General features: G+C 45.5%; 6 non-coding genes across 6 annotated transcripts; all 6 read left to right on the top strand.

The window, feature by feature from the left end:
• The first annotated feature begins 43,449 nt into the window (after positions 1-43,449).
• TRNAE-UUC (transfer RNA glutamic acid (anticodon UUC)) lies at positions 43,450-43,521 on the top strand. The gene has a single exon. It is a non-coding gene; the product is annotated as a tRNA-Glu (tRNA).
• A 79-nt stretch (positions 43,522-43,600) lies between these two features.
• Positions 43,601-43,672, top strand: TRNAE-CUC (transfer RNA glutamic acid (anticodon CUC)). Its single transcript has one exon. It is a non-coding gene; the product is annotated as a tRNA-Glu (tRNA).
• Positions 43,673-47,965: 4,293 nt separating this feature from the next.
• On the top strand, positions 47,966-48,037 carry TRNAP-CGG (transfer RNA proline (anticodon CGG)). The gene has a single exon. It is a non-coding gene; the product is annotated as a tRNA-Pro (tRNA).
• Positions 48,038-49,245: 1,208 nt separating this feature from the next.
• TRNAL-CAG (transfer RNA leucine (anticodon CAG)) lies at positions 49,246-49,317 on the top strand. Its single transcript has one exon. It is a non-coding gene; the product is annotated as a tRNA-Leu (tRNA).
• An 89-nt stretch (positions 49,318-49,406) lies between these two features.
• TRNAP-UGG (transfer RNA proline (anticodon UGG)) lies at positions 49,407-49,478 on the top strand. The gene has a single exon. It is a non-coding gene; the product is annotated as a tRNA-Pro (tRNA).
• A 1,050-nt stretch (positions 49,479-50,528) lies between these two features.
• On the top strand, positions 50,529-50,600 carry TRNAP-UGG (transfer RNA proline (anticodon UGG)). The gene has a single exon. It is a non-coding gene; the product is annotated as a tRNA-Pro (tRNA).
• The last annotated feature ends 19,005 nt before the right edge of the window (positions 50,601-69,605 follow it).

Here is a 69,605-nt window from a genome sequence, read left to right as displayed (position 1 = left end):
CTTGTGGGTACTTGTGGGTGCTTGTGGGTGCTTGTGGGTACTTGTTGGTGCTTGTGGGTGCTTGTGGGTGCTTGTGGGTGCTTGTAGGTACTTGTGGGTGCTTGTAGGTACTTGTGAGTACTTGTGGGTACTTGTGGGTACTTGTAGGTACTTGTGGGTACTTGTGGGTAATTGTGGGTGCTTGTAGGTACCTGTGGGTGCTTGTAGGTACTTGTGGGTACTTGTGAGTGCTTGTAGGTACTTGTGGGTACTTGTGAGTGCTTGTAGGTACTTGTGGGTGCTTGTAGGTACTTGTGGGTGCTTGTAGGTGCTTGTGGGTGCTTGTAGGTGCTTGTGGGTGCTTGTAGGTGCTTGTAGGTGCTTGTGGGTGCTTGTAGGTGCTTGTAGGTGCTTGTGGGTGCTTGTAGGTGCTTGTGGGTGCTTGTAGGTGCTTAAGGGTGCTTGTAGGTGCTTGTTGGTACTTGTAGGTACTTGTGGGTACTTGTGGGTACTTGTGAGTACTTGTGGGTACCTGTAGGTACTTGTGAGTACTTGTGGGTACTTGAAGGTACTTGTGGGTACTTGTGGGTAATTGTGGGTGCTTGTAGGTACTTGTGGGTACTTGTGAGTGCTTGTAGGTACTTGTGGGTACTTGTGAGTGCTTGTAGGTACTTGTGGGTACTTGTGGGTAATTGTGGGTGCTTGTAGGTACTTGTGGGTACTTGTGGGTACTTGTAGGTGCTTGTAGGTACTTGTGGGTGCCTGTGGGTACTTGTGGGTGCTTGTGGATACTTGTGGGTAATTGTAGGTACTTGTGGGTACTTGTGGGTGCTTGTGGGTACTTGTGGGTGCTTGTGGGTACTTGTGGGTGCTTGTGGGTACTTGTTGGTGCTTGTGGGTGCTTGTGGGTGCTTGTGGGTGCTTGTAGGTACTTGTGGGTGCTTGTAGGTACTTGTGAGTACTTGTGGGTACTTGTAGGTACTTGTGGGTACTTGTGGGTAATTGTGGGTGCTTGTAGGTACTTGTGGGTGCTTTTAGGTACTTGTGGGTACTTGTGAGTGCTTGTAGGTACTTGTGGGTACTTGTGAGTGCTTGTAGGTACTTGTGGGTACTTGTAGGTACTTGTGGGTACTTGTGGGTGCTTGTGAGTGCTTGTAGGTACTTGTGGGTACTTGTAGGTACTTGTGGGTGCTTGTGGGTACTTGTGGGTGCTTGTGGGTACTTGTGGATACTTGTGGGTACTTGTAGGTACTTGTAAGTGCTTGTGGGTACTTGTGAGTGCTTGTGGGTACTTGTAGGTACTTGTGGGTACTTGTGGGTAATTGTGGGTGCTTGTAGGTACTTGTGGGTGCTTTTAGGTACTTGTGGGTACTTGTGAGTGCTTGTAGGTACTTGTGGGTACTTGTGAGTGCTTGTAGGTACTTGTGGGTACTTGTAGGTACTTGTGGGTACTTGTGGGTGCTTGTGAGTGCTTGTAGGTACTTGTGGGTACTTGTAGGTACTTGTGGTTGCTTGTGGGTACTTGTGGGTGCTTGTGGGTACTTGTGGATACTTGTGGGTACTTGTAGGTACTTGTAAGTGCTTGTGGGTACTTGTGAGTGCTTGTGGGTGCTTGTGAGTGCTTGTAGGTACTTGTGCGTGATTGTAGGTACTTGTGGGTGCTTGTGGGTACTTGTGGGTGCTTGTGGGTGCTTGTGGGTACTTGTTGGTGCTTGTGGGTGCTTGTGGGTGCTTGTAGGTACTTGTGGGTGCTTGTAGGTACTTGTGAGTACTTGTGGGTACTTGTAGGTACTTGTGGGTAATTGTGGGTGCTTGTAGGTACTTGTGGGTGCTTGTAGGTACTTGTGGGTACTTGTGAGTGCTTGTAGGTACTTGTGGGTACTTGTGAGTGCTTGTAGGTACTTGTGGGTACTTGTAGGTACTTGTGGGTACTTGTGGGTGCTTGTGAGTGCTTGTAGGTACTTGTGGGTACTTGTAGGTACTTGTGGGTACTTGTGGGTGCTTGTGGGTACTTGTGGGTGCTTGTGGGTACTTGTAGGTACTTGTAAGTGCTTGTGGGTACTTGTAAGTGCTTGTGGGTACTTGTGAGTGCTTGTGGGTACTTGTGAGTGCTTGTAGGTACTTGTGCGTGCTTGTAGGTACTTGTGGGTACTTGTGGGTGCTTGTGGGTACTTGTGAGTGCTTGTGGGTACTTGTGAGTGCTTGTGGGTACTTGTGAGTGCTTGTGGGTACTTGTGAGTGCTTGTGGGTACTTGTGAGTGCTTGTGGGTACTTGTGGGTGCTTGTGGGTTATATGTGGGTGCTTGTGGGTTATATGTGGGTGCTTGTGGGTACTTGTGGGTGCTTGTAGGTACTTGTGGGTGCTTGTAGGTACTTGTGGGTGCTTGTAGGTACTTGTGGGTGCTTGTAGGTACTTGTGGGTGCTTGTAGGTGCTTGTGGGTGCTTGTAGGTGCTTGTGGGTGCTTGTAGGTGCTTGTGGGTGCTTGTAGGTACTTGTGGGTACTTGTGAGTGCTTGTAGGTACTTGTGGGTACTTGTGAGTGCTTGTAGGTACTTGTGGGTACTTGTAGGTACTTGTGGGTACTTGTGGGTGCCTGTGGGTACTTGTGGGTGCTTGTGGGTACTTGTGGATACTTGTGGGTACTTTTAGGTACTTGTGGGTACTTGTGGGTGCTTGTGGGTACTTGTGGGTGCTTGTGGGTACTTGTGGGTGCTTGTGGGTGCTTGTGGGTACTTGTTGGTGCTTGTGGGTGCTTGTGGGTGCTTGTAGGTACTTGTGGGTGCTTGTAGGTACTTGTGGGTACTTGTAGGTACTTGTGGGTACTTGTGGGTAATTGTGGGTGCTTGTAGGTACTTGTGGGTGCTTGTAGGTACTTGTGGGTACTTGTGAGTGCTTGTAGGTACTTGTGGGTACTTGTAGGTACTTGTGGGTACTTGTGGGTGCCTGTGGGTACTTGTGGGTGCTTGTGGGTACTTGTGGATACTTGTGGGTACTTGTAGGTACTTGTGGGTACTTGTGGGTGCTTGTGGGTACTTGTGGGTGCTTGTGGGTACTTGTGGGTGCTTGTGGGTGCTTGTGGGTACTTGTTGGTGCTTGTGGGTGCTTGTGGGTGCTTGTGGGTGCTTGTAGGTACTTGTGGGTGCTTGTAGGTACTTGTGAGTACTTGTGGGTACTTGTGGGTACTTGTAGGTACTTGTGGGTACTTGTGGGTAATTGTGGGTGCTTGTAGGTACCTGTGGGTGCTTGTAGGTACTTGTGGGTACTTGTGAGTGCTTGTAGGTACTTGTGGGTACTTGTGAGTGCTTGTAGGTACTTGTGGGTGCTTGTAGGTACTTGTGGGTGCTTGTAGGTGCTTGTGGGTGCTTGTAGGTGCTTGTGGGTGCTTGTAGGTGCTTGTAGGTGCTTGTGGGTGCTTGTAGGTGCTTGTAGGTGCTTGTGGGTGCTTGTAGGTGCTTGTGGGTGCTTGTAGGTGCTTAAGGGTGCTTGTAGGTGCTTGTTGGTACTTGTAGGTACTTGTGGGTACTTGTGGGTACTTGTGAGTACTTGTGGGTACCTGTAGGTACTTGTGAGTACTTGTGGGTACTTGAAGGTACTTGTGGGTACTTGTGGGTAATTGTGGGTGCTTGTAGGTACTTGTGGGTACTTGTGAGTGCTTGTAGGTACTTGTGGGTACTTGTGAGTGCTTGTAGGTACTTGTGGGTACTTGTGGGTAATTGTGGGTGCTTGTAGGTACTTGTGGGTACTTGTGGGTACTTGTAGGTGCTTGTAGGTACTTGTGGGTGCCTGTGGGTACTTGTGGGTGCTTGTGGATACTTGTGGGTAATTGTAGGTACTTGTGGGTACTTGTGGGTGCTTGTGGGTACTTGTGGGTGCTTGTGGGTACTTGTGGGTGCTTGTGGGTACTTGTTGGTGCTTGTGGGTGCTTGTGGGTGCTTGTGGGTGCTTGTAGGTACTTGTGGGTGCTTGTAGGTACTTGTGAGTACTTGTGGGTACTTGTAGGTACTTGTGGGTACTTGTGGGTAATTGTGGGTGCTTGTAGGTACTTGTGGGTGCTTTTAGGTACTTGTGGGTACTTGTGAGTGCTTGTAGGTACTTGTGGGTACTTGTGAGTGCTTGTAGGTACTTGTGGGTACTTGTAGGTACTTGTGGGTACTTGTGGGTGCTTGTGAGTGCTTGTAGGTACTTGTGGGTACTTGTAGGTACTTGTGGGTGCTTGTGGGTACTTGTGGGTGCTTGTGGGTACTTGTGGATACTTGTGGGTACTTGTAGGTACTTGTAAGTGCTTGTGGGTACTTGTGAGTGCTTGTGGGTGCTTGTGAGTGCTTGTAGGTACTTGTGCGTGCTTGTAGGTACTTGTGGGTGCTTGTGGGTACTTGTGGGTGCTTGTGGGTGCTTGTGGGTACTTGTTGGTGCTTGTGGGTGCTTGTGGGTGCTTGTAGGTACTTGTGGGTGCTTGTAGGTACTTGTGAGTACTTGTGGGTACTTGTAGGTACTTGTGGGTAATTGTGGGTGCTTGTAGGTACTTGTGGGTGCTTGTAGGTACTTGTGGGTACTTGTGAGTGCTTGTAGGTACTTGTGGGTACTTGTGAGTGCTTGTAGGTACTTGTGGGTACTTGTAGGTACTTGTGGGTACTTGTGGGTGCTTGTGAGTGCTTGTAGGTACTTGTGGGTACTTGTAGGTACTTGTGGGTACTTGTGGGTGCTTGTGGGTACTTGTGGGTGCTTGTGGGTACTTGTAGGTACTTGTAAGTGCTTGTGGGTACTTGTAAGTGCTTGTGGGTACTTGTGAGTGCTTGTGGGTACTTGTGAGTGCTTGTAGGTACTTGTGCGTGCTTGTAGGTACTTGTGGGTACTTGTGGGTGCTTGTGGGTACTTGTGAGTGCTTGTGGGTACTTGTGAGTGCTTGTGGGTACTTGTGAGTGCTTGTGGGTACTTGTGAGTGCTTGTGGGTACTTGTGAGTGCTTGTGGGTACTTGTGGGTGCTTGTGGGTTATATGTGGGTGCTTGTGGGTTATATGTGAGTGCTTGTAGGTACTTGTGCGTGCTTGTAGGTACTTGTGGGTACTTGTGGGTGCTTGTGGGTACTTGTGAGTGCTTGTGGGTACTTGTGAGTGCTTGTGGGTACTTGTGAGTGCTTGTGGGTACTTGTGAGTGCTTGTGGGTACTTGTGAGTGCTTGTGGGTACTTGTGGGTGCTTGTGGGTTATATGTGGGTGCTTGTGGGTTATATGTGGGTGCTTGTGGGTACTTGTGGGTGCTTGTAGGTACTTGTGGGTGCTTGTAGGTACTTGTGGGTGCTTGTAGGTACTTGTGGGTGCTTTTAGGTACTTGTGGGTACTTGTGAGTGCTTGTAGGTACTTGTGGGTACTTGTGAGTGCTTGTAGGTACTTGTGGGTACTTGTAGGTACTTGTGGGTACTTGTGGGTGCTTGTGAGTGCTTGTAGGTACTTGTGGGTACTTGTAGGTACTTGTGGTTGCTTGTGGGTACTTGTGGGTGCTTGTGGGTACTTGTGGATACTTGTGGGTACTTGTAGGTACTTGTAAGTGCTTGTGGGTACTTGTGAGTGCTTGTGGGTGCTTGTGAGTGCTTGTAGGTACTTGTGCGTGCTTGTAGGTACTTGTGGGTGCTTGTGGGTACTTGTGGGTGCTTGTGGGTGCTTGTGGGTACTTGTTGGTGCTTGTGGGTGCTTGTGGGTGCTTGTAGGTACTTGTGGGTGCTTGTAGGTACTTGTGAGTACTTGTGGGTACTTGTAGGTACTTGTGGGTAATTGTGGGTGCTTGTAGGTACTTGTGGGTGCTTGTAGGTACTTGTGGGTACTTGTGAGTGCTTGTAGGTACTTGTGGGTACTTGTGAGTGCTTGTAGGTACTTGTGGGTACTTGTAGGTACTTGTGGGTACTTGTGGGTGCTTGTGAGTGCTTGTAGGTACTTGTGGGTACTTGTAGGTACTTGTGGGTACTTGTGGGTGCTTGTGGGTACTTGTGGGTGCTTGTGGGTACTTGTAGGTACTTGTAAGTGCTTGTGGGTACTTGTAAGTGCTTGTGGGTACTTGTGAGTGCTTGTGGGTACTTGTGAGTGCTTGTAGGTACTTGTGCGTGCTTGTAGGTACTTGTGGGTACTTGTGGGTGCTTGTGGGTACTTGTGGGTGCTTGTGGGTACTTGTGAGTGCTTGTGGGTACTTGTGAGTGCTTGTGGGTACTTGTGAGTGCTTGTGGGTACTTGTGAGTGCTTGTGGGTACTTGTGAGTGCTTGTGGGTACTTGTGGGTGCTTGTGGGTTATATGTGGGTGCTTGTGGGTTATATGTGGGTGCTTGTGGGTACTTGTGGGTGCTTGTAGGTACTTGTGGGTGCTTGTAGGTACTTGTGGGTGCTTGTAGGTACTTGTGGGTGCTTGTAGGTACTTGTGGGTGCTTGTAGGTGCTTGTGGGTGCTTGTAGGTGCTTGTGGGTGCTTGTAGGTGCTTGTGGGTGCTTGTAGGTACTTGTGGGTACTTGTGAGTGCTTGTAGGTACTTGTGGGTACTTGTGAGTGCTTGTAGGTACTTGTGGGTACTTGTAGGTACTTGTGGGTACTTGTGGGTGCCTGTGGGTACTTGTGGGTGCTTGTGGGTACTTGTGGATACTTGTGGGTACTTTTAGGTACTTGTGGGTACTTGTGGGTGCTTGTGGGTACTTGTGGGTGCTTGTGGGTACTTGTGGGTGCTTGTGGGTGCTTGTGGGTACTTGTTGGTGCTTGTGGGTGCTTGTGGGTGCTTGTAGGTACTTGTGGGTGCTTGTAGGTACTTGTGGGTACTTGTAGGTACTTGTGGGTACTTGTGGGTAATTGTGGGTGCTTGTAGGTACTTGTGGGTGCTTGTAGGTACTTGTGGGTACTTGTGAGTGCTTGTAGGTACTTGTGGGTACTTGTAGGTACTTGTGGGTACTTGTGGGTGCCTGTGGGTACTTGTGGGTGCTTGTGGGTACTTGTGGATACTTGTGGGTACTTGTAGGTACTTGTGGGTACTTGTGGGTGCTTGTGGGTACTTGTGGGTGCTTGTGGGTACTTGTGGGTGCTTGTGGGTGCTTGTGGGTACTTGTTGGTGCTTGTGGGTGCTTGTGGGTGCTTGTAGGTACTTGTGGGTGCTTGTAGGTACTTGTGGGTACTTGTGGGTAATTGTGGGTGCTTGTAGGTACCTGTGGGTGCTTGTAGGTACTTGTGGGTACTTGTGAGTGCTTGTAGGTACTTGTGGGTACTTGTGAGTGCTTGTAGGTACTTGTGGGTGCTTGTAGGTACTTGTGGGTGCTTGTAGGTGCTTGTGGGTGCTTGTAGGTGCTTGTGGGTGCTTGTGAGTGCTTGTAGGTACTTGTGGGTGCTTGTAGGTACTTGTGGGTGCTTGTAGGTGCTTGTGGGTGCTTGTAGGTGCTTGTGAGTGCTTGTAGGTACTTGTGGGTACTTGTAGGTACTTGTGGGTACTTGTGGGTGCTTGTGAGTGCTTGTAGGTACTTGTGGGTACTTGTAGGTACTTGTGGGTACTTGTGGGTGCTTGTGGGTACTTGTGGGTGCTTGTGGGTACTTGTAGGTACTTGTAAGTGCTTGTGGGTACTTGTAAGTGCTTGTGGGTACTTGTGAGTGCTTGTGGGTACTTGTGAGTGCTTGTAGGTACTTGTGCGTGCTTGTAGGTACTTGTGGGTACTTGTGGGTGCTTGTGGGTACTTGTGAGTGCTTGTGGGTACTTGTGAGTGCTTGTGGGTACTTGTGAGTGCTTGTGGGTACTTGTGAGTGCTTGTGGGTACTTGTGAGTGCTTGTGGGTACTTGTGGGTGCTTGTGGGTTATATGTGGGTGCTTGTGGGTTATATGTGAGTGCTTGTAGGTACTTGTGCGTGCTTGTAGGTACTTGTGGGTACTTGTGGGTGCTTGTGGGTACTTGTGAGTGCTTGTGGGTACTTGTGAGTGCTTGTGGGTACTTGTGAGTGCTTGTGGGTACTTGTGAGTGCTTGTGGGTACTTGTGAGTGCTTGTGGGTACTTGTGGGTGCTTGTGGGTTATATGTGGGTGCTTGTGGGTTATATGTGGGTGCTTGTGGGTACTTGTGGGTGCTTGTAGGTACTTGTGGGTGCTTGTAGGTACTTGTGGGTGCTTGTAGGTACTTGTGGGTGCTTTTAGGTACTTGTGGGTACTTGTGAGTGCTTGTAGGTACTTGTGGGTACTTGTGAGTGCTTGTAGGTACTTGTGGGTACTTGTAGGTACTTGTGGGTACTTGTGGGTGCTTGTGAGTGCTTGTAGGTACTTGTGGGTACTTGTAGGTACTTGTGGTTGCTTGTGGGTACTTGTGGGTGCTTGTGGGTACTTGTGGATACTTGTGGGTACTTGTAGGTACTTGTAAGTGCTTGTGGGTACTTGTGAGTGCTTGTGGGTGCTTGTGAGTGCTTGTAGGTACTTGTGCGTGCTTGTAGGTACTTGTGGGTGCTTGTGGGTACTTGTGGGTGCTTGTGGGTGCTTGTGGGTACTTGTTGGTGCTTGTGGGTGCTTGTGGGTGCTTGTAGGTACTTGTGGGTGCTTGTAGGTACTTGTGAGTACTTGTGGGTACTTGTAGGTACTTGTGGGTAATTGTGGGTGCTTGTAGGTACTTGTGGGTGCTTGTAGGTACTTGTGGGTACTTGTGAGTGCTTGTAGGTACTTGTGGGTACTTGTGAGTGCTTGTAGGTACTTGTGGGTACTTGTAGGTACTTGTGGGTACTTGTGGGTGCTTGTGAGTGCTTGTAGGTACTTGTGGGTACTTGTAGGTACTTGTGGGTACTTGTGGGTGCTTGTGGGTACTTGTGGGTGCTTGTGGGTACTTGTAGGTACTTGTAAGTGCTTGTGGGTACTTGTAAGTGCTTGTGGGTACTTGTGAGTGCTTGTGGGTACTTGTGAGTGCTTGTAGGTACTTGTGCGTGCTTGTAGGTACTTGTGGGTACTTGTGGGTGCTTGTGGGTACTTGTGGGTGCTTGTGGGTACTTGTGAGTGCTTGTGGGTACTTGTGAGTGCTTGTGGGTACTTGTGAGTGCTTGTGGGTACTTGTGAGTGCTTGTGGGTACTTGTGAGTGCTTGTGGGTACTTGTGGGTGCTTGTGGGTTATATGTGGGTGCTTGTGGGTTATATGTGGGTGCTTGTGGGTACTTGTGGGTGCTTGTAGGTACTTGTGGGTGCTTGTAGGTACTTGTGGGTGCTTGTAGGTACTTGTGGGTGCTTGTAGGTACTTGTGGGTGCTTGTAGGTGCTTGTGGGTGCTTGTAGGTGCTTGTGGGTGCTTGTAGGTGCTTGTGGGTGCTTGTAGGTACTTGTGGGTACTTGTGAGTGCTTGTAGGTACTTGTGGGTACTTGTGAGTGCTTGTAGGTACTTGTGGGTACTTGTAGGTACTTGTGGGTACTTGTGGGTGCCTGTGGGTACTTGTGGGTGCTTGTGGGTACTTGTGGATACTTGTGGGTACTTTTAGGTACTTGTGGGTACTTGTGGGTGCTTGTGGGTACTTGTGGGTGCTTGTGGGTACTTGTGGGTGCTTGTGGGTGCTTGTGGGTACTTGTTGGTGCTTGTGGGTGCTTGTGGGTGCTTGTAGGTACTTGTGGGTGCTTGTAGGTACTTGTGGGTACTTGTAGGTACTTGTGGGTACTTGTGGGTAATTGTGGGTGCTTGTAGGTACTTGTGGGTGCTTGTAGGTACTTGTGGGTACTTGTGAGTGCTTGTAGGTACTTGTGGGTACTTGTAGGTACTTGTGGGTACTTGTGGGTGCCTGTGGGTACTTGTGGGTGCTTGTGGGTACTTGTGGATACTTGTGGGTACTTGTAGGTACTTGTGGGTACTTGTGGGTGCTTGTGGGTACTTGTGGGTGCTTGTGGGTACTTGTGGGTGCTTGTGGGTGCTTGTGGGTACTTGTTGGTGCTTGTGGGTGCTTGTGGGTGCTTGTAGGTACTTGTGGGTGCTTGTAGGTACTTGTGGGTACTTGTGGGTAATTGTGGGTGCTTGTAGGTACCTGTGGGTGCTTGTAGGTACTTGTGGGTACTTGTGAGTGCTTGTAGGTACTTGTGGGTACTTGTGAGTGCTTGTAGGTACTTGTGGGTGCTTGTAGGTACTTGTGGGTGCTTGTAGGTGCTTGTGGGTGCTTGTAGGTGCTTGTGGGTGCTTGTAGGTGCTTGTAGGTGCTTGTGGGTGCTTGTAGGTGCTTGTAGGTGCTTGTGGGTGCTTGTAGGTGCTTGTGGGTGCTTGTAGGTGCTTAAGGGTGCTTGTAGGTGCTTGTTGGTACTTGTAGGTACTTGTGGGTACTTGTGGGTACTTGTGAGTACTTGTGGGTACTTGTAGGTACTTGTGAGTACTTGTGGGTACTTGAAGGTACTTGTGGGTACTTGTGGGTAATTGTGGGTGCTTGTAGGTACTTGTGGGTGCTTGTAGGTACTTGTGGGTACTTGTGAGTGCTTGTAGGTACTTGTGGGTACTTGTGAGTGCTTGTAGGTACTTGTGGGTACTTGTAGGTACTTGTGGGTACTTGTGGGTGCCTGTGGGTACTTGTGGGTGCTTGTGGATACTTGTGGGTAATTGTAGGTACTTGTGGGTACTTGTGGGTGCTTGTGGGTACTTGTGGGTGCTTGTGGGTACTTGTGGGTGCTTGTGGGTACTTGTTGGTGCTTGTGGGTGCTTGTGGGTGCTTGTGGGTGCTTGTGGGTGCTTGTAGGTACTTGTGGGTGCTTGTAGGTACTTGTGAGTACTTGTGGGTACTTGTAGGTACTTGTGGGTACTTGTGGGTAATTGTGGGTGCTTGTAGGTACTTGTGGGTGCTTTTAGGTACTTGTGGGTACTTGTGAGTGCTTGTAGGTACTTGTGGGTACTTGTGAGTGCTTGTAGGTACTTGTGGGTACTTGTAGGTACTTGTGGGTACTTGTGGGTGCTTGTGAGTGCTTGTAGGTACTTGTGGGTACTTGTAGGTACTTGTGGGTGCTTGTGGGTACTTGTGGGTGCTTGTGGGTACTTGTGGATACTTGTGGGTACTTGTAGGTACTTGTAAGTGCTTGTGGGTACTTGTGAGTGCTTGTGGGTGCTTGTGAGTGCTTGTAGGTACTTGTGCGTGCTTGTAGGTACTTGTGGGTGCTTGTGGGTACTTGTGGGTGCTTGTGGGTGCTTGTGGGTACTTGTTGGTGCTTGTGGGTGCTTGTGGGTGCTTGTAGGTACTTGTGGGTGCTTGTAGGTACTTGTGAGTACTTGTGGGTACTTGTAGGTACTTGTGGGTAATTGTGGGTGCTTGTAGGTACTTGTGGGTGCTTGTAGGTACTTGTGGGTACTTGTGAGTGCTTGTAGGTACTTGTGGGTACTTGTGAGTGCTTGTAGGTACTTGTGGGTACTTGTAGGTACTTGTGGGTACTTGTGGGTGCTTGTGAGTGCTTGTAGGTACTTGTGGGTACTTGTAGGTACTTGTGGGTACTTGTGGGTGCTTGTGGGTACTTGTGGGTGCTTGTGGGTACTTGTAGGTACTTGTAAGTGCTTGTGGGTACTTGTAAGTGCTTGTGGGTACTTGTGAGTGCTTGTGGGTACTTGTGAGTGCTTGTAGGTACTTGTGCGTGCTTGTAGGTACTTGTGGGTACTTGTGGGTGCTTGTGGGTACTTGTGAGTGCTTGTGGGTACTTGTGAGTGCTTGTGGGTACTTGTGAGTGCTTGTGGGTACTTGTGAGTGCTTGTGGGTACTTGTGAGTGCTTGTGGGTACTTGTGGGTGCTTGTGGGTTATATGTGGGTGCTTGTGGGTTATATGTGAGTGCTTGTAGGTACTTGTGCGTGCTTGTAGGTACTTGTGGGTACTTGTGGGTGCTTGTGGGTACTTGTGAGTGCTTGTGGGTACTTGTGAGTGCTTGTGGGTACTTGTGAGTGCTTGTGGGTACTTGTGAGTGCTTGTGGGTACTTGTGAGTGCTTGTGGGTACTTGTGGGTGCTTGTGGGTTATATGTGGGTGCTTGTGGGTTATATGTGGGTGCTTGTGGGTACTTGTGGGTGCTTGTAGGTACTTGTGGGTGCTTGTAGGTACTTGTGGGTGCTTGTAGGTACTTGTGGGTGCTTGTAGGTACTTGTGGGTGCTTGTAGGTGCTTGTGGGTGCTTGTAGGTGCTTGTGGGTGCTTGTAGGTGCTTGTGGGTGCTTGTAGGTACTTGTGGGTACTTGTGAGTGCTTGTAGGTACTTGTGGGTACTTGTGAGTGCTTGTAGGTACTTGTGGGTACTTGTAGGTACTTGTGGGTACTTGTGGGTGCCTGTGGGTACTTGTGGGTGCTTGTGGGTACTTGTGGATACTTGTGGGTACTTTTAGGTACTTGTGGGTACTTGTGGGTGCTTGTGGGTACTTGTGGGTGCTTGTGGGTACTTGTGGGTGCTTGTGGGTGCTTGTGGGTACTTGTTGGTGCTTGTGGGTGCTTGTGGGTGCTTGTAGGTACTTGTGGGTGCTTGTAGGTACTTGTGGGTACTTGTAGGTACTTGTGGGTACTTGTGGGTAATTGTGGGTGCTTGTAGGTACTTGTGGGTGCTTGTAGGTACTTGTGGGTACTTGTGAGTGCTTGTAGGTACTTGTGGGTACTTGTAGGTACTTGTGGGTACTTGTGGGTGCCTGTGGGTACTTGTGGGTGCTTGTGGGTACTTGTGGATACTTGTGGGTACTTGTAGGTACTTGTGGGTACTTGTGGGTGCTTGTGGGTACTTGTGGGTGCTTGTGGGTACTTGTGGGTGCTTGTGGGTGCTTGTGGGTACTTGTTGGTGCTTGTGGGTGCTTGTGGGTGCTTGTGGGTGCTTGTAGGTACTTGTGGGTGCTTGTAGGTACTTGTGAGTACTTGTGGGTACTTGTGGGTACTTGTAGGTACTTGTGGGTACTTGTGGGTAATTGTGGGTGCTTGTAGGTACCTGTGGGTGCTTGTAGGTACTTGTGGGTACTTGTGAGTGCTTGTAGGTACTTGTGGGTACTTGTGAGTGCTTGTAGGTACTTGTGGGTGCTTGTAGGTACTTGTGGGTGCTTGTAGGTGCTTGTGGGTGCTTGTAGGTGCTTGTGGGTGCTTGTAGGTGCTTGTAGGTGCTTGTGGGTGCTTGTAGGTGCTTGTAGGTGCTTGTGGGTGCTTGTGGGTGCTTGTAGGTGCTTGTGGGTGCTTGTAGGTGCTTGTGGGTGCTTGTAGGTGCTTGTTGGTACTTGTAGGTACTTGTGGGTACTTGTGAGTACTTGTGGGTACTTGTAGGTACTTGTGAGTACTTGTGGGTACTTGAAGGTACTTGTGGGTACTTGTGGGTAATTGTGGGTGCTTGTAGGTACTTGTGGGTGCTTGTAGGTACTTGTGGGTACTTGTGAGTGCTTGTAGGTACTTGTGGGTACTTGTGAGTGCTTGTAGGTACTTGTGGGTACTTGTGGGTACTTGTGGGTACTTGTGGGTGCCTGTGGGTACTTGTGGGTGCTTGTGGATACTTGTGGGTAATTGTAGGTACTTGTGGGTACTTGTGGGTGCTTGTGGGTACTTGTGGGTGCTTGTGGGTACTTGTGGGTGCTTGTGGGTACTTGTTGGTGCTTGTGGGTGCTTGTGGGTGCTTGTGGGTGCTTGTGGGTGCTTGTAGGTACTTGTGGGTGCTTGTAGGTACTTGTGAGTACTTGTGGGTACTTGTAGGTACTTGTGGGTACTTGTGGGTAATTGTGGGTGCTTGAAGGTACTTGTGGGTGCTTTTAGGTACTTGTGGGTACTTGTGAGTGCTTGTAGGTACTTGTGGGTACTTGTGAGTGCTTGTAGGTACTTGTGGGTACTTGTAGGTACTTGTGGGTACTTGTGGGTGCTTGTGAGTGCTTGTAGGTACTTGTGGGTACTTGTAGGTACTTGTGGGTGCTTGTGGGTACTTGTGGGTGCTTGTGGGTACTTGTGGATACTTGTGGGTACTTGTAGGTACTTGTAAGTGCTTGTGGGTACTTGTAGGTACTTGTAAGTGCTTGTGGGTACTTGTAAGTGCTTGTGGGTACTTGTGAGTGCTTGTGGGTACTTGTGAGTGCTTGTAGGTACTTGTGCGTGCTTGTAGGTACTTGTGGGTACTTGTGGGTGCTTGTGGGTACTTGTGAGTGCTTGTGGGTACTTGTGAGTGCTTGTGGGTACTTTTGAGTGCTTGTGGGTACTTGTGAGTGCTTGTAGGTACTTGTGCGTGCTTGTAGGTACTTGTGGGTACTTGTGAGTGCTTGTGGGTACTTGTGAGTGCTTGTGGGTACTTGTGAGTGCTTGTGGGTACTTGTGAGTGCTTGTGGGTACTTGTGAGTGCTTGTGGGTACTTGTGGGTGCTTGTGGGTTATATGTGGGTGCTTGTGGGTTATATGTGAGTGCTTGTAGGTATTTGTGCGTGCTTGTAGGTACTTGTGGGTACTTGTGGGTGCTTGTGGGTACTTGTGAGTGCTTGTGGGTACTTGTGAGTGCTTGTGGGTACTTGTGAGTGCTTGTGGGTACTTGTGAGTGCTTGTGGGTACTTGTGAGTGCTTGTGGGTACTTGTGGGTGCTTGTGGGTTATATGTGGGTGCTTGTGGGTTATATGTGGGTGCTTGTGGGTACTTGTGGGTGCTTGTAGGTACTTGTGGGTGCTTGTAGGTACTTGTGGGTGCTTGTAGGTACTTGTGGGTGCTTGTAGGTACTTGTGGGTGCTTGTAGGTGCTTGTGGGTGCTTGTAGGTGCTTGTGGGTGCTTGTAGGTGCTTGTGGGTGCTTGTAGGTACTTGTGGGTACTTGTGAGTGCTTGTAGGTACTTGTGGGTACTTGTGAGTGCTTGTAGGTACTTGTGGGTACTTGTAGGTACTTGTTGGTACTTGTGGGTGCCTGTGGGTACTTGTGGGTGCTTGTGGGTACTTGTGGATACTTGTGGGTACTTTTAGGTACTTGTGGGTACTTGTGGGTGCTTGTGGGTACTTGTGGGTGCTTGTGGGTACTTGTGGGTGCTTGTGGGTGCTTGTGGGTACTTGTTGGTGCTTGTGGGTGCTTGTGGGTGCTTGTAGGTACTTGTGGGTGCTTGTAGGTACTTGTGGGTACTTGTAGGTACTTGTGGGTACTTGTGGGTAATTGTGGGTGCTTGTAGGTACTTGTGGGTGCTTGTAGGTACTTGTGTTTACTTGTGAGTGCTTGTAGGTACTTGTGGGTACTTGTAGGTACTTGTGGGTACTTGTGGGTGCCTGTGGGTACTTGTGGGTGCTTGTGGGTACTTGTGGATACTTGTGGGTACTTGTAGGTACTTGTGGGTACTTGTGGGTGCTTGTGGGTACTTGTGGGTGCTTGTGGGTACTTGTGGGTGCTTGTGGGTGCTTGTGGGTACTTGTTGGTGCTTGTGGGTGCTTGTGGGTGCTTGTGGGTGCTTGTAGGTACTTGTGGGTGCTTGTAGGTACTTGTGAGTACTTGTGGGTACTTGTGGGTACTTGTAGGTACTTGTGGGTACTTGTGGGTAATTGTGGGTGCTTGTAGGTACTTGTGGGTGCTTGTAGGTACTTGTGGGTACTTGTGAGTGCTTGTAGGTACTTGTGGGTACTTGTGAGTGCTTGTAGGTACTTGTGGGTGCTTGTAGGTACTTGTGGGTGCTTGTAGGTGCTTGTGGGTGCTTGCAGGTGCTTGTGGGTGCTTGTAGGTGCTTGTAGGTGCTTGTGGGTGCTTGTAGGTGCTTGTAGGTGCTTGTGGGTGCTTGTGGGTGCTTGTAGGTGCTTGTGGGTGCTTGTAGGTGCTTGTGGGTGCTTGTAGGTGCTTGTTGGTACTTGTAGGTACTTGTGGGTACTTGTGGGTACTTGTGAGTACTTGTGGGTACTTGTAGGTACTTGTGAGTACTTGTGGGTACTTGAAGGTACTTGTGGGTACTTGTGGGTAATTGTGGGTGCTTGTAGGTACTTGTGGGTGCTTGTAGGTACTTGTGGGTACTTGTGAGTGCTTGTAGGTACTTGTGGGTACTTGTGAGTGCTTGTAGGTACTTGTGGGTACTTGTAGGTACTTGTGGGTACTTGTGGGTGCCTGTGGGTACTTGTGGGTGCTTGTGGATACTTGTGGGTAATTGTAGGTACTTGTGGGTGCTTGTGGGTACTTGTGGGTGCTTGTGGGTACTTGTGGGTGCTTGTGGGTACTTGTTGGTGCTTGTGGGTGCTTGTGGGTGCTTGTGGGTGCTTGTGGGTGCTTGTAGGTACTTGTGGGTGCTTGTAGGTACTTGTGAGTACTTGTGGGTACTTGTAGGTACTTGTGGGTACTTGTGGGTAATTGTGGGTGCTTGTAGGTACTTGTGGGTACTTGTGAGTGCTTGTAGGTACTTGTGGGTACTTGTAGGTACTTGTGGGTACTTGTGGGTGCTTGTGAGTGCTTGTAGGTACTTGTGGGTACTTGTAGGTACTTGTGGGTGCTTGTGGGTACTTGTGGGTGCTTGTGGGTACTTGTGGGTGCTTGTGGGTGCTTGTGGGTACTTGTTGGTGCTTGTGGGTGCTTGTGGGTGCTTGTAGGTACTTGTGGGTGCTTGTAGGTACTTGTGGGTACTTGTAGGTACTTGTGGGTACTTGTGGGTAATTGTGGGTGCTTGTAGGTACTTGTGGGTGCTTGTAGGTACTTGTGGGTACTTGTGAGTGCTTGTAGGTACTTGTGGGTACTTGTAGGTACTTGTGGGTACTTGTGGGTGCCTGTGGGTACTTGTGGGTGCTTGTGGGTACTTGTGGATACTTGTGGGTACTTGTAGGTACTTGTGGGTACTTGTGGGTGCTTGTGGGTACTTGTGGGTGCTTGTGGGTACTTGTGGGTGCTTGTGGGTGCTTGTGGGTACTTGTTGGTGCTTGTGGGTGCTTGTGGGTGCTTGTGGGTGCTTGTAGGTACTTGTGGGTGCTTGTAGGTACTTGTGAGTACTTGTGGGTACTTGTGGGTACTTGTAGGTACTTGTGGGTACTTGTGGGTAATTGTGGGTGCTTGTAGGTACCTGTGGGTGCTTGTAGGTACTTGTGGGTACTTGTGAGTGCTTGTAGGTACTTGTGGGTACTTGTGAGTGCTTGTAGGTACTTGTGGGTGCTTGTAGGTACTTGTGGGTGCTTGTAGGTGCTTGTGGGTGCTTGTAGGTGCTTGTGGGTGCTTGTAGGTGCTTGTAGGTGCTTGTGGGTGCTTGTAGGTGCTTGTAGGTGCTTGTGGGTGCTTGTGGGTGCTTGTAGGTGCTTGTGGGTGCTTGTAGGTGCTTGTGGGTGCTTGTAGGTGCTTGTTGGTACTTGTAGGTACTTGTGGGTACTTGTGAGTACTTGTGGGTACTTGTAGGTACTTGTGAGTACTTGTGGGTACTTGAAGGTACTTGTGGGTACTTGTGGGTAATTGTGGGTGCTTGTAGGTACTTGTGGGTGCTTGTAGGTACTTGTGGGTACTTGTGAGTGCTTGTAGGTACTTGTGGGTACTTGTGAGTGCTTGTAGGTACTTGTGGGTACTTGTGGGTACTTGTGGGTACTTGTGGGTGCCTGTGGGTACTTGTGGGTGCTTGTGGATACTTGTGGGTAATTGTAGGTACTTGTGGGTACTTGTGGGTGCTTGTGGGTACTTGTGGGTGCTTGTGGGTACTTGTGGGTGCTTGTGGGTACTTGTTGGTGCTTGTGGGTGCTTGTGGGTGCTTGTGGGTGCTTGTGGGTGCTTGTAGGTACTTGTGGGTGCTTGTAGGTACTTGTGAGTACTTGTGGGTACTTGTAGGTACTTGTGGGTACTTGTGGGTAATTGTGGGTGCTTGAAGGTACTTGTGGGTGCTTTTAGGTACTTGTGGGTACTTGTGAGTGCTTGTAGGTACTTGTGGGTACTTGTGAGTGCTTGTAGGTACTTGTGGGTACTTGTAGGTACTTGTGGGTACTTGTGGGTGCTTGTGAGTGCTTGTAGGTACTTGTGGGTACTTGTAGGTACTTGTGGGTGCTTGTGGGTACTTGTGGGTGCTTGTGGGTACTTGTGGATACTTGTGGGTACTTGTAGGTACTTGTAAGTGCTTGTGGGTACTTGTAGGTACTTGTAAGTGCTTGTGGGTACTTGTAAGTGCTTGTGGGTACTTGTGAGTGCTTGTGGGTACTTGTGAGTGCTTGTAGGTACTTGTGCGTGCTTGTAGGTACTTGTGGGTACTTGTGGGTGCTTGTGGGTACTTGTGAGTGCTTGTGGGTACTTGTGAGTGCTTGTGGGTACTTTTGAGTGCTTGTGGGTACTTGTGAGTGCTTGTAGGTACTTGTGCGTGCTTGTAGGTACTTGTGGGTACTTGTGAGTGCTTGTGGGTACTTGTGAGTGCTTGTGGGTACTTGTGAGTGCTTGTGGGTACTTGTGAGTGCTTGTGGGTACTTGTGAGTGCTTGTGGGTACTTGTGGGTGCTTGTGGGTTATATGTGGGTGCTTGTGGGTTATATGTGAGTGCTTGTAGGTACTTGTGCGTGCTTGTAGGTACTTGTGGGTACTTGTGGGTGCTTGTGGGTACTTGTGAGTGCTTGTGGGTACTTGTGAGTGCTTGTGGGTACTTGTGAGTGCTTGTGGGTACTTGTGAGTGCTTGTGGGTACTTGTGAGTGCTTGTGGGTACTTGTGGGTGCTTGTGGGTTATATGTGGGTGCTTGTGGGTTATATGTGGGTGCTTGTGGGTACTTGTGGGTGCTTGTAGGTACTTGTGGGTGCTTGTAGGTACTTGTGGGTGCTTGTAGGTACTTGTGGGTGCTTGTAGGTACTTGTGGGTGCTTGTAGGTGCTTGTGGGTGCTTGTAGGTGCTTGTGGGTGCTTGTAGGTGCTTGTGGGTGCTTGTAGGTACTTGTGGGTACTTGTGAGTGCTTGTAGGTACTTGTGGGTACTTGTGAGTGCTTGTAGGTACTTGTGGGTACTTGTAGGTACTTGTTGGTACTTGTGGGTGCCTGTGGGTACTTGTGGGTGCTTGTGGGTACTTGTGGATACTTGTGGGTACTTTTAGGTACTTGTGGGTACTTGTGGGTGCTTGTGGGTACTTGTGGGTGCTTGTGGGTACTTGTGGGTGCTTGTGGGTGCTTGTGGGTACTTGTTGGTGCTTGTGGGTGCTTGTGGGTGCTTGTAGGTACTTGTGGGTGCTTGTAGGTACTTGTGGGTACTTGTAGGTACTTGTGGGTACTTGTGGGTAATTGTGGGTGCTTGTAGGTACTTGTGGGTGCTTGTAGGTACTTGTGTTTACTTGTGAGTGCTTGTAGGTACTTGTGGGTACTTGTAGGTACTTGTGGGTACTTGTGGGTGCCTGTGGGTACTTGTGGGTGCTTGTGGGTACTTGTGGATACTTGTGGGTACTTGTAGGTACTTGTGGGTACTTGTGGGTGCTTGTGGGTACTTGTGGGTGCTTGTGGGTACTTGTGGGTGCTTGTGGGTGCTTGTGGGTACTTGTTGGTGCTTGTGGGTGCTTGTGGGTGCTTGTGGGTGCTTGTAGGTACTTGTGGGTGCTTGTAGGTACTTGTGAGTACTTGTGGGTACTTGTGGGTACTTGTAGGTACTTGTGGGTACTTGTGGGTAATTGTGGGTGCTTGTAGGTACTTGTGGGTGCTTGTAGGTACTTGTGGGTACTTGTGAGTGCTTGTAGGTACTTGTGGGTACTTGTGAGTGCTTGTAGGTACTTGTGGGTGCTTGTAGGTACTTGTGGGTGCTTGTAGGTGCTTGTGGGTGCTTGCAGGTGCTTGTGGGTGCTTGTAGGTGCTTGTAGGTGCTTGTGGGTGCTTGTAGGTGCTTGTAGGTGCTTGTGGGTGCTTGTGGGTGCTTGTAGGTGCTTGTGGGTGCTTGTAGGTGCTTGTGGGTGCTTGTAGGTGCTTGTTGGTACTTGTAGGTACTTGTGGGTACTTGTGGGTACTTGTGAGTACTTGTGGGTACTTGTAGGTACTTGTGAGTACTTGTGGGTACTTGAAGGTACTTGTGGGTACTTGTGGGTAATTGTGGGTGCTTGTAGGTACTTGTGGGTGCTTGTAGGTACTTGTGGGTACTTGTGAGTGCTTGTAGGTACTTGTGGGTACTTGTGAGTGCTTGTAGGTACTTGTGGGTACTTGTAGGTACTTGTGGGTACTTGTGGGTGCCTGTGGGTACTTGTGGGTGCTTGTGGATACTTGTGGGTAATTGTAGGTACTTGTGGGTGCTTGTGGGTACTTGTGGGTGCTTGTGGGTACTTGTGGGTGCTTGTGGGTACTTGTTGGTGCTTGTGGGTGCTTGTGGGTGCTTGTGGGTGCTTGTGGGTGCTTGTAGGTACTTGTGGGTGCTTGTAGGTACTTGTGAGTACTTGTGGGTACTTGTAGGTACTTGTGGGTACTTGTGGGTAATTGTGGGTGCTTGTAGGTACTTGTGGGTACTTGTGAGTGCTTGTAGGTACTTGTGGGTACTTGTAGGTACTTGTGGGTACTTGTGGGTGCTTGTGAGTGCTTGTAGGTACTTGTGGGTACTTGTAGGTACTTGTGGGTGCTTGTGGGTACTTGTGGGTGCTTGTGGGTACTTGTGGATACTTGTGGGTACTTGTAGGTACTTGTAAGTGCTTGTGGGTACTTGTGAGTGCTTGTGGGTGCTTGTGAGTGCTTGTAGGTACTTGTGCGTGCTTGTAGGTACTTGTGGGTGCTTGTGGGTACTTGTGGGTGCTTGTGGGTGCTTGTGGGTACTTGTTGGTGCTTGTGGGTGCTTGTGGGTGCTTGTAGGTACTTGTGGGTGCTTGTAGGTACTTGTGAGTACTTGTAGGTGCTTGTGGGTGCTTGTAGGTGCTTGTGGGTGCTTGTAGGTGCTTGTGGGTGCTTGTAGGTACTTGTGGGTACTTGTGAGTGCTTGTAGGTACTTGTGGGTACTTGTGAGTGCTTGTAGGTACTTGTGGGTACTTGTAGGTACTTGTGGGTACTTGTGGGTGCCTGTGGGTACTTGTGGGTGCTTGTGGGTACTTGTGGATACTTGTGGGTACTTTTAGGTACTTGTGGGTACTTGTGGGTGCTTGTGGGTACTTGTGGGTGCTTGTGGGTACTTGTGGGTGCTTGTGGGTGCTTGTGGGTACTTGTTGGTGCTTGTGGGTGCTTGTGGGTGCTTGTAGGTACTTGTGGGTGCTTGTAGGTACTTGTGGGTACTTGTAGGTACTTGTGGGTACTTGTGGGTAATTGTGGGTGCTTGTAGGTACTTGTGGGTGCTTGTAGGTACTTGTGGGTACTTGTGAGTGCTTGTAGGTACTTGTGGGTACTTGTAGGTACTTGTGGGTACTTGTGGGTGCCTGTGGGTACTTGTGGGTGCTTGTGGGTACTTGTGGATACTTGTGGGTACTTGTAGGTACTTGTGGGTACTTGTGGGTGCTTGTGGGTACTTGTGGGTGCTTGTGGGTACTTGTGGGTGCTTGTGGGTGCTTGTGGGTACTTGTTGGTGCTTGTGGGTGCTTGTGGGTGCTTGTGGGTGCTTGTAGGTACTTGTGGGTGCTTGTAGGTACTTGTGAGTACTTGTGGGTACTTGTGGGTACTTGTAGGTACTTGTGGGTACTTGTGGGTAATTGTGGGTGCTTGTAGGTACCTGTGGGTGCTTGTAGGTACTTGTGGGTACTTGTGAGTGCTTGTAGGTACTTGTGGGTACTTGTGAGTGCTTGTAGGTACTTGTGGGTGCTTGTAGGTACTTGTGGGTGCTTGTAGGTGCTTGTGGGTGCTTGTAGGTGCTTGTGGGTGCTTGTAGGTGCTTGTAGGTGCTTGTGGGTGCTTGTAGGTGCTTGTAGGTGCTTGTGGGTGCTTGTGGGTGCTTGTAGGTGCTTGTGGGTGCTTGTAGGTGCTTGTGGGTGCTTGTAGGTGCTTGTTGGTACTTGTAGGTACTTGTGGGTACTTGTGGGTACTTGTGAGTACTTGTGGGTACTTGTAGGTACTTGTGAGTACTTGTGGGTACTTGAAGGTACTTGTGGGTACTTGTGGGTAATTGTGGGTGCTTGTAGGTACTTGTGGGTGCTTGTAGGTACTTGTGGGTACTTGTGAGTGCTTGTAGGTACTTGTGGGTACTTGTGAGTGCTTGTAGGTACTTGTGGGTACTTGTAGGTACTTGTGGGTACTTGTGGGTGCCTGTGGGTACTTGTGGGTGCTTGTGGATACTTGTGGGTAATTGTAGGTACTTGTGGGTACTTGTGGGTGCTTGTGGGTACTTGTGGGTGCTTGTGGGTACTTGTGGGTGCTTGTGGGTACTTGTTGGTGCTTGTGGGTGCTTGTGGGTGCTTGTGGGTGCTTGTAGGTACTTGTGGGTGCTTGTAGGTACTTGTGAGTACTTGTGGGTACTTGTAGGTACTTGTGGGTACTTGTGGGTGCTTGTGGGTACTTGTGGGTGCTTGTGGGTACTTGTAGGTACTTGTAAGTGCTTGTGGGTACATGTAAGTGCTTGTGGGTACTTGTGAGTGCTTGTGGGTACTTGTGAGTGCTTGTAGGTACTTGTGCGTGCTTGTAGGTACTTGTGGGTACTTGTGGGTGCTTGTGGGTACTTGTGAGTGCTTGTGGGTACTTGTGAGTGCTTGTGGGTACTTGTGAGTGCTTGTGGGTACTTGTGAGTGCTTGTGGGTACTTGTGAGTGCTTGTGGGTACTTGTGAGTGCTGGTGGGTACTTGTGGGTGCTTGTGGGTTATATGTGGGTGCTTGTGGGTTATATGTGGGTGCTTGTGGGTACTTGTGGGTGCTTGTAGGTACTTGTGGGTGCTTGTAGGTACTTGTGGGTGCTTGTAGGTACTTGTGGGTGCTTGTAGGTACTTGTGGGTGCTTGTAGGTGCTTGTGGGTGCTTGTAGGTGTTTGTGGGTGCTTGTAGGTGCTTGTGGGTGCTTGTAGGTACTTGTGGGTACTTGTGAGTGCTTGTAGGTACTTGTGGGTACTTGTGAGTGCTTGTAGGTACTTGTGGGTACTTGTAGGTACTTGTGGGTACTTGTGGGTGCCTGTGGGTACTTGTGGGTGCTTGTGGGTACTTGTGGATACTTGTGGGTACTTTTAGGTACTTGTGGGTACTTGTGGGTGCTTGTGGGTACTTATGGGTGCTTGTGGGTACTTGTGGGTGCTTGTGGGTGCTTGTGGGTACTTGTTGGTGCTTGTGGGTGCTTGTGGGTGCTTGTAGGTACTTGTGGGTGCTTGTAGGTACTTGTGAGTACTTGTGGGTGCTTGTGGGTGCTTATGGGTACTTGTTGGTGCTTGTGGGTGCTTGTGGGTGCTTGTGGGTGCTTGTAGGTACTTGTGGGTGCTTGTAGGTACTTGTGAGTACTTGTGGGTACTTGTGGGTACTTGTAGGTACTTGTGGGTACTTGTGGGTAATTGTGGGTGCTTGTAGGTACTTGTGGGTGCTTGTAGGTACTTGCGGGTACTTGTGAGTGCTTGTAGGTACTTGTGGGTGCTTGTGAGTGCTTGTAGGTACTTGTGGGTGCTTGTAGGTACTTGTGGGTGCTTGTAGGTGCTTGTGGGTGCTTGTAGGTGCTTGTAGGTGCTTGTGGGTGCTTGTAGGTGCTTGTAGGTGCTTGTAGGTGCTTGTGGGTGCTTGTGGGTGCTTGTAGGTGCTTGTGGGTGCTTGTAGGTGCTTGTGGGTGCTTGTAGGTGCTTGTTGGTACTTGTAGGTACTTGTGGGTACTTGTGGGTACTTGTGAGTACTTGTGGGTACTTGTAGGTACTTGTGAGTACTTGTGGGTACTTGAAGGTACTTGTGGGTACTTGTGGGTAATTGTGGGTGCTTGTAGGTACTTGTGGGTGCTTGTGGGTACTTGTGAGTGCTTGTGGGTACTTGTGAGTGCTTGTGGGTTATATGTGGGTGCTTGTGGGTTATATGTGGGTGCTTGTGGGTTATATGTGGGTGCTTGTGGGTACTTGTGGGTGCTTGTAGGTACTTGTGGGTGCTTGTAGGTACTTGTGGGTGCTTGTAGGTACTTGTGAGTACTTGTGGGTACTTGTGGGTACTTGTAGGTACTTGTGGGTACTTGTAGGTACTTGTGGGTACTTGTGGGTAATTGTGGGTGCTTGTAGGTACTTGTGGGTGCTTGTAGGTACTTGTGGGTACTTGTGAGTGCTTGTAGGTACTTGTGGGTACTTGTAGGTACTTGTGGGTACTTGTGGGTGCCTGTGGGTACTTGTGGGTGCTTGTGGGTACTTGTGGATACTTGTGGGTACTTGTAGGTACTTGTGGGTACTTGTGGGTGCTTGTGGGTACTTGTGGGTGCTTGTGGGTACTTGTGGGTGCTTGTGGGTGCTTGTGGGTACTTGTTGGTGCTTGTGGGTGCTTGTGGGTGCTTGTGGGTGCTTGTAGGTACTTGTGGGTGCTTGTAGGTACTTGTGAGTACTTGTGGGTACTTGTGGGTACTTGTAGGTACTTGTGGGTACTTGTGGGTAATTGTGGGTGCTTGTAGGTACCTGTGGGTGCTTGTAGGTACTTGTGGGTACTTGTGAGTGCTTGTAGGTACTTGTGGGTACTTGTGAGTGCTTGTAGGTACTTGTGGGTGCTTGTAGGTACTTGTGGGTGCTTGTAGGTGCTTGTGGGTGCTTGTAGGTGCTTGTGGGTGCTTGTAGGTGCTTGTAGGTGCTTGTGGGTGCTTGTAGGTGCTTGTAGGTGCTTGTGGGTGCTTGTGGGTGCTTGTAGGTGCTTGTGGGTGCTTGTAGGTGCTTGTGGGTGCTTGTAGGTGCTTGTTGGTACTTGTAGGTACTTGTGGGTACTTGTGGGTACTTGTGAGTACTTGTGGGTACTTGTAGGTACTTGTGAGTACTTGTGGGTACTTGAAGGTACTTGTGGGTACTTGTGGGTAATTGTGGGTGCTTGTAGGTACTTGTGGGTGCTTGTAGGTACTTGTGGGTACTTGTGAGTGCTTGTAGGTACTTGTGGGTACTTGTGAGTGCTTGTAGGTACTTGTGGGTACTTGTAGGTACTTGTGGGTACTTGTGGGTGCCTGTGGGTACTTGTGGGTGCTTGTGGATACTTGTGGGTAATTGTAGGTACTTGTGGGTACTTGTGGGTGCTTGTGGGTACTTGTGGGTGCTTGTGGGTACTTGTGGGTGCTTGTGGGTACTTGTTGGTGCTTGTGGGTGCTTGTAGGTGCTTGTAGGTGCTTGTGGGTGCTTGTAGGTGCTTGTAGGTGCTTGTGGGTGCTTGTGGGTGCTTGTAGGTGCTTGTGGGTGCTTGTGGGTGCTTGTGGGTGCTTGTGGGTGCTTGTAGGTACTTGTGGGTGCTTGTAGGTACTTGTGGGTGCTTGTAGGTACTTGTGAGTACTTGTGGGTACTTGTAGGTACTTGCGGGTACTTGTGGGTAATTGTGGGTGCTTGTAGGTACTTGTGGGTGCTTTTAGGTACTTGTGGGTACTTGTGAGTGCTTGTAGGTACTTGTGGGTACTTGTGAGTGCTTGTAGGTACTTGTGGGTACTTGTAGGTACTTGTGGGTACTTGTGGGTGCTTGTGAGTGCTTGTAGGTACTTGTGGGTACTTGTAGGTACTTGTGGGTGCTTGTGGGTACTTGTGGGTGCTTGTGGGTACTTGTGGATACTTGTGGGTACTTGTAGGTACTTGTAAGTGCTTGTGGGTACTTGTGAGTGCTTGTGGGTGCTTGTGAGTGCTTGTAGGTACTTGTGCGTGCTTGTAGGTACTTGTGGGTGCTTGTGGGTACTTGTGGGTGCTTGTGGGTGCTTGTGGGTACTTGTTGGTGCTTGTGGGTGCTTGTGGGTGCTTGTAGGTACTTGTGGGTGCTTGTAGGTACTTGTGAGTACTTGTGGGTACTTGTAGGTACTTGTGGGTAATTGTGGGTGCTTGTAGGTACTTGTGGGTGCTTGTAGGTACTTGTGGGTACTTGTGAGTGCTTGTAGGTACTTGTGGGTACTTGTGAGTGCTTGTAGGTACTTGTGGGTACTTGTAGGTACTTGTGGGTACTTGTGGGTGCTTGTGAGTGCTTGTAGGTACTTGTGGGTACTTGTAGGTACTTGTGGGTACTTGTGGGTGCTTGTGGGTACTTGTGGGTGCTTGTGGGTACTTGTAGGTACTTGTAAGTGCTTGTGGGTACTTGTAAGTGCTTGTGGGTACTTGTGAGTGCTTGTGGGTACTTGTGAGTGCTTGTAGGTACTTGTGCGTGCTTGTAGGTACTTGTGGGTACTTGTGGGTGCTTGTGGGTACTTGTGAGTGCTTGTGGGTACTTGTGAGTGCTTGTGGGTACTTGTGAGTGCTTGTGGGTACTTGTGAGTGCTTGTGGGTACTTGTGAGTGCTTGTGGGTACTTGTGGGTGCTTGTGGGTTATATGTGGGTGCTTGTGGGTTATATGTGGGTGCTTGTGGGTACTTGTGGGTGCTTGTAGGTACTTGTGGGTGCTTGTAGGTACTTGTGGGTGCTTGTAGGTACTTGTGGGTGCTTGTAGGTACTTGTGGGTGCTTGTAGGTGCTTGTGGGTGCTTGTAGGTGCTTGTGGGTGCGTGTAGGTGCTTGTGGGTGCTTGTAGGTACTTGTGGGTACTTGTGAGTGCTTGTAGGTACTTGTGGGTACTTGTGAGTGCTTGTAGGTACTTGTGGGTACTTGTAGGTACTTGTGGGTACTTGTGGGTGCCTGTGGGTACTTGTGGGTGCTTGTGGGTACTTGTGGATACTTGTGGGTACTTTTAGGTACTTGTGGGTACTTGTGGGTGCTTGTGGGTACTTGTGGGTGCTTGTGGGTACTTGTGGGTGCTTGTGGGTGCTTGTGGGTACTTGTTGGTGCTTGTGGGTGCTTGTGGGTGCTTGTAGGTACTTGTGGGTGCTTGTAGGTACTTGTGAGTACTTGTGGGTACTTGTAGGTACTTGTGAGTACTTGTGGGTACTTGAAGGTACTTGTGGGTACTTGTGGGTAATTGTGGGTGCTTGTAGGTACTTGTGGGTGCTTGTAGGTACTTGTGGGTACTTGTGAGTGCTTGTAGGTACTTGTGGGTACTTGTGAGTGCTTGTAGGTACTTGTGGGTACTTGTAGGTACTTGTGGGTACTTGTGGGTGCCTGTGGGTACTTGTGGGTGCTTGTGGATACTTGTGGGTAATTGTAGGTACTTGTGGGTACTTGTGGGTGCTTGTGGGTACTTGTGGGTGCTTGTGGGTACTTGTGGGTGCTTGTGGGTACTTGTTGGTGCTTGTGGGTGCTTGTAGGTGCTTGTAGGTGCTTGTGGGTGCTTGTAGGTGCTTGTAGGTGCTTGTGGGTGCTTGTAGGTGCTTGTGGGTGCTTGTGGGTGCTTGTGGGTGCTTGTGGGTGCTTGTAGGTACTTGTGGGTGCTTGTAGGTACTTGTGGGTGCTTGTAGGTACTTGTGAGTACTTGTGGGTACTTGTAGGTACTTGCGGGTACTTGTGGGTAATTGTGGGTGCTTGTAGGTACTTGTGGGTGCTTTTAGGTACTTGTGGGTACTTGTGAGTGCTTGTAGGTACTTGTGGGTACTTGTGAGTGCTTGTAGGTACTTGTGGGTACTTGTAGGTACTTGTGGGTACTTGTGGGTGCTTGTGAGTGCTTGTAGGTACTTGTGGGTACTTGTAGGTACTTGTGGGTGCTTGTGGGTACTTGTGGGTGCTTGTGGGTACTTGTGGATACTTGTGGGTACTTGTAGGTACTTGTAAGTGCTTGTGGGTACTTGTGAGTGCTTGTGGGTGCTTGTGAGTGCTTGTAGGTACTTGTGCGTGCTTGTAGGTACTTGTGGGTGCTTGTGGGTACTTGTGGGTGCTTGTGGGTGCTTGTGGGTACTTGTTGGTGCTTGTGGGTGCTTGTGGGTGCTTGTAGGTACTTGTGGGTGCTTGTAGGTACTTGTGAGTACTTGTGGGTACTTGTAGGTACTTGTGGGTAATTGTGGGTGCTTGTAGGTACTTGTGGGTGCTTGTAGGTACTTGTGGGTACTTGTGAGTGCTTGTAGGTACTTGTGGGTACTTGTGAGTGCTTGTAGGTACTTGTGGGTACTTGTAGGTACTTGTGGGTACTTGTGGGTGCTTGTGAGTGCTTGTAGGTACTTGTGGGTACTTGTAGGTACTTGTGGGTACTTGTGGGTGCTTGTGGGTACTTGTGGGTGCTTGTGGGTACTTGTAGGTACTTGTAAGTGCTTGTGGGTACTTGTAAGTGCTTGTGGGTACTTGTGAGTGCTTGTGGGTACTTGTGAGTGCTTGTAGGTACTTGTGCGTGCTTGTAGGTACTTGTGGGTACTTGTGGGTGCTTGTGGGTTATATGTGGGTGCTTGTGGGTTATATGTGGGTGCTTGTGGGTACTTGTGGGTGCTTGTAGGTACTTGTGGGTGCTTGTAGGTACTTGTGGGTGCTTGTAGGTACTTGTGGGTGCTTGTAGGTACTTGTGGGTGCTTGTAGGTGCTTGTGGGTGCTTGTAGGTGCTTGTGGGTGCGTGTAGGTGCTTGTGGGTGCTTGTAGGTACTTGTGGGTACTTGTGAGTGCTTGTAGGTACTTGTGGGTACTTGTGAGTGCTTGTAGGTACTTGTGGGTACTTGTAGGTACTTGTGGGTACTTGTGGGTGCCTGTGGGTACTTGTGGGTGCTTGTGGGTACTTGTGGATACTTGTGGGTACTTTTAGGTACTTGTGGGTACTTGTGGGTGCTTGTGGGTACTTGTGGGTGCTTGTGGGTACTTGTGGGTGCTTGTGGGTGCTTGTGGGTACTTGTTGGTGCTTGTGGGTGCTTGTGGGTGCTTGTAGGTACTTGTGGGTGCTTGTAGGTACTTGTGAGTACTTGTGGGTACTTGTAGGTACTTGTGAGTACTTGTGGGTACTTGAAGGTACTTGTGGGTACTTGTGGGTAATTGTGGGTGCTTGTAGGTACTTGTGGGTGCTTGTAGGTACTTGTGGGTACTTGTGAGTGCTTGTAGGTACTTGTGGGTACTTGTGAGTGCTTGTAGGTACTTGTGGGTACTTGTAGGTACTTGTGGGTACTTGTGGGTGCCTGTGGGTACTTGTGGGTGCTTGTGGATACTTGTGGGTAATTGTAGGTACTTGTGGGTACTTGTGGGTGCTTGTGGGTACTTGTGGGTGCTTGTGGGTACTTGTGGGTGCTTGTGGGTACTTGTTGGTGCTTGTGGGTGCTTGTAGGTGCTTGTAGGTGCTTGTGGGTGCTTGTAGGTGCTTGTAGGTGCTTGTGGGTGCTTGTGGGTGCTTGTAGGTGCTTGTGGGTGCTTGTGGGTGCTTGTGGGTGCTTGTGGGTGCTTGTAGGTACTTGTGGGTGCTTGTAGGTACTTGTGGGTGCTTGTAGGTACTTGTGAGTACTTGTGGGTACTTGTAGGTACTTGCGGGTACTTGTGGGTAATTGTGGGTGCTTGTAGGTACTTGTGGGTGCTTTTAGGTACTTGTGGGTACTTGTGAGTGCTTGTAGGTACTTGTGGGTACTTGTGAGTGCTTGTAGGTACTTGTGGGTACTTGTAGGTACTTGTGGGTACTTGTGGGTGCTTGTGAGTGCTTGTAGGTACTTGTGGGTACTTGTAGGTACTTGTGGGTGCTTGTGGGTACTTGTGGGTGCTTGTGGGTACTTGTGGATACTTGTGGGTACTTGTAGGTACTTGTAAGTGCTTGTGGGTACTTGTGAGTGCTTGTGGGTGCTTGTGAGTGCTTGTAGGTACTTGTGCGTGCTTGTAGGTACTTGTGGGTGCTTGTGGGTACTTGTGGGTGCTTGTGGGTGCTTGTGGGTACTTGTTGGTGCTTGTGGGTGCTTGTGGGTGCTTGTAGGTACTTGTGGGTGCTTGTAGGTACTTGTGAGTACTTGTGGGTACTTGTAGGTACTTGTGGGTAATTGTGGGTGCTTGTAGGTACTTGTGGGTGCTTGTAGGTACTTGTGGGTACTTGTGAGTGCTTGTAGGTACTTGTGGGTACTTGTGAGTGCTTGTAGGTACTTGTGGGTACTTGTAGGTACTTGTGGGTACTTGTGGGTGCTTGTGAGTGCTTGTAGGTACTTGTGGGTACTTGTAGGTACTTGTGGGTACTTGTGGGTGCTTGTGGGTACTTGTGGGTGCTTGTGGGTACTTGTAGGTACTTGTAAGTGCTTGTGGGTACTTGTAAGTGCTTGTGGGTACTTGTGAGTGCTTGTGGGTACTTGTGAGTGCTTGTAGGTACTTGTGCGTGCTTGTAGGTACTTGTGGGTACTTGTGGGTGCTTGTGGGTACTTGTGAGTGCTTGTGGGTACTTGTGAGTGCTTGTGGGTACTTGTGAGTGCTTGTGGGTACTTGTGAGTGCTTGTGGGTACTTGTGAGTGCTTGTGGGTACTTGTGGGTGCTTGTGGGTTATATGTGGGTGCTTGTGGGTTATATGTGGGTGCTTGTGGGTACTTGTGGGTGCTTGTAGGTACTTGTGGGTGCTTGTAGGTACTTGTGGGTGCTTGTAGGTACTTGTGGGTGCTTGTAGGTACTTGTGGGTGCTTGTAGGTGCTTGTGGGTGCTTGTAGGTGCTTGTGGGTGCGTGTAGGTGCTTGTGGGTGCTTGTAGGTACTTGTGGGTACTTGTGAGTGCTTGTAGGTACTTGTGGGTACTTGTGAGTGCTTGTAGGTACTTGTGGGTACTTGTAGGTACTTGTGGGTACTTGTGGGTGCCTGTGGGTACTTGTGGGTGCTTGTGGGTACTTGTGGATACTTGTGGGTACTTTTAGGTACTTGTGGGTACTTGTGGGTGCTTGTGGGTACTTGTGGGTGCTTGTGGGTACTTGTGGGTGCTTGTGGGTGCTTGTGGGTACTTGTTGGTGCTTGTGGGTGCTTGTGGGTGCTTGTAGGTACTTGTGGGTGCTTGTAGGTACTTGTGAGTACTTGTGGGTACTTGTAGGTACTTGTGAGTACTTGTGGGTACTTGAAGGTACTTGTGGGTACTTGTGGGTAATTGTGGGTGCTTGTAGGTACTTGTGGGTGCTTGTAGGTACTTGTGGGTACTTGTGAGTGCTTGTAGGTACTTGTGGGTACTTGTGAGTGCTTGTAGGTACTTGTGGGTACTTGTAGGTACTTGTGGGTACTTGTGGGTGCCTGTGGGTACTTGTGGGTGCTTGTGGATACTTGTGGGTAATTGTAGGTACTTGTGGGTACTTGTGGGTGCTTGTGGGTACTTGTGGGTGCTTGTGGGTACTTGTGGGTGCTTGTGGGTACTTGTTGGTGCTTGTGGGTGCTTGTAGGTGCTTGTAGGTGCTTGTGGGTGCTTGTAGGTGCTTGTAGGTGCTTGTGGGTGCTTGTAGGTGCTTGTGGGTGCTTGTGGGTGCTTGTGGGTGCTTGTGGGTGCTTGTAGGTACTTGTGGGTGCTTGTAGGTACTTGTGGGTGCTTGTAGGTACTTGTGAGTACTTGTGGGTACTTGTAGGTACTTGCGGGTACTTGTGGGTAATTGTGGGTGCTTGTAGGTACTTGTGGGTGCTTTTAGGTACTTGTGGGTACTTGTGAGTGCTTGTAGGTACTTGTGGGTACTTGTGAGTGCTTGTAGGTACTTGTGGGTACTTGTAGGTACTTGTGGGTACTTGTGGGTGCTTGTGAGTGCTTGTAGGTACTTGTGGGTACTTGTAGGTACTTGTGGGTGCTTGTGGGTACTTGTGGGTGCTTGTGGGTACTTGTGGATACTTGTGGGTACTTGTAGGTACTTGTAAGTGCTTGTGGGTACTTGTGAGTGCTTGTGGGTGCTTGTGAGTGCTTGTAGGTACTTGTGCGTGCTTGTAGGTACTTGTGGGTGCTTGTGGGTACTTGTGGGTGCTTGTGGGTGCTTGTGGGTACTTGTTGGTGCTTGTGGGTGCTTGTGGGTGCTTGTAGGTACTTGTGGGTGCTTGTAGGTACTTGTGAGTACTTGTGGGTACTTGTAGGTACTTGTGGGTAATTGTGGGTGCTTGTAGGTACTTGTGGGTGCTTGTAGGTACTTGTGGGTACTTGTGAGTGCTTGTAGGTACTTGTGGGTACTTGTGAGTGCTTGTAGGTACTTGTGGGTACTTGTAGGTACTTGTGGGTACTTGTGGGTGCTTGTGAGTGCTTGTAGGTACTTGTGGGTACTTGTAGGTACTTGTGGGTACTTGTGGGTGCTTGTGGGTACTTGTGGGTGCTTGTGGGTACTTGTAGGTACTTGTAAGTGCTTGTGGGTACTTGTAAGTGCTTGTGGGTACTTGTGAGTGCTTGTGGGTACTTGTGAGTGCTTGTAGGTACTTGTGCGTGCTTGTAGGTACTTGTGGGTACTTGTGGGTGCTTGTGGGTACTTGTGAGTGCTTGTGGGTACTTGTGAGTGCTTGTGGGTACTTGTGAGTGCTTGTGGGTACTTGTGAGTGCTTGTGGGTACTTGTGAGTGCTTGTGGGTACTTGTGGGTGCTTGTGGGTTATATGTGGGTGCTTGTGGGTTATATGTGGGTGCTTGTGGGTACTTGTGGGTGCTTGTAGGTACTTGTGGGTGCTTGTAGGTACTTGTGGGTGCTTGTAGGTACTTGTGGGTGCTTGTAGGTGCTTGTGGGTGCTTGTAGGTGCTTGTGGGTGCTTGTAGGTGCTTGTGGGTGCTTGTAGGTACTTGTGGGTACTTGTGAGTGCTTGTAGGTACTTGTGGGTACTTGTGAGTGCTTGTAGGTACTTGTGGGTACTTGTAGGTACTTGTGGGTACTTGTGGGTGCCTGTGGGTACTTGTGGGTGCTTGTGGGTACTTGTGGATACTTGTGGGTACTTTTAGGTACTTGTGGGTACTTGTGGGTGCTTGTGGGTACTTGTGGGTGCTTGTGGGTACTTGTGGGTGCTTGTGGGTTCTTGTGGGTACTTGTTGGTGCTTGTGGGTGCTTGTGGGTGCTTGTAGGTACTTGTGGGTGCTTGTAGGTACTTGTGAGTACTTGTGGGTACTTGTGGGTACTTGTAGGTACTTGTGGGTACTTGTGGGTAATTGTGGGTGCTTGTAGGTACTTGTGGGTGCTTGTAGGTACTTGTGGGTACTTGTGAGTGCTTGTGGGTGCTTGTGGGTGCTTGTAGGTACTTGTGGGTGCTTGTAGGTACTTGTGAGTACTTGTGGGTACTTGTGGGTACTTGTAGGTACTTGTGGGTACTTGTGGGTACTTGTGGGTGCTTGTGGGTACTTGTGGGTGCTTGTGGGTGCTTGTGGGTACTTGTTGGTGCTTGTGGGTGCTTGTGGGTGCTTGTAGGTACTTGTGGGTGCTTGTAGGTACTTGTGAGTACTTGTGGGTACTTGTGGGTACTTGTAGGTACTTGTGGGTACTTGTGGGTAATTGTGGGTGCTTGTAGGTACTTGTGGGTGCTTGTAGGTACTTGTGAGTACTTGTGGGTACTTGTAGGTACTTGTGGGTACTTGTGGGTGCTTGTGGGTACTTGTGGGTGCTTGTGGGTACTTGTAGGTACTTGTAAGTGCTTGTGGGTACTTGTAAGTGCTTGTGGGTACTTGTGAGTGCTTGTGGGTACTTGTGAGTGCTTGTAGGTACTTGTGCGTGCTTGTAGGTACTTGTGGGTACTTGTGGGTGCTTGTGGGTACTTGTGAGTGCTTGTGGGTACTTGTGAGTGCTTGTGGGTACTTGTGAGTGCTTGTGGGTACTTGTGAGTGCTTGTGGGTACTTGTGAGTGCTTGTGGGTACTTGTGAGTGCTGGTGGGTACTTGTGGGTGCTTGTGGGTTATATGTGGGTGCTTGTGGGTTATATGTGGGTGCTTGTGGGTACTTGTGGGTGCTTGTAGGTACTTGTGGGTGCTTGTAGGTACTTGTGGGTGCTTGTAGGTACTTGTGGGTGCTTGTAGGTACTTGTGGGTGCTTGTAGGTGCTTGTGGGTGCTTGTAGGTGTTTGTGGGTGCTTGTAGGTGCTTGTGGGTGCTTGTAGGTACTTGTGGGTACTTGTGAGTGCTTGTAGGTACTTGTGGGTACTTGTGAGTGCTTGTAGGTACTTGTGGGTACTTGTAGGTACTTGTGGGTACTTGTGGGTGCCTGTGGGTACTTGTGGGTGCTTGTGGGTACTTGTGGATACTTGTGGGTACTTTTAGGTACTTGTGGGTACTTGTGGGTGCTTGTGGGTACTTATGGGTGCTTGTGGGTACTTGTGGGTGCTTGTGGGTGCTTGTGGGTACTTGTTGGTGCTTGTGGGTGCTTGTGGGTGCTTGTAGGTACTTGTGGGTGCTTGTAGGTACTTGTGAGTACTTGTGGGTACTTGTGGGTGCTTGTGGGTGCTTATGGGTACTTGTTGGTGCTTGTGGGTGCTTGTGGGTGCTTGTGGGTGCTTGTGGGTGCTTGTAGGTACTTGTGGGTGCTTGTAGGTACTTGTGAGTACTTGTGGGTACTTGTGGGTACTTGTAGGTACTTGTGGGTACTTGTGGGTAATTGTGGGTGCTTGTAGGTACTTGTGGGTGCTTGTAGGTACTTGCGGGTACTTGTGAGTGCTTGTAGGTACTTGTGGGTGCTTGTGAGTGCTTGTAGGTACTTGTGGGTGCTTGTAGGTACTTGTGGGTGCTTGTAGGTGCTTGTGGGTGCTTGTAGGTGCTTGTAGGTGCTTGTGGGTGCTTGTAGGTGCTTGTAGGTGCTTGTAGGTGCTTGTGGGTGCTTGTGGGTGCTTGTAGGTGCTTGTGGGTGCTTGTAGGTGCTTGTGGGTGCTTGTAGGTGCTTGTTGGTACTTGTAGGTACTTGTGGGTACTTGTGGGTACTTGTGAGTACTTGTGGGTACTTGTAGGTACTTGTGAGTACTTGTGGGTACTTGAAGGTACTTGTGGGTACTTGTGGGTAATTGTGGGTGCTTGTAGGTACTTGTGGGTGCTTGTGGGTACTTGTGAGTGCTTGTGGGTACTTGTGAGTGCTTGTGGGTTATATGTGGGTGCTTGTGGGTTATATGTGGGTGCTTGTGGGTTATATGTGGGTGCTTGTGGGTACTTGTGGGTGCTTGTAGGTACTTGTGGGTGCTTGTAGGTACTTGTGGGTGCTTGTAGGTACTTGTGAGTACTTGTGGGTACTTGTGGGTACTTGTAGGTACTTGTGGGTACTTGTAGGTACTTGTGGGTACTTGTGGGTAATTGTGGGTGCTTGTAGGTACTTGTGGGTGCTTGTAGGTACTTGTGGGTACTTGTGAGTGCTTGTAGGTACTTGTGGGTACTTGTAGGTACTTGTGGGTACTTGTGGGTGCCTGTGGGTACTTGTGGGTGCTTGTGGGTACTTGTGGATACTTGTGGGTACTTGTAGGTACTTGTGGGTACTTGTGGGTGCTTGTGGGTACTTGTGGGTGCTTGTGGGTACTTGTGGGTGCTTGTGGGTGCTTGTGGGTACTTGTTGGTGCTTGTGGGTGCTTGTGGGTGCTTGTGGGTGCTTGTAGGTACTTGTGGGTGCTTGTAGGTACTTGTGAGTACTTGTGGGTACTTGTGGGTACTTGTAGGTACTTGTGGGTACTTGTGGGTAATTGTGGGTGCTTGTAGGTACCTGTGGGTGCTTGCAGGTACTTGTGGGTACTTGTGAGTGCTTGTAGGTACTTGTGGGTACTTGTGAGTGCTTGTAGGTACTTGTGGGTGCTTGTAGGTACTTGTGGGTGCTTGTAGGTGCTTGTGGGTGCTTGTAGGTGCTTGTGGGTGCTTGTAGGTGCTTGTAGGTGCTTGTGGGTGCTTGTAGGTGCTTGTAGGTGCTTGTGGGTGCTTGTGGGTGCTTGTAGGTGCTTGTGGGTGCTTGTAGGTGCTTGTGGGTGCTTGTAGGTGCTTGTTGGTACTTGTAGGTACTTGTGGGTACTTGTGGGTACTTGTGAGTACTTGTGGGTACTTGTAGGTACTTGTGAGTACTTGTGGGTACTTGAAGGTACTTGTGGGTACTTGTGGGTAATTGTGGGTGCTTGTAGGTACTTGTGGGTGCTTGTAGGTACTTGTGGGTACTTGTGAGTGCTTGTAGGTACTTGTGGGTACTTGTGAGTGCTTGTAGGTACTTGTGGGTACTTGTAGGTACTTGTGGGTACTTGTGGGTGCCTGTGGGTACTTGTGGGTGCTTGTGGATACTTGTGGGTAATTGTAGGTACTTGTGGGTACTTGTGGGTGCTTGTGGGTACTTGTGGGTGCTTGTGGGTACTTGTGGGTGCTTGTGGGTACTTGTTGGTGCTTGTGGGTGCTTGTAGGTGCTTGTAGGTGCTTGTGGGTGCTTGTAGGTGCTTGTAGGTGCTTGTGGGTGCTTGTGGGTGCTTGTAGGTGCTTGTGGGTGCTTGTGGGTGCTTGTGGGTGCTTGTAGGTACTTGTGGGTGCTTGTAGGTACTTGTGAGTACTTGTGGGTACTTGTAGGTACTTGCGGGTACTTGTGGGTAATTGTGGGTGCTTGTAGGTACTTGTGGGTGCTTTTAGGTACTTGTGGGTACTTGTGAGTGCTTGTAGGTACTTGTGGGTACTTGTGAGTGCTTGTAGGTACTTGTGGGTACTTGTAGGTACTTGTGGGTACTTGTGGGTGCTTGTGAGTGCTTGTAGGTACTTGTGGGTACTTGTAGGTACTTGTGGGTGCTTGTGGGTACTTGTGGGTGCTTGTGGGTACTTGTGGATACTTGTGGGTACTTGTAGGTACTTGTAAGTGCTTGTGGGTAATTGTGAGTGCTTGTGGGTGCTTGTGAGTGCTTGTAGGTACTTGTGCGTGCTTGTAGGTACTTGTGGGTGCTTGTGGGTACTTGTGGGTGCTTGTGGGTGCTTGTGGGTACTTGTTGGTGCTTGTGGGTGCTTGTGGGTGCTTGTAGGTACTTGTGGGTGCTTGTAGGTACTTGTGAGTACTTGTGGGTACTTGTAGGTACTTGTGGGTAATTGTGGGTGCTTGTAGGTACTTGTGGGTGCTTGTAGGTACTTGTGGGTACTTGTGAGTGCTTGTAGGTACTTGTGGGTACTTGTGAGTGCTTGTAGGTACTTGTGGGTACTTGTAGGTACTTGTGGGTACTTGTGGGTGCTTGTGAGTGCTTGTAGGTACTTGTGGGTACTTGTAGGTACTTGTGGGTACTTGTGGGTGCTTGTGGGTACTTGTGGGTGCTTGTGGGTACTTGTAGGTACTTGTAAGTGCTTGTGGGTACTTGTAAGTGCTTGTGGGTACTTGTGAGTGCTTGTGGGTACTTGTGAGTGCTTGTAGGTACTTGTGCGTGCTTGTAGGTACTTGTGGGTACTTGTGGGTGCTTGTGGGTACTTGTGAGTGCTTGTGGGTACTTGTGAGTGCTTGTGGGTACTTGTGAGTGCTTGTGGGTACTTGTGAGTGCTTGTGGGTACTTGTGAGTGCTTGTGGGTACTTGTGGGTGCTTGTGGGTTATATGTGGGTGCTTGTGGGTTATATGTGGGTGCTTGTGGGTACTTGTGGGTGCTTGTAGGTACTTGTGGGTGCTTGTAGGTACTTGTGGGTGCTTGTAGGTACTTGTGGGTGCTTGTAGGTACTTGTGGGTGCTTGTAGGTGCTTGTGGGTGCTTGTAGGTGCTTGTGGGTGCTTGTAGGTGCTTGTGGGTGCTTGTAGGTACTTGTGGGTACTTGTGAGTGCTTGTAGGTACTTGTGGGTACTTGTGAGTGCTTGTAGGTACTTGTGGGTACTTGTAGGTACTTGTGGGTACTTGTGGGTGCCTGTGGGTACTTGTGGGTGCTTGTGGGTACTTGTGGATACTTGTGGGTACTTTTAGGTACTTGTGGGTACTTGTGGGTGCTTGTGGGTACTTGTGGGTGCTTGTGGGTACTTGTGGGTGCTTGTGGGTGCTTGTGGGTACTTGTTGGTGCTTGTGGGTGCTTGTGGGTGCTTGTAGGTACTTGTGGGTGCTTGTAGGTACTTGTGAGTACTTGTGGGTACTTGTGGGTACTTGTAGGTACTTGTGGGTACTTGTGGGTAATTGTGGGTGCTTGTAGGTACTTGTGGGTGCTTGTAGGTACTTGTGGGTACTTGTGAGTGCTTGTAGGTACTTGTGGGTACTTGTGAGTGCTTGTAGGTACTTGTGGGTGCTTGTAGGTACTTGTGGGTGCTTGTAGGTGCTTGTGGGTGCTTGTAGGTGCTTGTGGGTGCTTGTAGGTGCTTGTAGGTGCTTGTGGGTGCTTGTAGGTGCTTGTAGGTGCTTGTGGGTGCTTGTGGGTGCTTGTAGGTGCTTGTGGGTGCTTGTAGGTGCTTGTGGGTGCTTGTAGGTGCTTGTTGGTACTTGTAGGTACTTGTGGGTACTTGTGGGTACTTGTGAGTACTTGTGGGTACTTGTAGGTACTTGTGAGTACTTGTGGGTACTTGAAGGTACTTGTGGGTACTTGTGGGTAATTGTGGGTGCTTGTAGGTACTTGTGGGTGCTTGTAGGTACTTGTGGGTACTTGTGAGTGCTTGTAGGTACTTGTGTGTACTTGTGAGTGCTTGTAGGTACTTGTGGGTACTTGTAGGTACTTGTGGGTACTTGTGGGTGCCTGTGGGTACTTGTGGGTGCTTGTGGATACTTGTGGGTAATTGTAGGTACTTGTGGGTACTTGTGGGTGCTTGTGGGTACTTGTGGGTGCTTGTGGGTACTTGTGGGTGCTTGTGGGTACTTGTTGGTGCTTGTGGGTGCTTGTGGGTGCTTGTGGGTGCTTGTAGGTACTTGTGGGTGCTTGTAGGTACTTGTGAGTACTTGTGGGTACTTGTAGGTACTTGTGGGTACTTGTGGGTAATTGTGGGTGCTTGTAGGTACTTGTGGGTGCTTTTAGGTACTTGTGGGTACTTGTGAGTGCTTGTAGGTACTTGTGGGTACTTGTGAGTGCTTGTAGGTACTTGTGGGTACTTGTAGGTACTTGTGGGTACTTGTAGGTACTTGTGGGTACTTGTGGGTGCTTGTGAGTGCTTGTAGGTACTTGTGGGTACTTGTAGGTACTTGTGGGTGCTTGTGGGTACTTGTGGGTGCTTGTGGGTACTTGTGGATACTTGTGGGTACTTGTAGGTACTTGTAAGTGCTTGTGGGTACTTGTGAGTGCTTGTGGGTGCTTGTGAGTGCTTGTAGGTACTTGTGCGTGCTTGTAGGTACTTGTGGGTGCTTGTGGGTACTTGTGGGTGCTTGTGGGTGCTTGTGGGTACTTGTTGGTGCTTGTGGGTGCTTGTGGGTGCTTGTAGGTACTTGTGGGTGCTTGTAGGTACTTGTGAGTACTTGTGGGTACTTGTAGGTACTTGTGGGTAATTGTGGGTGCTTGTAGGTACTTGTGGGTGCTTGTAGGTACTTGTGGGTACTTGTGAGTGCTTGTAGGTACTTGTGGGTACTTGTAGGTACTTGTGGGTACTTGTGGGTGCTTGTGAGTGCTTGTAGGTACTTGTGGGTACTTGTAGGTACTTGTGGGTACTTGTGGGTGCTTGTGGGTACTTGTGGGTGCTTGTGGGTACTTGTAGGTACTTGTAAGTGCTTGTGGGTACTTGTAAGTGCTTGTGGGTACTTGTGAGTACTTGTGGGTACTTGTGAGTGCTTGTAGGTACTTGTGCGTGCTTGTAGGTACTTGTGGGTACTTGTGGGTGCTTGTGGGTACTTGTGAGTGCTTGTGGGTACTTGTGAGTGCTTGTGGGTACTTGTGAGTGCTTGTGGGTACTTGTGAGTGCTTGTGGGTACTTGTGAGTGCTTGTGGGTACTTGTGGGTGCTTGTGGGTTATATGTGGGTGCTTGTGGGTTATATGTGGGTGCTTGTGGGTACTTGTGGGTGCTTGTAGGTACTTGTGGGTGCTTGTAGGTACTTGTGGGTGCTTGTAGGTACTTGTGGGTGCTTGTAGGTACTTGTGGGTGCTTGTAGGTGCTTGTGGGTGCTTGTAGGTGCTTGTGGGTGCTTGTAGGTGCTTGTGGGTGCTTGTAGGTACTTGTGGGTACTTGTGAGTGCTTGTAGGTACTTGTGGGTACTTGTGAGTGCTTGTAGGTACTTGTGGGTACTTGTGGGTGCCTGTGGGTACTTGTGGGTGCTTGTGGGTACTTGTGGATACTTGTGGGTACTTTTAGGTACTTGTGGGTACTTGTGGGTGCTTGTGGGTACTTGTGGGTGCTTGTGGGTACTTGTGGGTGCTTGTGGGTGCTTGTGGGTACTTGTTGGTGCTTGTGGGTGCTTGTGGGTGCTTGTGGGTGCTTGTAGGTACTTGTGGGTGCTTGTAGGTACTTGTGAGTACTTGTGGGTACTTGTAGGTACTTGTGGGTACTTGTGGGTGCTTGTAGGTACTTGTGGGTGATTGTAGGTACTTGTGGGTACTTGTGAGTGCTTGTAGGTACTTGTGGGTACTTGTGAGTGCTTGTAGGTACTTGTGGGTGCTTGTAGGTACTTGTGGGTGCTTGTAGGTACTTGTGGGTGCTTGTAGGTACTTGTGGGTGCTTGTAGGTGCTTGTGGGTGCTTGTAGGTGCTTGTAGGTGCTTGTGGGTGCTTGTAGGTGCTTGTAGGTGCTTGTGGGTGCTTGTAGGTGCTTGTGGGTGCTTGTAGGTGCTTGTGGGTGCTTGTAGGTGCTTGTTGGTACTTGTAGGTACTTGTGGGTACTTGTGGGTACTTGTGAGTACTTGTGGGTACTTGTAGGTACTTGTGAGTACTTGTGGGTACTTGAAGGTACTTGTGGGTACTTGTGGGTAATTGTGGGTGCTTGTAGGTACTTGTGGGTGCTTGTAGGTACTTGTGGGTACTTGTGAGTGCTTGTAGGTACTTGTGGGTACTTGTGAGTGCTTGTAGGTACTTGTGGGTACTTGTGAGTGCTTGTAGGTACTTGTGGGTGCCTGTGGGTACTTGTGGGTGCTTGTGGGTACTTGTGGATACTTGTGGGTACTTTTAGGTACTTGTGGGTACTTGTGGGTGCTTGTGGGTACTTGTGGGTGCTTGTGGGTACTTGTGAGTGCTTGTGGGTACTTGTGGGTGCTTGTGGGTTATATGTGGGTGCTTGTGGGTTATATGTGGGTGCTTGTGGGTACTTGTGGGTGCTTGTAGGTACTTGTGGGTGCTTGTAGGTACTTGTGGGTGCTTGTAGGTACTTGTGGGTGCTTGTAGGTACTTGTGGGTGCTTGTAGGTGCTTGTGGGTGCTTGTAGGTGCTTGTGGGTGCTTGTAGGTGCTTGTGGGTGCTTGTAGGTACTTGTGGGTACTTGTGAGTGCTTGTAGGTACTTGTGGGTACTTGTGAGTGCTTGTAGGTACTTGTGGGTACTTGTAGGTACTTGTGGGTACTTGTGGGTGCCTGTGGGTACTTGTGGGTGCTTGTGGGTACTTGTGGATACTTGTGGGTACTTTTAGGTACTTGTGGGTACTTGTGGGTGCTTGTGGGTACTTGTGGGTGCTTGTGGGTACTTGTGGGTGCTTGTGGGTGCTTGTGGGTACTTGTTGGTGCTTGTGAGTGCTTGTGGGTGCTTGTGGGTGCTTGTAGGTACTTGTGGGTGCTTGTAGGTACTTGTGAGTACTTGTGGGTACTTGTGGGTACTTGTAGGTACTTGTGGGTACTTGTGGGTGCTTGTAGGTACTTGTGGGTGCTTGTAGGTACTTGTGGGTACTTGTGAGTGCTTGTAGGTACTTGTGGGTACTTGTGAGTGCTTGTAGGTACTTGTGGGTGCTTGTAGGTACTTGTGGGTGCTTGTAGGTACTTGTGGGTGCTTGTAGGTACTTGTGGGTGCTTGTAGGTGCTTGTGGGTGCTTGTAGGTGCTTGTAGGTGCTTGTGGGTGCTTGTAGGTGCTTGTAGGTGCTTGTGGGTGCTTGTAGGTGCTTGTGGGTGCTTGTAGGTGCTTGTGGGTGCTTGTAGGTGCTTGTTGGTACTTGTAGGTACTTGTGGGTACTTGTGGGTACTTGTGAGTACTTGTGGGTACTTGTAGGTACTTGTGAGTACTTGTGGGTACTTGAAGGTACTTGTGGGTACTTGTGGGTAATTGTGGGTGCTTGTAGGTACTTGTGGGTGCTTGTAGGTACTTGTGGGTACTTGTGAGTGCTTGTAGGTACTTGTGGGTACTTGTGAGTGCTTGTAGGTACTTGTGGGTACTTGTAGGTACTTGTGGGTACTTGTGGGTGCCTGTGGGTACTTGTAGGTACTTGTGGGTGCTTGTAGGTACTTGTGGGTGCTTGTAGGTACTTGTGGGTGCTTGTAGGTACTTGTGGGTGCTTCTAGGTACTTGTGGGTGCTTCTAGGTACTTCTGGGTGCTTGTAGGTACTTGTGGGTGCTTGTAGGTACTTATGGATGCTTGAAGGTACTTGTGGGTGATTGTAGATGCTTGTGGGTGATTGTATGGTGCTTGTAGGTACTTGTGGGTGCTTGTAGGTACTCATGGATGCTTGAAGGTACTTGTGGGTGATTGTAGGTGCTTGTGGGTGAATGTAGGTGCTTGTAGGTACTTGTGGGTGCTTGTAGGTAATTGTGGGTGCTTGTAGGTACTTGTGGGTGCTTGTGGGTGCTTGTGGGTGCTTATGGGTACTTGTGGGTGCTTGTAGGTACTTGTGGGTACTTGTAGGTACTTGTGGGTACTTGTGGGTTCTTGTAGGTACTTGTGGGTGCTTCTAGGTACTTGTGGGTGCTTGTGGGTACTTGTGGGTGCTTGTGGGCACTTGTGGGTGCTTGTGAGTACTTGTGGGTGCTTGTAGGTACTTGTGGGTGCTTGTAGGTACTTGTGGGTGCTTGTAGGAACTTATGGATGCTTGAAGGTACTTGTGGGTGATTGTAGGTGATTGTAGGTACTTGTGGGTGCTTGAAGGTACTTGTGGGTGCTTGTAGGTACTTGTGCGTGCTTGTAGGTACTTGTGGGTGCTTCTAGGTACTTGTGGGTACTTATGGGTGCTTCTAGGTACTTGTGGGTACTTGTGGGTGCTTGTAGGTACTTGTGGGTGCTTCTAGGTACTTGTGGGTGCTTGTAGGTACTTGTGGGTGCTTGTAGGTACTTATGGATGCTTGAAGGTACTTGTGGGTGATTGTAGGTGCTTGTGGTTGATTGTAGGTGCTTGTAGGTACTTTCGGGTGCTTGTAGGTAATTGTGGGTGCTTGTAGGTACTTGTGGGTGCTTATGGGTACTTGAGGGTGCTTGTAGGTACTTGTGGGTACTTGTAGGTACTTGTGGGTACTTGTGGGTGCTTGTAGGTACTTGTGGGTGCTTCTAGGTACTTGTGGGTGCTTGTGGGCACTTGTGGGTGCTTGTGAGTACTTGTGGGTGCTTGTAGGTACTTTTGGGTGCTTGTAGGAACTTATGGATGCTTGAAGGTACTTGTGATGATTGTAGGTGCTTGTAGGTACTTGTGGGTGCTTGCAGGTACTAGTGGGTGCTTGTAGGTATTAGTGGGTGCTTGTAGGTACTTGTGGGTGCTTGAAGGTACTTGTGGGTACTTGTAGGTACTTGTGGGTACTTGTGGGTGCTTGTGGGCACTTGTGGGTGCTTGTGCCCGAAAACCCGAGATAAGTAAATTTTTGATTACCTGTAAAATAAGTTATTTCAACGGAAAACGGTAATGGAACGTTGTTTTTTCTTATGCATGCCTTTAAGTTTCAATTAAAAAGAAAAATTAATATCTGATCCTTCAGACAAGTGATAACCTCAGTCTTATCGATACTTTTTAGGACTTGATTCTAATCAAGACATTTTTGATTAATAGATTTAAGACTTGGTTGAGCTAGACCGATATGGTCTAGTGGCTAGGATACCTGACTTTCACCAGAAGGCCAGGGTTCGATTCCCGGTATCGAAGCGAGTGCTTTTGAATCGTTTTTGAAGAATAAACTTAAGGTTATAGGTTTATGATCAGAATTAAGACTTGGTTGAGCAAGTCCGATATGGTCTAGTGGCTAGGATATCTGGCTTTCACCCAGAAGGCACGGGTTCGATTCCCGGTATCGGAGACAGTGCTTTTGTACTGCTTTTAAAGAATAAATTTAAAGACACATTTATAGGACTAATATCTAGGGTTGCACAAACCAGTCCGATATGGTCTAGTGTGTAGGATATCTGGCTCTCACCCAGAAGGCCCGGGTTCGATTCTCGGTATCGGAGCAAGTGCTTTTGTACCGCTTTTCAAGAATAGATTTAAGACATGGTTGAGCTAGTCCGATATGGTCTAGTGGCAAGGATACCTGGCTTTCACCCAGAAAGCCCGGGTTCGATTTTCGGTATCGGAGCGAGTGCTTTTGTACCGTTTTTGAAGAATAAACTTAAGGATATAAGTTTATGAATAGAATTAAGACTTGGTTAAGCAAGTCCGATATTGTCTAGTGGCAAGGATACCTGGCTTTCACCCAGAAAGCCCGGGTTCGATTCCCGGTATCGGAGACTGTGCGGTGTACCGCTTTTAAAGAATAAATTTAAAGACACATTTATAGGAATAATATCTAGGGTTTCTCAAACCAGTCCGATATGGTCTAGTGGCCAGGATAGTAATTTAGTGACTATTTAAATGCAACTAGTTAAATTGTAGGCCTATGAGTTTAGCATGTTTCAGTGTCATACAGTCCCGTTGGTCAAGGATATGATACTCGCTTTGGGTGTGAGTGGTCCCGGGTTCAAATCCCGAACGGGCCCGAGTTTTTGCAAAAGTAATTTAGTGACTATTTAAATGCAACAATTTAAATTGTAGGCCTACGAGTTAAGCATGTTTCAGTGTCAAACTTGGTCAGTTGGTCTAGGGGTAGGATACTCGCTTTGGGTGTGAGTGGTCCCGGGTTCAAATCCCGGACGGTCCCGATTTTTTGCAGAAGTAATTTAGTAACTATTTAAATGCAACTAGTTAAATTGTAGGCCTACGAGTTAAGCATGTTTCAGTGTCAAACTTGGTCAGTTGGTCTAGGGGTATGATACTCGCTTCGGGTGTGAGTGGTCCCGGGTTCAAATCCCGGACGAACCCGATTTTTTGCAGAATAATTTAGTGACTATTTAAATGCAACTGTTAAAAGGGTAGTCCTAAAATTTTAGAATGTTTCGGTGTCATACAGTCCCGTTGGTCAAGGGATATGATACTCGCTTTGGGTGTGAGTGGTCCCGGGTTCAAATCCCGAACGGACCCAAGTTTTTGCAAAAGTAATTTAGTGACTATTTTAATGCAACTAGTTAAATTACAGGCCTACGAGTAGGGCATGTTTCAGTGTTATACTTGGTCCGTTGGACTAGGGGTATGATACTCGCTTTGGGTGCGAGTGGTCCCGAATTCAAATCCCGGACGAACTCGAGTTTTGCACAAGTAATTTTGTGACTATTTAAATGCAACTAGTTAAATTGTAGGCCTACGAGTTCAGCATGTTTCAGTGTCAAACTTGGTCCGTTGGTCTAGGGGTATGATACTCGCTTCGGGTGTGAGTGGTCCCGTATTCAAATCCCGAACGGACCCGAGTTTTTGCACAAGTAATTTAGTGACTATTTAAATGCAACTAGTTAAATTGTAGGCCTATGAGTTTAGCATGTTTCAGTGTCATACAGTCCCGTTGGTCAAGGATATGATACTCGCTTTGGGTGCGAGTGGTCCCGGGTTCAAATCCCGAACGGGCCCGAGTTTTTGCAAAAGTAATTTAGTGACTATTTAAATGCAACAATTTAAATTGTAGGCCTACGAGTTAAGCATGTTTCAGTGTCAAACTTGGTCAGTTGGTCTAGGGGTATGATACTCGCTTTGGGTGTGAGTGGTCCCGGGTTCAAATCCCGGACGGTCCCGATTTTTTGCAGAAGTAATTTAGTGACTATTTAAATGCAACTGTTAAAAGGGTAGTCCTAAAAGTTGAGCATGTTTCAGTTACATACATGGTCCGTTGGTCTAGGGGTATGATACTCGCTTTGGGTGCGAGTGGTCCCGAGTTCAAATCCCGGACCGACCCGAGTTTTGCACAAGTAATTTAGTGACTATTTAAATGCAACTAGTTAAATTATAGGCCTATGAGTTTAGCATGTTTCAGTGTCATACAGTCCCGTTGGTCAAGGATATGATACTCGCTTTGGGTGTGAGTGGTCCCGGGTTCAAATCCCGAACGGGCCCGAGTTTTTGCAAAAGTAATTTAGTGACTATTTAAATGCAACAATTTAAATTGTAGGCCTACGAGTTAAGCATGTTTCAGTGTCAATCTTGGTCAGTTGGTCTAGGGGTATGATACTCGCTTTGGGTGTGAGTGGTCCCGGGTTCAAATCCCGGACGGTCCCGATTTTTTGCAGAAGTAATTTAGTGACTATTTAAATGCAACTGTTAAAAGGGTAGTCCTAAAAGTTGAGCATGTTTCAGTTACATACATGGTCCGTTGGTCTAGGGGTATGATACTCGCTTTGGGTGTGAGTGGTCCCGAGTTCAAATCCCGGACCGACCCGAGTTTTGCACAAGTAATTTAGTGACTATTTAAATGCAACTAGTTAAATTGTAGGCCTATGAGTTTAGCATGTTTCGGTGTCATACAGTCCCGTTGGTCAAGGGATATGATACTCGCTTTGGGTGCGAGTGGTCCCGGGTTCAAATCCCGGACGGACCCCATTTTTTGCAGAAGTAATTTAGTGACTATTTAAATGCAACTGTTGAAAGGGTAGTCCTAAAAGTTGAGCATGTTTCAGTTACATACATGGTCCGTTGGTCTAGGGGTATGATACTCGCTTTGGGTACGAGTGGTCCCGGGTTCAAATCCCGGACGGACCCGAGTTTTGCACAAGTAATTTAGTGACTATTTAAATGCAACTAGTTAAATTGTAGGCCTATGAGTTTAGCATGTTTCAGAGTCATACAGTCCCGTTGGTGAAGGGATATGATACTCGCCTTGGGTGTGAGTGGTTCCGGGTTCAAATCCCGTACGGACCCGAGTTTTTGCAGAAGTAATTTCGTGACTATTTTAATGCAACTAGTTAAATTACAGGCCTACGAGTTGAGCATGTTTCAGTTACATACATGGTCCGATGTTCTAGGGGTATGATACTCGCTTCTGGTGTGAGTGGTCCCGGGTTCAAATCCCGGACGGACCGGATTTTTTGCAGAATAATTTAGTGACTATTTAAATGCAACTGTTAAAAGGGTAGTCCTAAAAGTTTAGAATGTTTCGGTGTCATACAGTCCCGTTGGTCAAGGGATATGATACTCGCTTTGGGTGCGAGTGGTCCCGGGTTCAAATCCCGGACGGACCCGAGTTTTGCACAAGTAATTTAGTAAATATTTAAATGCAACTAGTTAAATTGTAGGCCTACGAGTTAAGCATGTTTCAGTGTCAAACATGGTCAGTTGGTCTAGGGGTATGATACTCGCTTCGGGTGTGAGTGGTCCCGGGTTCAAATCCCGGACGGAGCCGATTTTTTGCAGAAGTAATTTAGTGACTATTTAAATGCAACTGTTGAAAGGGTAGTCCTAAAAGTTGAGCATGTTTCAGAGTCATACAGTCCCGTTGGTCAAGGGATATGATACTCGCCTTGGGTGTGAGTGGTTCCGGGTTCAAATCCCGGACCGACCCGAGTTTTGCACAAGTAATTTAGTGACTATTTAAATGCAACTAGTTAAATTGTAGGCCTATGAGTTTAGCATGTTTCGGTGTCATACAGTCCCGTTGGTCAAGGGATATGATACTCGCTTTGGGTGCGAGTGGTCCCGGGTTCAAATCCCGGACGGACCCGAGTTTTGCACAAGTAATTTCGTGACTATTTTAATGCAACTAGTTAAATTACAGGCCTACGAGTTGAGCATGTTTCAGTTACATACATGGTCCGATGTTCTAGGGGTATGATACTCGCTTAGGGTGCGAGTGGTCCCGGGTTCAAATCCCGGACGGACCCGAGTTTTGCACAAGTAATTTAGTGACTATTTAAATGCAACTAGTTAAATATTAGGCCTATGAGTTTAGCATGTTTCAGAGTCATACAGTCCCGTTGGTGAAGGGATATGATACTCGCCTTGGGTGTGAGTGGTTCCGGGTTCAAATCCCGTACGGACCCGAGTTTTTGCAGAAGTAATTTCGTGACTATTTTAATGCAACTAGTTAAATTACAGGCCTACGAGTTGAGCATGTTTCAGTTACATACATGGTCCGATGTTCTAGGGGTATGATACTCGCTTCTGGTGTGAGTGGTCCCGGGTTCAAATCCCGGACGGACCGGATTTTTTGCAGAATAATTTAGTGACTATTTAAATGCAACTGTTAAAAGGGTAGTCCTAAAAGTTTAGAATGTTTCGGTGTCATACAGTCCCGTTGGTCAAGGGATATGATACTCGCTTTGGGTGCGAGTGGTCCCGGGTTCAAATCCCGGACGGACCCGGGTTTTGCACAAGTAATTTAGTAACTATTTAAATGCAACTAGTTAAATTGTAGGCCTACGAGTTAAGCATGTTTCAGTGTCAAACATGGTCAGTTGGTCTAGGGGTATGATACTCGCTTCGGGTGTGAGTGGTCCCGGGTTCAAATCCCGGACGGACCCGATTTTTTGCAGAAGTAATTTAGTGACTATTTAAATGCAACTGTTGAAAGGGTAGTCCTAAACGTTGAGCATGTTTCAGAGTCATACAGTCCCGTTGGTCAAGGGATATGATACTCGCCTTGGGTGTGAGTGGTTCCGGGTTCAAATCCCGAACGGACCCGAGTTTTTGCAGAAGTAATTTCGTGACTATTTTAATGCAACTAGTTAAATTACAGGCCTACGAGTTGAGCATGTTTCAGTTACATACATGGTCCGATGTTCTAGGGGTATGATACTCGCTTCGGGTTTGAGTGGTCCCGGGTTCAAATCCCGGACGGACCCGATTTTTTGCAGAAGTAATTTAGTGACTATTTAAATGCAACTGTTAAAAGGGTAGTCCTAAAAGTTGAGCATGTTTAGTTACATGCATGGTCCGTTGGTCTAGGGGTATGATACTCTCTTTGGGTGCGAGTGGTCCCGGGTTCAAATCCCGGACGGACCCGAGTTTTGCACAAGTAATTTAGTGACTATTTAAATGCAACTAGTTAAATTGTAGGCCTATGAGTTTAGCATGTTTCGGTGTCATACAGTCCCGTTGGTCAAGGGATATGTTACTCGCTTTGGGTGCGAGTGGTTCGGGGTTCAAATCCCGGACGGACCCGAGTTTTGCACAAGTAATTTAGTAACTATTTAAATGCAACTAGTTAAATTGTAGTACTACGAGTTAAGCATGTTTCAGTGTCAAACTTGGTCAGTACTTCTAGGGGTATGATACTCGCTTCGGGTGTGAGTGGTCCCGTGTTCAAATCCCGGACGGACCCGATTTTTTGCAGAAGTAATTTAGTGACTATTTAAATGCAACTGTTGAAAGGGTAGTCCTAAAAGTTGAGCATGTTTCAGTTACATACATGGTCCGTTGGTCTAGGGGTATGATACTCGCTTTGGGTGCGAGTGGTCCCGAGTTCAAATCCCGGACCGACCCGAGTTTTGCACAAGTAATTTAGTGACTATTTAAATGCAACTAGTTAAATTGTAGGCCTATGAGTTTAGCATGTTTCGGTGTCATACAGTCCCGTTGGTCAAGGGATATGATACTCGCTTTGGGTGCGAGTGGTCCCGGGTTCAAATCCCGGACGGACCCGAGTTTTGCACAAGTAATTTAGTAACTATTTAAATGCAACTAGTTAAATTGTAGGCCTACGAGTTAAGCATGTTTCAGTGTCAAACTTGGTCAGTTGGTCTAGGGGTATGATACTCGCTTCAGGTGTGAGTGGTCCCGGGTTCAAATCCCGGACGGACCCCATTTTTTGCAGAAGTAATTTAGTGACTATTTAAATGCAACTGTTGAAAGGGTAGTCCTAAAAGTTGAGCATGTTTCAGTTACATACATGGTCCGTTGGTCTAGGGGTATGATACTCGCTTTGGGTGCGAGTGGTCCCGGGTTCAAATCCCGGACGGACCCGAGTTTTGCACAAGTAATTTAGTGACTATTTAAATGCAACTAGTTAAATTGTAGGCCTATGAGTTTAGCATGTTTCAGAGTCATACAGTCCCGTTGGTGAAGGGATATGATACTCGCCTTGGGTGTGAGTGGTTCCGGGTTCAAATCCCGTACGGACCCGAGTTTTTGCAGAAGTAATTTCGTGACTATTTTAATGCAACTAGTTAAATTACAGGCCTACGAGTTGAGCATGTTTCAGTTACATACATGGTCCGATGTTCTAGGGGTATGATACTCGCTTCTGGTGTGAGTGGTCCCGGGTTCAAATCCCGGACGGACCCGATTTTTTGCAGAAGTAATTTAGTGACTATTTAAATGCAACTGTTGAAAGGGTAGTCCTAAAAGTTGAGCATGTTTCAGAGTCATACAGTCCCGTTGGTCAAGGGATATGATACTCGCCTTGGGTGTGAGTGGTTCCGGGTTCAAATCCCGAACGGACCCGAGTTTTTGCAGAAGAAATTTCGTGACTATTTTAATGCAACTAGTTAAATTACAGGCCTACGAGTTGAGCATGTTTCAGTTACATACATGGTCCGATGTTCTAGGGGTATGATACTCGCTTCGGGTGTGAGTGGTCCCGGGTTCAAATCCCGGACGGACCCGATTTTTTGCAGAAGTAATTTAGTGACTATTTAAATGCAACTGTTAAAAGGGTAGTCCTAAAAGTTGAGCATGTTTAGTTACATGCATGGTCCGTTGGTCTAGGGGTATGATACTCTCTTTGGGTGCGAGTGGTCCCGGGTTCAAATCCCGGACGGACCCGAGTTTTGCACAAGTAATTTAGTAACTATTTAAATGCAACTAGTTAAATTGTAGTACTACGAGTTAAGCATGTTTCAGTGTCAAACTTGGTCAGTACTTCTAGGGGTATGATACTCGCTTCGGGTGTGAGTGGTCCCGTGTTCAAATCCCGGACGGACCCGATTTTTTGCAGAAGTAATTTAGTGACTATTTAAATGCAACTGTTGAAAGGGTAGTCCTAAAAGTTGAGCATGTTTCAGTTACATACATGGTCCGTTGGTCTAGGGGTATGATACTCGCTTTGGGTGTGAGTGGTCCCGGGTTCAAATCCCGGACGGACCCGAGTTTTGCACGATTAATTTAGTGACTATTTAAATGCAACTAGTTAAATTACAGGCCTACGAGTTGAGCATGTTTCAGTGTTATACTTGGTCCGTTGGACTAGGGGTATGATACTCGCTTCGGGTGTGAGTGGCCCCGGGTTCAAATCCTGGACGGACCCGATTTTTTGCAGAAGTAATTTAGTGACTATTTAAATGCAACTGTTGAAATGGTACTTGTGGGTACTTGCCCCGGGTACTTGTGGGTGTTTGTAGGTACTTGTGGGTGTTTGTAGGTACTTGTGGGTGTTTGTAGGTACTTGTGGGTGTTTGTAGGTACTTGTGGGTGTTTGTAGGTACTTGTGGGTGTTTGTAGGTACTTGTGGGTGCTTTTAGGTACTTGTGGGTGCTTGTGGGTGCTTGTGGTTACTTGTGGGTGCTTGTGGGTGCTTGTGGTTACTTGTGGGTGCTTGAAGGTACTTGTAGGTACTTGTGGGTGCTTGTAGGTACTTGTGGGTGCTTGTGGTTGATTGTGGGTGCTTGAAGGTACTTGTAGGTACTTCTGGGTGCTTGTGGTTACTTGTGGGTGCTTGAAGGTACTTTTAGGTACTTGTGGGTGCTTGTGGTTACTTGAGGGTGCTTGAAGGTACTTGTGGGGACTTGTCCTGTGTACTTGTGGGTGTTTGTAGGTACTTGTGGGTACTTGCCACGGGTGCCTCTGGGTGCTTGCAGGTACTTGCCCCGGGTGCTTGCAGGTACTTGCCCCGGGTGCTCCTGGGTGCTTACCCCGGGTGCTTGTAGGTACTTGCCCTGGGTGTTCCTGGGTGCTTACCCCGGGTGCTTGTAGGTACTTGCCCCGGGTGCTTGTAGGTACTTGCTCCAGGTGATTGTAGCTACTTTCTCCGGGTGATTGTAGGTACTTGATCCGCGTGCTTGTAGGTACTTGATCCGGGTGCTTGTAGGTACTTGCCCCGGGTGCTTGTAGGTACTTGCCCCGGGTGCTTGTAGGTACTTGCCCCGGGTACTTGTAGATACTTTGCCTCCTCCATAGGATTAACATTACACTAAATTTTGAAAGCTCGTAACTCTGGTTTTATTAGAGATACGGGGATATCCTTTGATTTTGTAATAGTCCTATTTGCCTCTTCCCTCCTTTGTTAACATTTGCTCCATGGGATACTCCTTATACGGGAAAAACATGGAAAACTCAGGGAAGTATATGGGGAAAAGCCTGGAAATCTCAGGGAAATTTGTTTTCCAAAAGTTGTATGAAGCTTGTTTTGGAACATATGTTATAAACTCATGGTTTCAGTTATATAAAGTTTTACCAAGAAGCGATATCTAGTTTACTAGAGAGAAGGTATTAGATGCCTAAGTATTCGCCCGCCATAGTCCCAGTCCCACTTTCAAAATACAAGGGGGGACGTAAAAGGAGGCCGGGCTATTTCGCCTCTCGGCAGTCGGAAAATACGTAGTTTTCGTCATTCGCGTCACGTTTACGTGAGTTTTCTAATTCGTGACCAAATAAGCATTTTTTAAACTGGACATTAGGCCAGTGACTTTCCTGACTTGGAATAAATAAACTGGTCCGTTGCCAGTGACTTTCCTGACTTGGAATAAATAAACTGGTCCGCTACCATTGACCAGAGCACGTCGTCTGCTAAACTAAAGAAGTGGATAATTAAAATATTAGAATTTTAATGTGTGGAGTCTGATTACCCTTGAACTTTCTTAGTAGTCTCGTGGACCACTGACCCCCCTCCGATTTAATTTTTGAACTGGACCAGGGAATTTTTAAACTGGTCATTTGCCCTGTGTCACCGCCCTATTTCCCACGCTGGCGCGAGTTGCTTTGCGTTGTCGAGTGCGTGATGGAGTTGGCTATGCCTGGAGTCCCAACCTTGAAGGAGAGAGGAATGGAGTAGAAACCCCCATACCTATAGCGTTGCCTGTGTACCCCCACCTACGGCAACATAGTCCTCTCAGCATCCTCAGCGGTTAGGTAGGGTCGTAGTGGACGAAATTGTAAAGGGCGCTCCCTCTATCTTCAAAATAGAAGCTAGTTCTCATACAAATAAAATGGCGCTCCGCGGCAGCACTTAGCAATTGCCTACCGAAGGGTAGGGGCGTGCGCGGGATACATAGGGAGAGATACGGTGCCGCAGGTCGCCCATCATCATTTCCAATCCATCTCAACTTCCTTCTCACTGTCCCAACCCCCGCGACTTCCAACCACTAGCATAGCCCACTCGATCACGCTCTCTTTTCCCCGGCTACATATTTTGAAGATGGCACTTTTTAGGCGTATTAACAATCTTGGATCATCTTGGTGAACTTTTAGGGTAGCCCTGACTATATTTTGTTTAAGGTTTTAAGCTTCATATCAAACAGACGTTAGTTTATGCTACAAAAAAAGTGTGAAATTGAAAATCTCGGATCGTCTTTATGAAGTTTTAAGGATATCGGAATTTCATATTGGGCTTATGACAATTTTGAGCTAAATGATAAACGGTTATAAATCAGCATTTTTAAAAATTTTGTAAAATTGTCAATTTGGTCCTATTTATGGAATTTTTAGGGGGCGCCTCGCGTTTCAATGAATGATTGTAAAAAATTGTATTATGTTAATTACAATAAGAATACAAACTTTTATTGATTTACTTTTTTTTTTGAAGTATTATAATAAATAAATGTCTGATTGAGCGAAAGTTATGGTCCCCTATATATATTTGTTTCTGCTTAGTTAATTAAAATGAAGACTGAAGGATCAGATATTAATCAAAAATGTCTTGATTATAATCAAGACCTAAAAAGTATCGATAAGACTGAGGTTATCACTTGTCTGAAGGATCAGATATTAATTTTTCTTTTTAATTGAAACTTAAATGCATGCTTAAGAAAAAACAACGTTCCATTACCGTTTTCCGTTGAAATAAATTATTTTACTGGTAATCAATTTCAAAAATTTACTTATCTCGGCTTTTCGACCACAATTCCATTCCCCGAAAACATTTTATCAACACATTAATTTCTTTTGGGAGATAACGTGTCAAAATAACCTATAAAACAACAAAAAACTTTAATAGCGGTCTGTTTAGCCATTACAAGAACCTTTTAAAAGTTTCAAGCACTATATAACCCTTTCGAGACTAACAGGACCTGAGCAAACTATAGCTTAACCTGCTACTAGTACGACCAGGGAGAATTGATGTAAACTGGAGTTGAAATTTCATTATGTGCGACCTCGGCCTTGAAACTCTCCCATAGTCCCAGTTTGTGTAGAACATAATTTTTTCGCTGTTATCTGCCAAAATCAATCTTTCTATGTAGTGCCGCCTCCTCACTTGAATTTTTCATGATATATTAAGGTTTGAACGAACAAAATTCTAGATTACTATTTTCACTACCATGTCCCACTGCTAACTTGAAGCAAACTTTCCGCTCTTTTTGCTGCTCATTACCGGTGCCATTCCCTTGACTTTCTGTTCGTTATAACTACTATCATGAGTTTATTTAATTCAAACCAAAATATAAATAAAATTGGATTTTTTTCCTTTTGTGCTACTTAAAATTTACAAATGTTGTCCGTGCCATATCAAATAGTCTCTAACCATTGTTAGAAACTAGAGTGAGAAATTGGGCAGTAACACTGATCATGCCCTGAACTATGAGAAAGAACAATACGACGGTTGACAAAAGTACACTTGATATTACATCATTTTGCAAATCCGCGAGTAAAAATCTTACTGTCCCTATTGAATTTGGCGCCATTGGTTTTAGAATAATTAAAATGTTCCACTGCGAAGCGTGCCGGTCACGAATGGGGATGTAACGTCTTTAGGAACCTTTTAAAATGCAAAACCATACACGTACTCTCCCAAAAGTAGTTAATGTAATGATAAAATGTTTTTGGGGAATGGAATTGTGGTCGAAAAGCCGACATAAGTAAATTTTTGAAATTGATTACCAGTAAAATAATTTATTTCAACGGAAAACGGTAATGGAACGTTGTTTTTTCTTAAGCATGCATTTAAGTTTCAATTAAAAAGAAAAATTAATATCTGATCCTTCAGACAAGTGATAACCTCAGTCTTATCGATACGTTTTAGGTCTTGATTCTAATCAAGACATTTTTGATTAATAGGTATGTGGTCATGAAGACTTCGGAGGATGTAAATTGCAATCATGCAACAGAAAAAAGCAATGAACTCTTGACAGTCAGAAATATGTAAAATTTAATACACGTGGAAAATAAATTGCCGAATTTTTGGGTTTGAGAGTGTATCGGGACTGATTGGGTGCTGGCATGCTGGTTATAAATAATGTCATCTTGAGTACAGGCTAGACATCATCAACATAAAATAAATAATGTCATCTTGAGTACGGGCTAGACATCATCAACATAATTCTAATGTGAACAGATTAAAAACATGCCATTAACGGTTTTAAAGCATTAAAGGCGGTAACAGACTTTTTCTTCTTTTTTAAACCCCTCCCCGGCTCCACTTAGCTCTTTGAGGATGACAAACACTATCCACACAGGCTCACAACCCCTTTTAATAACGGTCAATGATAACAAAAATCCAAATAATTTAAAAAAATGTTATGAAGTCTATCTAATACATTATTCAATGCATGCATATAACCGATGCAATAAATTTAATGCGCTTATTAAATGAAGCGTCTACAAAATTACAATACAAGTTAACAGTAAACTAACACGTATGCGAGAAATCATAAAATACACCCAAATATCGCGTGTAATAAATTATATGGATTAAACGCGAAAAAAATAACTATTTATAATGAGAGAATGAAAAAAAGTACATGTCAAATTGGATATTAAAGAAACTTTGGTGAAAATGAATTAATAGAATATCAACGATGAGTACTATAAAATCAAAAAGGAGAATACAATAATCAGAGAGAGTTCATGCCGTCATGAAGAAAGTGCATGCCAAATTGAGCATTGAAAATAATCGAAATACAGGGAGACGTTATTCAAACAACCTATCATGGCATTTAGAAAATTATCTACAGTAAAGTAGAACATGCTTCGCTTGAGCATGTCTTCAAAAATCAAAACTAGTCATTATTTTCAGGTTGCAATGTTTCACTTCGGTCATGATGTTGGCTTGAATACTCTCGGTTTCCAGTCAAAACCTTTAATTTTCAAACCTTAGCTTTTCGTATTCATTCCTAGACCTTTCATTTTCAGTCATTATTTGCCAAACAGACGCAAACATGAGTATGGCCTCCAAACATGCATTAGCGGAAGCTATGAGCGTTTCTTGCTTTTCTTACTAGGCAGCGACTAAGCTATAAGAAAGTTTAGCCCATTTATAAATGAAACAATAAAGGAAGGCCATGCATGCGGAAACAATAAAGGAAGGCCATGCATGCGGAAACAATAACAAGGAATGATGGAAAAAAGAACAATGAAATGTTGAAGTGAAGAATAAAATTAAAAGGACACCGCAGTAACTCTAAATGGTTAACTGACTTTGCAGCAACCCTCTATCTCAAAAAATGTCCAAATGAAATTTTCAGAATGTGGACTATTATACCCTACGTCGAATAGAAACCATTCTCATGACCATTTCTGTGTTCTTCAGTGGCAAGTAGATGAGCACCATGTTCATGGAAAGCATAAGGCTCTTTGAGGAATCTTTAGCAAAAACTGGAGGAAGGCTATTCTAGAAGCTTGCACCCACCTGCAAAAAAAATAATGTTAATAACATGGTTAATACATTACGAGAACTTACCAACTTTGCAATACGCAGAGCTTCACGTTCTTCTATAACAAGTGGAATATTGTTGAGGAATGCCTTTCATTGTCACCTCGGGAAAGGGTTCTCTGTTGGCGGTGGACATCATTTGCCTGCTTTGTGATATGTTATCACATCTTTGTCCTCTCTTCGGGGGTGTTACCTAAGTCACTGATGACCAACAAGGGTACAACCTTCAACTCATAGAGGGAATGCGGCGCCTTTTTCAGTTTTTTAAACATGTTTCATTACTATGCAAGTATGTATAATTCAATACAATAACTACAAATAAATCTTACCAATGTTAAGACATATACATACAATTACAACTTCAAAAGTTGAAGATAAATTACATAGGAATGAAAAATTACTGTTTCGCACTTACCAATAAAACTACTGACACAAAAATCTGTGTGCCCTTCACGTTATGCCTTCATTACGCTTAGGTAATATACGGTTCGATATTATCAAAGTAACAACATGTAACCAGGGAAAGATTTGACATTTATTACTTAATTCGGCAATTACAATTAGTTTTTAATTTTTTATGCAAATATGTCAAGCACATTATTTACGTGAAAATATATAACTTACTCAACATTAAACGATGTTACCTTAACAAGCGGCTGTCTCAAATACGTTGACGTCATTTAAAATTAAAAAAGAACAGACGGCACGAAATTACTATTCAGTTCATATGATAGGTGGCGTTAATTGCTTAATCGTTTCGGGTTAAAGGTTGCAGCACTGACCTTTGGCGACAAATTTACACTGTACACTGACCTTACACCGAAATTTGGTTCAACTTGAAACTCAAACTGAACTGAATTCAAAGGCTTATTTTTGCCGGTTGAACCTCCAATCACTGAGCCAAGGCATGTAACGTCATCGGTAGACGTGCAATGGTTGACGGTCCAACCAGCGAGCCAAGGGCTGAAGGAGGAGCTTAACTTTTCTGTAGAATACGGCCGCAAGTTCCTATGTAAGATTTTTTGCCGTAGCCTCTGTGTCTGAAAGTTCTGACGTTAAGCTTTTTAAAGTTCCCAACGGAGCTCGCGTGAATGGAGAGATAAAATTTCTAAAATATCGGCCACGATCGAGACCGAGCTTTTGAAGCAGCGCTCCACAGCGGCGGAGAGTGAAGTTAAACAGGCGGGGTTAATTTTTTTATCCGAGTAAGATCAAGCATGGAGAGTTCATCCAAGTGCACGGTGTTTGCGTTTTTTATAGCAACGGTGTATCGTGTGAAGTGCAAACGTTTTTAAAGAGGGTGATTAATTCGACATAATTAGAAGCCGACGGAATTATATTATTCTGGCACGGAAATACTCTGAGTTTGTTTTGAGAGCCCTTTATCCATTTCTAAATTAATACATTTAAACCTAACTTGCTCCGCCATAACGTAAACTCCGATCGCCTAAGATCTACGCGAGTGGATCTACGTCTTTATTGGCCGAAAAGCTCAACACATGTTTTGTAAATATTCGTACCTTTTTTAGGAGTCTGCCCATTTAACCGAATACCATTGGAACGAATCCCATTCGTCCGAAAATTTCTAGCCAGTATTTTAAAATCTAGCCCAATGGCTGTTTTCTATTAAAAGGGAATATTTTCCCATTCAATCGAATCCCATTGGAACGAATTCCCTTCAACCGAAAGTTCCAAGCTAGTATATTAGTTTATTTGATTTCGAAGTGGTCTGCGTCCCACCGTGGTCTAGTGGTAAAAAGTCGGATCGTCACTCAGAAAATCTTCGTTCGAATCTCCATTAGGAAGGTGAGTTTACTAAAATCGAATTATGGGTATAATTCTGAATAATCGATAATAATCGAATTTAATTTCCTAGCAGGTGCTGAATTTAGAAGGCGAATTTATAATTCAGCAGTATTAATAATAATGTGCCTATTCCAAAACATTACTGTTATGTTAGGTTAGGTTTGGTTAAGTTAGGTTAGTAATGTTTTATAAATCATTTAACAATGTTACGCCTTTTCCAAAATATTGACGTTTAGCTTCATTGACTTCTCCAATAATATGCCTTTTCCAAAACATTACTGTTATGTTAGGTTAGGTTTGGTTAAGTTAGGTTAGTAATATTTTATAAATCATTTAACAATGACAATGTTACGCCTTTTCCAAAATATTGATGTTTAGCTTCATTGACTTCTCAAATAATATGCCTTTTCCAAAAGATTACTAATATGTTAGGTTAGGTTTGGTTAAGTTAGGCTAGTAATATTTTATAAATCATTTAACAATGTTACGCCTTTTCCAAAATATTGATGTTTAGCTTCATTGACTTCTTCAATAATATGCCTTTTCCAAAACATTACTTTTATGTTAGGTTAGGTTTGGTTAAGTTAAGTAAGTAATATTTTATAAATCATTTAACAATGTTACGCCTTTTCCAAAATATTGATGTTTAGCTTCATTGACTTCTCAAATTACATGCCTTTTCCAAAACATTACTGTTATGTTAGGTTAGGTTTGGTTAATGTAGGTTAGTAATATTTTATAAATCATTTAACAATGTTACGCCTTTTCCAAAATATTGATGTTTAGCTTCATTGACTTCTCCAATAATATGCCTTTTCCAAAACATTACTGTTATGTTAGGTTAGGATTGGTTAAGTTAGGTTAGTAATATTTTATAAATCATTTAACAATGTTACGCCTTTTCCAAAATATTGATGTTTAGCTTCATTGACTTCTCCAATAATATGCCTTTTCCAAAATATTACTGTTATGTTAGGTTAGGTTTGGTTAAGTTAGGTTAGTAATATTTTATAAATCATTTAACAATGTTACGCCTTTTCCAAAATATTGATGTTTAGCTTCATTGACTTCTTCAATAATTTGCCTTTTCCAAAACATTACTGTTATGTTAGGTTAGGATTGGTTAAGTTAAGTTAGTAATATTTTATAAATCATTTAACAATGTTACGCCTTTTCCAAAATATTTATGTTTAGCTTCATTGACTTCTCCAATAATATGCCTTTCCAAAATATTACTGTTATGTTAGGTTAGGTTTGGTTAAGTTAGGTTAGTAATATTTTATAAATCATTTAACAATGTTACGCCTTTTCCAAAATATTGATGTTTAGCTTCATTGACTTCTCAAATAATATGCCTTTTCCAAAACATTACTGTTACGTTAGGTTTTGTTTGGTTAGGAGGACGTAAGTGTACCCCTCATGGAATGAAAAATAAATAAATAAAACCATCAAATTCTACTCTATTTGAGTCTTTTTGGGTATGCAATATTGGGTTAATTGGAATAGGAGAACTGGGAAGTGGGTTGAATGAGGTGTTTTAAATTGAGTGAAATGGGGAGTAACCTTAATTAGTACCCAAAAAGTTATAAGTGCAATATGACCTTTAATGTTTCATATATTTACGTACAAAATATAAAAACATTAATTGACTAAAACATTTTTATAAGATAACTATAGAGGCTTTTTACACCAAATTTCTGCAATAATTTACCGCCAAATTCGGCTATATTTCGGTCGAATTGGATTCTGTCGAATGGGTTTCTGTCAAATGGGTTTCGGTCGAATGGGCCAGGAGCCCTTTTTTAAGGGGGGTGGAGTTTTTTTAGTGAGACCGAGCTTTCCGCGGCTGATGTTAGTTGGCGCCGAGAAAAATGTTAGTAGAGAAAAACTTTGGGTGTTCAACTACCATTTACTCTACAGTAAATGCATTCGGCCTAGCCTTGGGATATCAGGTTTTAGGAACATTCGAGATGAGACGTTCGTTAGAGATAACCTGACACACATTACCCTCATTCCTAGACTGGAAAGCTATGTCCTTTTAGATCATCTCCATTTGCTATTATCTATATCACTGTGTTTTTCTCGTGCTTTTGCTGGATGGGTTATTTTCAAAATAAATACTAATTAATACACGATATGTACAATCTATAAAGCTTTCACTTTCATTAGTCAGAAGTTCATATCACACGGCATTGCGAGAATTACTGAAACTCGCAATCTTTGGCGGTGTCCCTCTGTTCAAAACAAATTTGGTAAAGCTCGTTTCAAGGAGATTTAAAAACAATTCCGCTTAATTTAGTGGAAAATTCGTTAAAAATACTAATAACAAACTGCCAACTAACTGTTTTCACTGAAACTTCTATGATGTCATTTAATCATAAAATATTTCCAGAAAATTTAATTTGGATTAAAACCCTTAATGCAGTTATTTTCTTAAATAATTGAAAATTGTAATCAAGTTTTCAAAAGTATCCATTTTTCCGCTTTTCGTTTACTTTTATATGTCTTTGTCTACTTTGAACAGTATTTTTAAGTAACTCAAAAACGATATGTTTAATAAGGGGACTTTGTCTAATATAATCTTAGCTATTTAAAACATTACAATATGGCTCTAATTAAAACACGATTAGTTCATTAAGCTAGAGACTTCCATATTAAATGAATATACTTTGAAATTTCGATAGCTAGGAGGGAGACCTTTTTTAATAGTGGGCGTAATGGAGACTGAATTATAACTCTACCTCACTATTTCCCAAAGTGACATCCTTAGTCCTATAATTCCTATTATAAGTATATTTAAACCTTATATTTATTCATTTAAAGTTGAGAGAGCTATAATTTAAACCGTTTCTATATTTCACTTTGCTGCTCTAACGACCGATGTATAATAGTGAAAATATGAATGTTATAAACTGTGTTAAAAAAACCCTCACTAGACTACCTAGAGACTGTGTGTCCATAATTATTTGTTATCCAGCACTGACATAATGAACTACCTTGTGGCATGTTTGAGAGTAATTTATTTTATCAATTTTTTGACGAAACATTAAAAGTTGATCTAAAAGTCTCACGACACAAGAACGTGTGTTTGAAAAACACGGTCTTAGGCCTTCTATTTCAGTAGAAGACAAATTTTAAATTGTAACAAGTATTTTACGGTTTTACCCAACAAATTACAACCAATATTTTTTCCTTTTTTTAAATTTCAGAGGCGAGAGTCGGTTTCAGAATAAAATTTTTAGTTCATGCTATTGTTACTCAGTTCAAGAACTCCGTTCCGCATGTTAGTTGTTGAAAGCATGTTGTAACTCTACGAGCATTACCAAAAAGGAAATGGCCATTGAAGAGATGTACACGAGAAATATGGCTCCAAAATCATCAAGAGACGTCTTCGAAAACGCTAAGCCCTGCTTTGTTTTCAAGTATTTTGAGCAGGCGTTCTTGTTCAACAGAAAGTTGGCTCTGATATCATGTCCAGACTCCCAATAGTTCATTATTCTTTCGCGTAAATAAAATCTCAGGCAATGATTTTTCCAATAACATGGTGTCTTACCTGAGATTGACTAAGTCTTTTAATGTATTCGAAGCTGCCTTGGACACTTGGAAAGCGAAGGAGATCTGGAAGAAAGGATCTCTACCGTAATGCAAGTCTCTTCCCGCTTTGTAAAACCAATTGCAAGTGTATTCCAAATGATGAACCGTGCCAAAGTAGACGGCGTTCCCTTGATTGAAGACGTCGTCGCGGTCTCCCTTTTTTCGATTCATTTTTTGGAATCTTCTTTCGTATTCTAGCAAAATTTCTTTGTGGTATGCCTAATTAGAATGAAAACTACATATTTTAATTGTATAGCGTATGATCCAAATGTGGTAAGATTCCAAGTTATTGGTTATGCAAAAACGCGGGGGAAGGAAATGATTTTTACTTTGAAGGTGACGGAACGGGTAGTGGGGTCAAATCACCACCAGTGGACACCCTCTCGATTCAAGGAAACATAGTGAAGTAATAATATGATGGAAGTATATAAGCCCCTGCTGTTCTTTTTTGTTATGAAATGTCATAAAAATAATCTTCAAGTCGATCAACGGTTACCAGTGCAAGTGATAGTATTGCTGCAGCTCATGTTTTCCATCTTGACACTACGTTACATAAGTTCTAGCTTTGTAAGTAATTTCCAATATTATGAAAAATCAATCGGATCTACCGTGTCTATCAGTTGGAATGGTCGGAAAACGCAATGCACTGTATAAAAGCACACTATGCTAAATATTCGTTTCAACTACGTGAAACCAACTGATAATTGGAAAAAATTTCCAGGTATTCCATTGTGATCAATTTAACCCTCGGTTTAGCAGGACAAAAAGTAGGCCCAAAGGGTTTTAGATAAATCATGTACTTTAATTTGAGAATATAAAATGGTGAATTTGAGAGCTAGATTTGAAATTTTAATATAATGTAATGTTAAGCTTCTTTGAGATTAACATTACGATTTCCGATTGAGTATAAATAGAAAATCGCTGACGGGATTCTCTTTATATAAAATCGTTCTGAGTTGAGACACCAAGGTTGTGCATTGTTGGGGAGCTCGAAATATCTTGTGAGTAAACGATTAAAACCCCTGTTACTGTAGAAGCAGTGCAAAAAAGTCGTTGACAGGTAGCTCCGTTGAGTGATGTGCCCTTGATTTGCAGTTCAAACTTTTAAAATTTACTGATTATTTTTTTGTATCTTTGCAGACATACGCTTAAATGATGTGCATAATTATTGCTCTTTTTTACTGTACAGCATAATTATTCACCCCTATTTCTACATAGTTGGATCAGTGCGCGTGAAAGATCTGTGCTTTAAAACTGATAAATTCGACTATTTATACAACAATTAAATGGTGAACACATTTACTTTGATCTGCAAACTGGGAACGCGGTACCCTAGGGTGTAACAACAGACACACACAGATACGGCCGAAACAGAACCCCCTCCATGACATTTAGTGATTGGTTATATTTGTAGAGCTAAACAAAAAGCGTTTTATTTATATACTAATTTTTAGGTAGGATTTCGGTATGAAAGAATAAGGTCAAAAATCATTTTAGAGCAAAATCAAGCACACCATTCGATAGAAAGTAAAATTTAGATCTAAAAAAACCCCGCTTTTTTCAAATTTCCAAAAAAAAACCCCAAAAAATGAAAATTTTGCAGTAAAAGTGAACAAGGTAAAAAACAGTGTGGAAAACATCAGAGGGCCAATAATTTGCTAACGTTTCCAACCTAACCAAACCTAACCTAACCTAACAAACCCAAACCTATTCGGCCTCTTAAGTGAAAATGAGCCCTAACGTTAAACATCAATATTTTGGAAAAGGTGGCAATTCTTATAGGGGATAAGACTTTTTTTTTGGAAATTTGAAAAAAGCGGCGGCCATTTTAGATCTAAATTTTACGCTCTATCGAATGGTGTGCTTGATTTCGCTCTAAAACCTTATTCACTCATACCGAAATTGTACCAACTTTTAGAATACGAGAATAAGAATAATCAAGGAGATATAAGAAAAATCGTTACTGATTTTGAACCTTGGAGTTCTTGAGTATGATTAGATTAATAACACGAAATCATGGGTTTATAAGATATGTTAAATAAGTATGACACAACCTATACTTGTAAATGCTAGAGACCTAGTGAGAGCTAGTTCGAGAACGACGCGAGAATTGACTACACTCGTCTTTGCTGTCTGCCTTCGTATTTAGTCTGTACTTAGCCTTTGACAGCGCCTCACCAGTCGTCGCTTTAGCCTGAATCTATGATGTTTAAACTACGTCTCTTCAAGACTAGCTCTCATTAACTACTGACAAAGTTATGGAATATATCATACCTTAAGATAATCCTTTATGATTTCTCTGTCCTGAAAAACAATGCGCATGTTGGGGTATTTGAAGATATCATCGAAGGTGTTAATGTTGCGATCAATGTCCACCGTCAATTTTGTCGACAGGTTGGCTTTGAAGACTTCCATCAAAATGAAACAGCCGACGAAGTAGCTGGCCAAAATAACCTTCTTGGCCGTTTCGTACGTGTTCCCCGATAGACTGGAGGATTAGGGAAACAATCAGGCACTTTGCGAGGAGTTCATGAAACTTCGCACAGTGATAAATAACAGAAAACAAGAAGCGATACCTAGTTTACTAGTGAGAAGGTATAAATTCGCCACATTTCTAGCTTTATCTCCCAGTCCAAACGTAGGCCCGGAGTTCATTCCCGCCCCAGCATGTCATTGGTTCTTAAAAACTCACGTCAGCGCGACGCGATTGATAAAAATTACGTATTTTCCGACTGGGGAGAGGCGAAGTAGCCTGGCCTCATTTTACGTCCCCCCCCCGTTTATTTCGAAAGGGGGACTTTGACTATGGCGCGCGAATACTAAGGCATCTTATAACTTCTCCCTAGTACACTAGAATAGCCCCCCTCGTAGATCTTAGATACTTTATCTGTTAGGCTGCATATATTTCGCATATTTCCAATATATATATATATATATATATACCCTTATTTATCATTGTGAAAAGTTCCACACTTTCTTCAAAAAGTGTATGATTTTGAATAAAATTGTCATTTATTTTCTAGCTTACAAGTTGTCGGAGACACCGACAAGGAATCGGTGTACATTTGGTACGAATCGCTTGGCAAGTGTCAAGAAATTGAAAAAGAAGAGAAACAGAATGATCGTCGTCCACACCTTCAAAAGACAGTGCTTTTGGTATAGTAAGTCTCCTAAAGATGAAACATGCACGCACCTTCGGCAGATAGACTTCAATGATTCCACTCAGTGATATTTGGTACTCGGGTTTTTGGAAATAAGACAACATGTTATGTTCGTGAAACCAAATAGGGTGGCTTAAAGTTCGATTGAACGTTTCCAAATAATTTAAATACTCAGCGAAAACATATAACATAGAAGAATAAACATCTCCTTCCTAAAAGAGGATACGAAAGAAATTAAATTGTTTTCTTCCTTTCGCAGCTTCACCTGCACGACTAAGACCGTTTAGTCCGAATTTTAGACTTACCGTTTTATACACGTTATCGCTGGGAATGTACGTTACGTTAATACTGCCAAAATATATTTCACACTTAACCTAAACGCCAGTAGGCCGTTAACTTATTCAAAATTTACCGGCCTTTCGGATATCCCACGAATTCATCAATGAGCCTTTCTCCTTGACGGTAATATCTCAGTTCCATAGTTCTCTTCATGAAATCATACTTGTTCTAAAATGAGACTTTCAATTTATTTTGTAACGCATATCGCTAAGAAAGATAATTAGGTCGTCACGAGTAGTCCGATGCACGAGGTACAATGCGATGTCTGATTTCACACATATAGCTAACCATATCACCATGCTTAATTGCTTCAATTTTGGCGTTAGACGGAGTTTATATCAAAATGGACCTGGTTACTCTCATCTCGAACTTTTATTGCACATTCCCCAAGACTGTGGTCGCTCACAGAAATTAACTAAACCACGGGTCGCGACTACCTTCCGCCAAACGCATTTTGCTGTTTCTGTCATTGATGACTGGAACTCTCTGCCCAATCATACTATCACTCTCTCTAGCAAATCTCAATTCCGTCGTCATTTGAAAAACTTTTTTCGTGCTACCTTGTAACTTTTAATTCCCTAGGATCCTCACCGTTCTGTAGTTTTTTTTCTTATTGACAAACTTATTATTCTACCATTTTATATACTTATCTTATTACTATTATTTTTTTCCTACATATACATGGTCTGCCTTAATCTCGTGTTATGTTATTTTGTGCCCTTTGCTACTTGCGCGTTAACTTTTTATTTCCTATTTTTATATTTACACCCAATTTCTCTTAAGTTGTTGTAAACACCGTCGCTCCTGTATTTTTTTTCTCTTTTCTCCTTGACAATTGTATCTATGTACGATGCCCATTTACATGTCACATTGTTTACTTCGCGGGCAATCATTCATTTCAATAAATAAATAAATAACGTTCCAATATCCCCAAATCATTTATGTGCCAACATATTGAGTTCTAGAATAAGCGTGTAATAATAAAAAGTGGGACAGTACACATTATATCGGTTCAAAATTCGCACTGAATGTCTATTTCATGAAGAACGAGACAAAAACGGACTGATCTAGGACCATCTACCTTGTTGTTAGTTCAACTTCATTTTCTACCTATGATTTTGACCCTTTACCCTTATGGAAATAGTACACCACTAAAATCGCAGGGTTGTTTACAATGACCGGCCAACTCGATTTGCGGACGCTATCGCGTTTATGTTGAATTTAAGACGAATTAAACATAATTAGTTTAACCAAAAAATTAATCAAAATCAATTTTGAGCCTTACAATTAAAGAATCTGTTAGTAAAAAATGTAAAAGTGCAGCTTCAAAATGCAGTGAAGCAAAATCTGTTACTATACCGACAACCCTCTCGACGGTCGGCGGAGTTATCTGTTTTTTAACAACTATAGGCACGTTGAGTGCGTAGAGCTACTAAGTATTCCGGTTCCGGAATGCCGTAATTCCGCTTCCGGTTTTCGCGATTGCAAAATCCCTCTGAAACAGAATATTATTCAGCATTTTACGAAAAATGCCCCTCTTATTATTATTATCCGCTTATGGTTATTTAAAATGAATCCGCTCCAGTCTGACAGCATGCCTTGGACGCGGACTGTTTTCTAAAACTCCCCCGTCCCTAAACTAATTTGTTCGAATAGTACATTTTTAAAAGACGGGTTTCTTTACAGCAACACGGCACCTAACATAATATATCATAGTTTTGTATGCAAGCAAACGCGATACTCACACTCTGAACAACAAATCTCAAGGACTCGTTCATGGTGTGCTCCGAGGTCCCTCGACTGACACGGACGTAGCGAATGAGGAATCACGTTCCAACTTTGCGCTATTTCGAAAGAAACATACGGCAAGACTCTCAATTTTCGATCACGAAAACTTTAGATTGCTACAAAAGCGAGACAGGATTTTAAACCTTTGATGGTTATGTAATCCAGGCTTTCGACAGAAGTTTAAAGAAGTCTTGCCTTCTACCACGATTTTTCAATTGATGGAGCAATAATCTCCATTACAATAGTAGTTTTAGTTCGATTCAGAATTGACTGGGATACATCGTCACGAGTGAAGGTTATGAAAAACCAGCAGAATTTAATCCCATAGCATAAGTGAATCATATTACAGCTCCCTATAAGTACTGGACCTAGGTTATGCTTTTGTAAACAGCGTTTTCTTCCAAGACATCCAATCCCGCCATCTATAGCTCAGTTTTACAAGTATAGTTTTCCCATTAACCCTGATCTGGAATATGAATTCAAATGATCAAAATAGCCTTCATCATGCTAGAACATTTTTAAAGCAACCCTAATACAGCTCTGAGCTTCCACCGATTTAAAGGTTATTAGCGGAGATAGTTGCCCGATTTATTACTAATTAAAGGTTATGTGCGTCGACAAAGAAACTTGTTTTCCTTTTTTAAGTTTGAAAAATGTTTTCAACGCTTTAACGTTTTCCGTTTGCAAAAGATACTGGTCAATATTTTTCAGTTTTACAAATTGTTTTAGGCGCTTACGGTTAAGTGCTTTTAATATCACATAAATCTTGTTCAGATTGGACTTTCATTTGGGCATGCGGCGATGGTAATTAGTTACATTGATCCTAGGTGTTTTTCGTAATTAGCGAAGAAACATAAGCCATTCTAAATAAAATTATATCGCAATAACAAGTCTTACACTAATCCCGACACTGACGGTGGTCTGACAGCCATAACCATCCACCGGAACTTCTGTAGGTTAAAGTAATTAATTTCCTTTTCAACACAAGCGTTAAAAAATACCTATAGACCGCCAATTATTTTTTAAAATTGGAAAAATAAAGTGGACTTCTACTATTATATTCTCAACCCAACACTATGAATGGAACCATTTGTTTCCTTCCGCACTCTTCTCTCTCCAACCTTTCCTCATTGGCTACCACTTCCGTTTGCTTGCCCCACTTTTTAAAAATTTCTTATGCGCCAAAATCATTCCTCTGGTTTAGTTCACAAATTCGCCGCTGCGTTTCGCATATACCCTTTTCCCTTCAGTGCTGGAAGACAATGCTGATGCACAGCGATGTTATATCGTCCAGTACTTCTAGGGGGCTGTAATATGATCCACTTCTGCCAAAAGTTATGTACTCATTCGACAACATTCTGCTGGTTTTTATTGCTAAAATTTCACTTTTGTAGCTCTGTTCAATGGGAGTGAATTCCTGTTCACTGGGACATATTCGTTTCATTTCAGCGTGCAATGGGATTCGAGTCGTAAAACTACCTCTTGTATTGGGGCTTTTTCTGGCGATAGGGTAATGACGTCTGGTGTTGCCAGGAATCCCACCCATTTACTATAATAATCTATCCCAACAATAATATACCGGTTTCCACTTTCTGATACCACGAAATAATGAATTCCAATTCGTTGCAACGGTACGTAAAGCGGTGAAATTTGTTAGAGGAGTCCACTCTGTTTCATTGGGCGGCTTTTCGGATTTGACAGTCGGCGCTAAAAAAAAACTTTATTAGATACTTGAAAAATATTTTTGGCCAAAAGAATCTTATCATCCATTTCTCCCAATGAAATTCGTTAGGAATACTAGAGATGAATTTCTAAAGGCTAGATATATTTGCAATTATATGCTTTCAAAATAATTATCTGAAAATATTTTTACCCAAATGGTTTAGCTAAAGATTTCCTACAACGACATTGACTTGATGGTTAAAAAATTAAAAACGTTTCACAAAGGCTTGTCCCGTAGCTAGGGCTCAGCAAGTGCTGAAATGGTTTATTATATTTACCTTTTTTGCCTATAATAATCCGTTAGGGGTTTATGCAAAGAATAAAATAGATTAAATGTAAAATATGCGTAATTAAAATCGTGATGTTTAGATTTACAGGGAATATAAGCTGGCAGTCGCAACTTTTGCTTATACGAACTTTCACTTTTGAAAAGTAAAATTAACATAAAAGTTATTCCCTTGTGGCATGTTTTATCCTTATTTCAAGCGCAATTAGAGAATATTTTTTAAAAAATATTGTAGATTACGTTAGGTAAAACACTTCTACGGTACTCGTAAAACTCGAAGTGAAAATACATAATTAAATTTAACAACAACGTCTATATCTACGGCTTGGCCATTGAAGCCTCCATAACCCACTTAGTACCCCATACATTTGCTCAAGGTTAAAACTTTCTGCCGTTTTCGGATGTTTGTAAGTCGATTAAATGTCTGACCTAATAAGGAGTCTCACCCTCGTTGCTAGAGGGCTAAAATAATTCGTCCCATAATTTTCCCTATATATTTCCCAAGAAAGCTCCAAAGTTATTTTACAAGGATATTACAAAGATATTTCCAAAGCAATTCAAAAGAAATAGATTCCAATATTCCCCAATTTCCC

Source organism: Phalangium opilio, unplaced genomic scaffold, assembly GCF_054372755.1.
Source record: "Phalangium opilio isolate 3A_F unplaced genomic scaffold, DU_Popi_V2 ptg000059l_1, whole genome shotgun sequence".
Classification (NCBI taxonomy): Eukaryota; Metazoa; Arthropoda; class Arachnida; order Opiliones; family Phalangiidae; genus Phalangium; species Phalangium opilio.
Note: the sequence above shows the minus strand (reverse complement) of the source record. Positions and strands in the feature narration are given on the sequence as shown.